Consider the following 67,260-nt stretch of genomic DNA (forward strand, 5'->3'; position numbering starts at 1 on the left):
CACGTATACTCACACATCACACACAGATGACAATGCCCTCTCCTTGCAGGAACTGAACTTGAAGAAAGCCTCTCCCCCCACCCCAAGTTCCAATGGAAGGCTTTCTTCAGGCCTAATTGTAGCACCGGGGTGGGGGGTGGGCAGTGTTGCAGCACCATGATACAGAATGGTTAACGCTTCCCTCCCCAGCTGAACAGACACACCCTCCCAGCTCCCTCCACTTCAATTAGGGTTGAAAATGCCTCCCGTTGACTTAAATGGGGGGCTTTTTCACGTCTACCTCCGACAGGGGAGCCATCACACTTTGTGGCTCCTGCTTTGTTCACAACAATCTAGGGTTTAAAAACATGTGGGTTGTTGTGAATTCCGAACCGGGCCTTTGCCTAAGCTCAAATATGACTGCCAAATCGTATCTATTAGCATCTTAACCAGTCCCAGCATCAGTGCATAGCATCCTTGGGCAGCTGCTGTGGACTTATCACCCCAGGAGAACTCACTGCTGCACTGAAGTCTGTCCTGGGTCACCACTAGATCAGGGAGCTGGCTACCATTTAAATATTCCACAACACCCCTGATGTAGTGTTGCTCTAGGGCATTGTGGGAAATTAAAATGGTGGCTCCAAGCTGCCCAACACTCATCACATCCTGTTAAATCCCATAAAATGACACTGAATAATCTTTTTTTAAAAATCCGTCCCCATCCTTCCTTTTCTGTACTCACATATTTCTGGCTACAAACTCCATTCAGCGGTGCTAAGCTGTGTGCACAGCTCACTTTGTTTCTCTGCAGGTATGAAAATAAGTCAGCAGGGGACCCACACAGCCTGGTTGCGCTCAATATTTTTTAAGGTGAGGGTTGAGCATTCTGCACTTACTAGCCTTAGAGCATCTTATGCCTGGCATGAGAGATCCAGCAAGGCAGCCTAAGATTATATGGCTCCCCGGGTGTGGAATGAGAGGCCTTCTCTGCTTCTCTTAGGCCTACGGGGGTTTCTGCTTACAAATCAACACTAGTATTTTCTTGTGGGAGGAGGAAAAAAGCCAGTAAATAAGTAGTTCTTTTAGTGCTGTTGGACAACTTCCAGTTGTGCAGCTCATACTCTCCCCAATGCCTTTTTGTGCTCTTGACTTCAGCTTTTCTCTTTTACTTCTAAAGGCACTGGATTTTCACCTCAGCTTCTTTCACGATATTAGGGAGCTCAGCTCCTTGAAGTCCACATCCTGAGGAAACCAGAGTCCCAAACATCTGTCACTAGGCAGTTAAAATCTTCAGCTACTCCGGTGGTCACATTAAACGACAAATGGGACACAAGCACATGGCACGATCAACCAAAGAGGGGGGATGTAATTGTGATGTTTAAATGGAATTTAGATTCACCCCACGGCACGCTCGTGTCTGCAGTTGCTTCCTCCTCCCGCTCTGGCAGACCATGGACACACATTCATTGCTATAGGCCCCGAGGCTATGAGCCTCAGAACATGGCTTGCTGCTTCTCTCTTGGCTGGCATGGTGTTGGAATAATGGCCAGGGTGTTCCATATTTAAAGAACTGCTTCCACAGAGTTAGTCCCTTCTCATTCACATGGTTTAAGTTCCCAGATAGAGCAAATCTGTGGAAGCCTTTTGTGAAAAGAAGTGATTTCTATTAAAAGGGTTTAATATTTATGAAGCATCAATAATGTTTTAACCTCTGTACAGGATATAGAAGTGACCAAGGATGGATGAATTCTCACACAATGTAACGAATAAGGCCACACCTAAATTGAGGGCCCTGGTGTGTTATCTGGAGATTCACCGTGCAAAAAGTGTGGGATCTTGGTCTCGGCACTGGGATGTCTTAACATTCCCTACAGCTTCCAACATTATGCTGCTCTTGCTTTAAAGCAGGGGGAAACAACAGCCCTATTCTTAACCTCAGGAAAATTGGGATGAGGCACACAGGGGCAATCTACATTACAACTTTAAACTGGTTTCAAACCTGTTTTTAGTGATTACGGCTACCAAACACAGGAATTCTGGGAATTGTAGCTCTAGGAAGAAGGGCCGCTTGGGCAGGGGACAGGGGTCTCCAGCAAAGAATTCCCAGTAACCTCATGAAACTGCAGGATCCCTTTAGATAAACCGGTTTGAAACCAGTTTAAAGTTGTAATGTAGTCTTTGCACAGTAGAAGAGTCAAGCCTCCTGCCGATGCAGCCTCTGGGCTTCCTAACCTGATCTTCCACTAGTCCCTCATCAATCTTCTTCTCCCACCTATAGCAGAGTAATCATTAGTGATGGGTGAACTCCACTACCACCCCACAAAACACCCACACACACATGTACCTCACTCAACACAACCAAGTTAATTCAAGCTTGATTTGGATCAGGGTCAAATTAACTCAGCCCAGTTCTGAGATAAGGCCCTATCACATTCCTGATTATATAATTGGCAGCACAAAAGAGCCACAAGGGCTCCCTGCATGCCTCCCACCCCCCATGAGCTCACTACTGGCACCCGCCTGACCCCCTTGTCAAACCTACAATGTCAGAAAGCAGTGGAGGCCTCTGTCAGGCCTCAGCACTTCTCTATTGCTTCTGCGAAGTATGGGATTTTCGTTCATTTGTTTGTTTGTTTATTTCTCTCTCTCTCTCTCTCTCTCTCTCACTCACACCCCAATCCCCCAAATCCCAGTGGATCTCAAGCTACAAATACATGACACTCTTTGGTTCATGCTGTACAGTAGGTCACTGGCTCTATCCCTGAGCCAACGTTTTGCATATGGCTCCACTATCCTGAGCCACTATTTTCTACCTGGTTCTGGTTGATGGACCTCAGGGTTCCAATAAAAGCCAAAGTAGATCTCGCCAGCTTGCAGTCTGCCCATGAGTACTTTAAAAGGAGCCCCAGCATCTTGGAGTAGTCATTGAGAACAGCCCCCACATGCATAGAAATCTCTGACTTGGTGCACTGCAGTCCATCTGAGAAACTGCAATGACAGCATAAAGCAGGGAGCCATCTCTTATGCCAAGATGAATGGGGCAGTATACATCAAATCTATGTGGCTAGCTGGGAAATGCTGGGAGTTGTAGGAAATGTTTCTATTTAAACATGCACAGGATAGCACCCTAAAATTTCAATTCCATTTTTGCAGACTGCTGCTCTTCCCATGCTGTGAGCAGCAAAATTGGGTCCAGTTATGTGACGTTTCTCACCTCCAGGAGACTGCCAGCCCCTCTGCCCATCCCAAAAACCCATAGCACCATTATGCACCATCCACAACATGAGAGTCTACCCAAGACATTAAAGCAAATTTAACCCCTGATCGGTGGTGCAGTTGGGAACGAGTTTTAGGGCACAATCCTATGCATGTTTAGACTGAGAAAAGGCCAACAACTCCCAGCATGCCCCAGCTAGCCATACTGGCTGGGGCATGCTGGGAGTTGTAGGCCTTTTCCCTGTCTAAACATGCATAGGATTGTGCCCCTAGACCCTTAATGGCCTCATTGGGGGAGGGGTTCTTTAGACTGCAATGTGTATTACTTCACTTACTCAGAATGCCATAAGCCAGTCCTGCTACAACGGGGGCTGTCCTGCTTATTCTTAGGGTGTCTGTTTGATAGAGGACAGTCCTCTATTTGAGGGCATCCTCTGTTTGAAAGGCTATTCAGGTCTGGTTTCAAAATAAAGAACCCTAAGCAGGGGGAGCAGGGGCCTTGAATTTGCCAAACCACAGTTAGCACCCGGACATCAGATTGAGCAGGCACAGAAGTCACCTGGTTACCATCTTCCCCGATATGGTGGAATGTATTAGCATATGAGAGCCAGCGTGCCACAGTAGTTAGAGTGTTGGACTGGGACTTAAGAGATCCGACATTTAGAGCCCACTGGGCCATGGAGCCACTGGGTGGCTTTAGGACAGTCACTGTCACTCTGCCTAACCTTCCTCACAAGGTTGTTGTGAGGACAAAACGGACAGCAGGAGGACCATGTAAGCCACCTTGGGTTCCTTGCAAGAGGAAAAAAGACAGGATATAATTGTAGTAATAAAGAAAGAACTTATGCTAATTTAGATGCAAATCTGTGTCCCCTTTTTTTTGGTAATGCATAAGCGGCCACTCTATTCATTCTGCTAAGAGGGGCCCCTGGCATCTGCCCCAAAGTCCTACTCAGATGGCGCCCTGACTATAAGTGCATGCAACAAGATGCTGCTCAGCCTACCCTACCTCACAAAGTTGTCGTGACGACAAAACGGAGAGCAGGAGGACCATGTAAGCCGCCTTGGGTTCCTTGCAAGAGGAAAAAGGGCGGGCTGTAAATGTAACAATAAATACATAAAGAAGTTATGCTAATTTAGATGCAAATCTGTGTCCTCTTTTGGGGTGATGCATAAGCGGCCACCCTATTCATTTTGCTGAGTGGGGGCCCTGACATCTGCCCCAAAGTCTTACCCTGATGGCACTCTGGCTATAACTGCACGCAACAAGATGCTGCTTTCGATGAACGGCCCACGACACTATCTTGTGCCACACAGCCCAACCTGGCTGGAATAGGGAAGTCCATCCATGGCCACCCCCTGCAATGTGAATAGAGATGCCTTTGGATGGCTATTATGCAGGCCCTCATCCAGCTCCTCGCCTCTAGGGGTGGGTGGATCACTTACCTGGCTCCAGGGGAGGCAATCCGTCCCTCCCTCTGGAATCCTCCCCGGCCAGCTCCGCTCTGCGGCAAGTCCACAGAGCCGCCAGCCAGGGCTGCCTGCAGACAGACCTCTGTCTGCTGCTGGACCGCAGCCGCAAATGGCGGCTGCCATAGCAGCCTCCATTTGTGTTCTTGCATTGCCATGATAGGCTACGTAAATATAGACGTAACCTTTCACAGCAACGCAGGGATGCAAATGGTGTAGCGGCCACCATTTGTGTCCCTGCATTAGCTATGATAGGTATATATTTACGTATATATTTACGTATATATTTACGTAGCCTATCACAACAAGAGCAGGGACACAAATGGCGTAGCGAATGCCATTTGCATCCCTGCTCTTTGCCGTGATAGGCTAAGTAAATACTTACATTTAGTAGGCTAATGTAATGTAATCTACATTTAGGAGGCTAATGGAGCAAGGGAAATGGCGGCCGCAGACCGGGGCCACCATTCGCACCCGCGGACAGCCGACAAAAGGTAGGTTTCATCCTGGGGAGCTTTCGCCGGGTGGCAGGGGGGATTGTTCCATTCCACCACGGACTCCGGGGGGCCGGATTCTAAAGAATCCTGCCTCACTGGAGTCCGTGGCGGAATTCTCCGCCATCCCTTCTCACCTCCAGGTACTCTCCACACCATTCCAAATTCTGCAATTAGCTCTGTTGCTGGATCAGAATGCAAGAATATTGCCAGGGTGGGGAGCGCCGTACATAACCCAAACCCATGTACTTCCAGTGAGGAAAGTGTGATGCATGGCTGCTCCCTTTGGGTTTTAAAAAATGTGTTGTTTACAGTTAGCAAATGTAACACCGTACTGTAGCACTGAAGATTACATTCAGGCAATAACAGCTTTGGAAGCCAGACACGTAGTCAAGGAGTTATCAAAGAGCGGAGGCAGGGGAGGAGAGGGGAAAACATGGTGGCTTGTGGCCCTGCAAGGGTTAATGGTGAGGGCCTCAGTTAAAGGTGTCCTCACATCTAGGCAGTTCATCAAGCAATGGAGTCAAGAAACAAGGGAGAATAGATGAAGGTGCTCAGGATAATAATAATGGCAAGTAATGATTTCCCTAGAGATGATATGATCTATGGCCATAAGCAAAGAAAAAGAGGCTAGAAAGTGCTATAACACTACCTCGGAGTGCTTAACAGACTCAGAAGCAGTAACCTGGTGTCAGAAGGAGAGAGAGAAAAAGCCCATCATCCTGCTCATTTTAAGGGGAAAAGAGTTATGCCAAGGCACAGGAGGGGAGAGCAAAATTCACCTCCAAAATTAAACAGCTGAAAGGTATGATTTAACAATGCTCAAAACTCAATAAGCCAAAGATAAACAGCGAATTAGATGGCTCAATGTCAGGAGGTAAAAAAAAAAGCGGGGGGAAAGCATCTTCCATCGATCCCATCGTCAAAAATTAATCTGCTTGAGAATGCCCTCTGCTCCAATCGTGGTACTGATGGAGAGTGCAGGAATAGAGGGTGTGTGTGTGTATATATACATATGGGGGAAAAAACCCTCTGTATTTGTGCTTCACCTTCAGGCAAGACCCTGATTACAATCTCCTGTGAGACATTTCGGTGGGAAGAGCTTCTCATGTTGGGACTCCCAAATTAAATTGCAATCAATACTTTACAAAAATAATTGGGGAGAAAATATTTCAGAAGTCAGAGATGTACTGTGTGGCCAACAAACATGAGAAAGTTGGGCCTTTTTTCTCTTCACCCCCTCCCTCCTCCTTGCTGCTTTCTGCTTACCTTTCTGGAGGTTATTCTTCAGGACAGATCAGTTCAAAGGTGTCTCTTGATAATATGGTTCTTAGACTAGTTTCACTCACCTTGTTAGGGAATTGCTGGGGCAGGTGGTCATATACAGTTTTCCAAATAAATCATATTCCTGCAACCTCCTGTATTTCTTCTTCTTTTTCTCCATATGCTGCCATAACCGGATGTATACATTATTATGTTGCTGACCCTGAGGGCTGTTTTGGTCATATTTGCAAACAAGAGCCTACTTTGAATGGGGAATATAAAAAACACTGGAAAATCTATACATGTTAAAGCAGCAAGAAAGAACTGAAAAACCAGTGGATTATTTAAACACGCACAAACACACACACACACACACACACACACACAATTGCCAGAGAGATTACGTTCAGATCCTTCATAGACTTAAATGGGGAAGTTTGTCATTATATTCAAAGTACATGTTTAATTTTTTCAAAACCCTCATTTTTGCCTTGAGCAACACTTGCTGCACCAACTCTGTGGCATTTCCTGACTTAAAATAGCTCTCACGTTGGGTTAAAGAGCATTTTGGAATCCATACACAAAAAACTGGGTGATAGGTGGGGACTTCATCCCCTCCCCGTCTTACACTCAATTGTTGTTTATTCGGTCAGTCGCTTCCGACTATTCATGACTTCATGGACCAGCCCACGCCAGAGCTTCCTGTCGGCTGTCGCCACCCCCAGCTCCCCCAAGGTTGAGCCCGTCACCTCCAGAATATCATCCATCCACCTTGCCCTTAGTCAGCCCCTCTTCCTTTTGCCTTCCACTTTCCCTAGCATCAGCATCTTCTCCAGGGTGTCCTGTCTTCTCATTGTGTGGCCAAAGTACTTCAGTTTTGCCTTTCATATCATTCCCTCAAGTGAACAGTCTGGCTTGATTTCCTGGAGTATGGACTGGTTTGATCTTCTTGCAGTCCAAGGCACTCTCAGAATTTTCCTCCAGCACCACAGTTCAAAAGCATCTATCTTCCTTCGCTCAGCCTTCCTTATGGTCCAGCTCTCGCAGCCATAGGTTACTACGGGAAATACCATTGCTTGAACTATGCGGACCTTTATTGTCAGTGTGATGTCTCTTCTCTTAACTATTTTATCAAGATTTGTCATTGCTCTCCTCCCAAGAAGTAAACGTCTTCTGATTTCCTGGCTGCTGTCAGCATCTGCAGTAATCTTTGCGCCTAGAAAGACAAAGTCTGTCACTGCCTCCACGTTTTCTCCCTCCATTTGCCAGTTATCAATCAAGCTGGTTGCCATAATCTTGGTTTTTTTGAGGTTTAACTGCAACCCAGCTTTTGCACTTTCTTCTTTCACCTTCGTCATGAGGTTCCTCAGCTCCTCCTCACTTTCAGCCATCAAAGTGGTATCATCTGCATATCGAAGATTGTTAATGTTTCTTCCAGCGATTTTAATTCCAGCCTTGGCTTCATCAAGCCCAGCATGTCGCATGATGTGTTCTGCATACAGGTTGAATAGGTAGGGTGAGAGTATACAACCCTGCCATACTCCTTTCCCAATCTTAAACCAGTCCGTTGTTCCATGGTCTGTTCTTACCATTGCTACTTGGTCATTATACAGGAGGCAGACAAGATGACTTGGTATCCCCATACCACCAAGAACTTGCCACAATTTGTTATGATCCACACAGTCAAAGGCTTTAGAATAGTCAATAAAACAGAAATAGATGTTTTTCTGAAACTCCCTGGCTTTCTCTATTATCCAGCGGATAGTGGCAATTTGGTCTCTAGTTCCTCTGCCTTTTCTAAACCCAGTTTGTACATCTGGCAATTCTCGTTCCATAAATTGCTGGAGTCTACCTTGCAAGATCTTGAGCATTACCTTACTGGCATGTGAAATAAGTGCCACTGTTCGATAGTTTGAACATTCTTTGGTGCTTCCCTTTTTTGGTATGGGGATATAGGTTGATCTTTTCCAATCTGTTGGCCATTCTTGTGTTTTCCAAATTTGCTGGCATATGGCATGCATCACCTTGACAGCATCATCTTGCAAGATTTTAAACAGTTCAGCTGGGATACCATCATCTCCTGCTGCCTTGTTATTAGCAATGCTTCTTAAGGCCCATTCAGCCTCACTCTTCAGGATGTCTGGCTCTAGCTCACTGACCACACCGTCAAATCTATCCCCGATATTATTATCCTTCCTGTACAGATCTTCCATATATTCTTGCCACCTTTTCTTGATCTCTTCTGCTTCTGTTAGGTCCTTGCCACCTTTGTTTTTGATCATACCCATTTTTTTCTAATGTTTCTAATTTTCTGGAAGAAAAATTTTCTTGAAGAGGTCTCTTGTCCTTCCTATTCTATTATCTTCTTCCGCTTCCGCACATGGCTTGTTTAAAAATAATTCCTTATCTCTTCTGGCTAACCTCTGGAATTGTGCATTTAATTGGACATAACTCCCCCTATCACTGTTGCCTTTTGCTTTCCTTCTTTCTGGGGCAGCTTCTAGTGTCTCAGCAGACAGCCATCTTGCCTTCTTTGTTTTCTTTTTCTTTGGGACGTTTTTTGTTGCTGCCTACTAAACAATGTTGCGAACGTCTGTCCATAGTTCTTCCGGGACCCTATCTACTAAATCTAGTCCCTTAAATCTATTCTTCACCTCCACTGCATATTCATGAGGAATATTAGTGAGCTCATATCTAACTGATCTGTGGGTCTTCCCTGTTCTCTTTAGTCTGATTTAAGAATGGACGAAAGTCCCTTACCTGGTCCCGCAGCTGTTTTCAGTGGGGGGGAGAGGCACTCCGTTTCTCCCCCCGAAATTCTTGGGGGGGAAGCGCCCCGCCCCTCCCGGCCAAAATTCAGGCCGGGGGGGAGCTGCCCCATCCCTCCCCGCCGAAATTCTGGCTGGGGGGGAGTGCCCCGTCTCCCTGGCCGCGAAATAAAAAAGTAAATTGTAAAAAAAAAAAAAAAGTGATAGGCTACGTAACGATTTACGTAGCCTATCCCGGCTAGATTTTCAAAGTCAGCCATGATAGGCTACGTAAATCTTTACGTAGCCTATCACGACTGACTTTGAAAAAAAAAAGCGCGTACGCAAATGGCGGCGCCCATGGGCGCCACCATTTGCGTTCCTTATTTGGGCACAGGTAGTCTACGTAAAGATTTACGTAGACTACCCGTGCCCAAATAAGGAACGCAAATGGCGGCGCCCATAATCACCGCCATTTGCGTACGCGCTTTTTTTTCCCCACTTTTTTTCCACTTTTTTTTTTTTTACTTTGAAAATCTAGCCGTGATAGGCTACATAAATCATTACGTAGCCTATCACGTTTTTGTTTTTGTTTTACTTTACTGGGAAATGGCGGTGGTGGCAGCCGGTCGGAAGACCGGCCGCCGAAACGCCGCCGAAACGCCGCCGGGACCTGCCACCGAGAGGGACATTCGACAGAGGTAAGTCCCATCCCGGGGGGGGGGGGGGCGGAGAATTTCCCCACCAATTTCGGGGGGCCAAATGCGTTGGCATTCGGCCTCCCGGAGATTCGTGGAGAAATTCTCCAACATCCCTAGATTGTGCAATAAGAAGTTCATGATCTGAACTACAATCAGCTCCAGGTCTTGTTTTTACCGACTGCATAGATGTCCGCCACCTTTGGCTACAAAGGATGTAGTCAATCTGATTTCGGTGTCGACCGTCTGGTGAAGTCCATGTATAAAGTCGTCTCTTAGGTTGTTGGAAGAGAGTGTTTGTTATGCACAGTGAGTTGTCTTGGCAAAATTTTATCAGCCTATGTCCTGCTTCATTTTGTTCTCCCAGACCATGCTTGCCTGTAATTCCAGGTGTCGTTTGACTACCCACCTTAGCATTCCAGTCTCCTGTAATGAAAATAACATCTTTGTTTGGTGTACTATCCAGTAGGTGCTGCAGATCCTCATAGAACTGATCTACTTCTGCTTCTTCAGCATCTGTGGTTGGGGCGTATATTTGGATCACTGTGATCTTAAATGGCTTACCCTGAATTCGAATTGAGATCATTCTGTCATTTTTTGGATTGTATCCAAGCACTGCTTTAGCCACTTCATTATTAATTATGAAGGCTACTCCATTTCTTCTGTGGTCCTCTTGTCCACAGTAGTAGATCTGGTGGTCATTTGATGTGAAGTGGCCCATTCCAGTCCATTTCAATTCACTGACACCCAAAATGTCTATATTTAATCTTGACATCTCCCCAATAAACACATCCAATTTGCCCTGGCTCATAGATCTTACATTCCAGGTTCCTATGGTATGTTGATCTTTGGAACATCGGATTCGTCATTCACCACCAGCACCATCGGCTGCTAGCCGTCCTTTCAGCTTTGAGCTAGCTGCGTCATCACATCTGGGGCTAGTTGAACTTATCCTCTGTTCCTCCCCAGTAGCATTTTGACCATCTTCCGACCTGGGAGTCCCATCTTCTGATGGTATACCGACATATCTCTGGTTGTACTGATCCATTTAGTTTTCATGGCAAGAATACTGGGGTGGGTTGCCGTTTCCTTCCCCAGGGATCATATTTAGTCTGACCTCTCCGCCATGACCTTCCCATCTTGGGTGTCCCTTCATGGTTTAGCGCATGACGTCATTGAGGTGCTCAAGCTCCAGCACCACGACAAGGTAATGATCTCCTTTGCTGAAGTTACACTCAATAAATAACAATAATAGCATATATTCAACCCTGTACGCATTTAAACTGCTCAGTGCCGACTCCAGCTTTCGGAGGGTCCTCGGGCAAGACAAACTCAGTGGGGCCCCTCCCTCACTGAGTCTACCATCTTACCACCATTGTCACCAGCTGCTATTGCTCCCATCACTACTACCACTTGCTTGCTTGACAGGCAGAGAGCCGGTGAGCAAGTGGGTGGTGGCATCTGCTGCTCCCCTTCTCACCACCACCAGTGTAATTCCCATTGTGGTCAATGAGGCTTGTCCCCTGGATGTGCACCCCAGCATTTACAGAAATCCCCTTTGTGAAGGTATCCTGCCAGGACCAGCCCCAACCATCCTGCAAGGCAGGACCATTCAGGACCCAGTCCCAGGATCCCCTTCCCAAAAATAGGACTGGCCAAATCTGGCCTTCCAGTCCCCCCAAATAACCAGTAGCCACCAGTCAGGAGGCACCCTAGCAGCCTCTTTCAGTAGACTCCAATAGCCAACTCAAGACACAGACAAAAGGATTCTTTTCAAGGCTTTAATTCTTTTACAACTTAATGACTCTTTCAGATGTTAATCACCAGCGACTAAGCAAGGAACAGCAGAGTGGCCTATGCACCAAGTAGGCAGTTGATCCCCGTTTGAAGGAGAGTCACTTGAAGACCCAGAACTTATGGGCTAGGGAGAGATCCTCCCTCTTTCCCTTGGGTTCATGGGAGGCAGCTGTTGCTTGTGCGCCAAATGGGTGCTACACCTCCTTTCCACGCCCTCCATCACTCGTCGCTCTTTGCGTCTGCGTCGAGCATCTAGCAAGCCCCGTTCCCGCACTTTCTCACTGTTAGGATCACTATCTATCTCAGGAATGCCGGCAGGAGGAATCTCTGCCAGCTGCTGTGCCTGTGAGGGATGAGCTGGCTCCTCTCCCACGGATTGCTGATCCTCCTCAGAATCAGAACTGCTCTGGGGTTCTGTCAGCTCGGTTTCCACCCTGACATCACCCTCTTAAGCCAAGTGGCACTGAAATTAGCACTGAGATTATGCAGAGAGACCACACCAACTAAAGGTTGGATAAAGGTTTATTAAGATCAAAATAAAGGGGTAAAGGGAAAGGGAAGAATGGAAGTGGCCAGTTACACAACAGGGTACAAAGCCAAATCACTTAACTATATACAGAGAGCTTCATGAATGCACACCCAAGCAAAATAATAAATCTACCTGGCCTATCCTTACATACTTAAGTATGGATCTCCCCAGATAGCAACCAGCTGTCTGCAGGTCCAAGACCACCAGGATGAAGGGAGACACCATGCCTCGACCTCAGCCCTCTTTTAAAGCCCAGGGCAGATTTTGCTTCAGCCAATTGCTGGGTCAGCCCCTGGGTGGGCCGCCCTGGCCTCCAAGAGGCTGAAACTCCCCTCCAACTCCAGCTATTATATCTTTCCAGTTAGCAGGGACTGTGCCCAGCCTTGAGCAAAGGGCTGAGGAGCCTCTAGATAACACACAATCCCAGGTGGTTACACCCAACATGACAGCCTGACCTAATCTTATGGTGGAAAACAGGCCTTCATTTTTGACAACCTTCAATCGTAATAGCACATTTTAAAGCACTACTTCCCTAAAGGCTGTAAAGCACTTTCCTGAAGCTGTGATTCTCCACCGTTTGGTTTATTTCCTTTGGAAGTAACCAGTTCACAGCTTCGTTCCTGCACAGCATTGGGTTAGAAAGGGGGCTTGTTTCCCATCGCTTTGTTCCCCTCCCTATCTCTCCCAGCACAAACATATGTGTGCCAACTCAGAAGTACGTCTCTTTGTGGTCAATGAGGCTTGTTCCCAAAATGCGCACTCCCAAAGTTACTGAGATTCCCATGAATTGAAATAATGCATTTAGAGAGCCTTAATGTCAAAGCTTTGAAGCTTCGATTGATCTCAGCAGGGCAGTGAGAACACTGTGTTCCTGTGATGATTGTTGGTTTAAGGAAGTACTTAATGGGGCGGAGGGAAAAGGAGAGTGATTTTTTGCAAGACACTGGAGGAAACCTCCCAGGATTTCATCGAAGGAGAAGTGGGGGAAGAGCCTGGAAGGGGGGAGTCTCTCTTATTGGTTGAGCAGCCCTTGCCAATCAGATGACGTTCACTCCAACCCTCCCCACCCTACCTGGAAGTATCTTCTGTAAAGCAACTTATACTGGTGTGGTGCACTCACTCATGGAGCTCTGTGTTGACATAAGCGCTCCAAAGCCAATCCCTTGAAAAAATCCAGGTCATCCTCTATTCACTTCTCCTTCTGTTGTCATGGAGAAACCCCCCAGATTAAAACAGGTTTTTTTCCCCAGACACTGAAACAGCAAGTTTTGAGGCTAGGGCTTGATCGTAGGACCAAGCAGACATGGACTGCTCTTGGAGACTGAGTGCACAACCAGGTGGCAAAGCATGCACTGAAGCTTAGATGGCATCCTTCTGGGTCCCACCTCAGTCTACAAGTGCTAAGGCTGGGCCATGAGCAGAGGTCTGGAGTGAGCCAGAGGCAGTATGCCTATGTACACCAGTTGCTGGGGAACATGGGCGGGAGGGTGCTGTTGCACTCATGTCTTCCTTGTGAGTTTCCCACAGGCAGCTGGTTGGCCTCTGTGTGAACAGAATGCTGGATTAGATGGACCCTTGGTCAGATCCAGCATGGCTCTTCTTATGTTCTTTTGTTCTTATGAGCCAGGAGCCAGGAACCCGGAGTCAGCTCAAGAAGCAATCGGGATCAGAGGGCAAACCAGGAGTCCGAATCAGAGAACAAGCCAGGAAGGAAAGGTCAGAGGCAGGCTAGAGCTCATATATTGCTTGTTGCTCAAACAAAGCACCATAGAGACAGGAATCCCTCATATTCCTTCCTGCCCAGGAGGAGCCAACAGCCAGTCTGGGTGGGCAGAGTCAGTCCAGAGCTGGAAGTTTCTTCACTGAGAGGCTGCAGGTATGCAGTTCACACAAGGCAGTGATCAGCAGATCCGGACAGAAAGGACTGGGGCAGAAGCACAACCACCAGAAAGCCAGTGTGGTATAGTGGTTATTGGACCGGGACTGGGGTGACCCAGGTTCAAGTCCCAACTTGGCCATGAAGCTGACTTTGGTCCAGTCACTGACTCTCAGCCTAACCTACTTCACTGGGTTATTGTCAGGATAAAATGGAGCAGAGCAGGTGGTTTATGTACATCTTCTTGGGCTCCTTGGAGGAAAAAGTGGGTTATAAATGTAACAAATAAATAAATAATGAATGATAAACGATCCTGGTGGTGCAGGAGGTAAGGACTCTGGCTCCTGGGAGCTCCTGCCTGAGACACATCCACCCAACCCAGTGTCTTATAAGGAGCTGGCATAAAGTCTTTCGTTTGTCCAGGTCTGGTAAATACTCAGAGCCTTGCCTTCTTCTCTTCTTGTACCGACAGAACTCTACCATAGGGAGGGGTTGCAACTCAGTGGCAGAACATATGCTTGAGTTTGGCATGAAAAAGGCCCCAGGATCAATTCCTGGTATCTCCAGTTGAAGGTCCTCAGAGAACGAAAGATCTCTTGCCTGAGATAATGGGGGTAAAGTTTTAAGTACATGCATTGACTTGCTTTACATACATGGGCATGTGTGTATCACACATGTGCATGATGACTACATCATCAATCTTGTGGATGTGTTGCAATCCACCACTAGATGGCTAGGCTACCTCAAGCATTGTCATTCACAGGCAATGCCTCCATACTAGGGATTTGCGAATCAGCAAAACCTGGGCTCACTGAAGTTGTCAAATTCCACCTTGAAGCTCATTCTGACTTGTGTCCTTATCAGATTCCAGTCTTTGTTTTTGTCATTCCTTTTCATATGAAAATGCATGTGTATTTTCATGCGCATTTTCCCCCAAATGTACACATCAATTGTGCACTTTTTTTTACGTGGACGCATTTTTTTCCTTTTGATTAAGAGTGTTGGTGTGCATTTTCAAAAGTACACATTTTTATGTGCATTTTTCAAATGTTTTCAAATGTACACCATCTTCTCCTATTGATTAAAGTGTGTTTACATGCATTGTTTTAAAAGTACACTTTTTAAGGTATGCATTTTTCTAATGTAGTTTTTCCTACAAACAGCATCACAAGCTTGGGAATGTACAAGGTTTGACCTCACTTCACATTCACATTCAGGTTCAGGAGGTGTGAACAGGGCAAATTCTGCTTAGAAGTGAACGGAAACAAATTTCTCATAGATCCCTACACATTGCAAAAGTGTTCAGATTCCATCTCAATAAGGCTTCTGTACAACAAAATATGCATCAAGGAGATATATTATCAAATAGCCTTTAATATATATAAGCACAGTTCCTAACAAAACTTATTCAGAGCTAGTGTGGTGTAGTGGTTAGGGTGTTAGACTTGGGACTCAGGAGATCTGGGTTCTAATCCCCACTGAGCCATGAAGCTCAGTGGGTGACTTTGGGCCAGTCACCAACTCTCAGCCTGACCTACCTAAAACGGATAAAACGGAGGCCAGGAGGACCATATAAGCCAGCTTGGGTTCCTTGCAAGAGGAAAAAAGGTGGGTTATAAATGTAATAAATAAATATTGCATTAGACCATCAGTAACATGCGCTTTCACTAATATGATTTATTTAACTGAATATTTTTTTAAAATGAATGCCGTATGCAATATGTAGGGAAAACTACAACAGACCTAAGAACACAATTCCATAACCACAAATCTGCAATTCTTACTATTAAAAACTAGAGCAGCCTGTTGCGAAATGTTTTAACTCGCCTGCACATAGGGTTGAACAAACGAAAGACACTGACGTGCTTGACAGAAAGGAAAACTTCTGGATCTACAGACTCGGGACTCTTAGTCTATATGGCCTTAACCTGGAGGACAATTCATAAGCTTTATATCACCCACACCTCTGTTTTTTTCTTAGGAATTTTTGTCTTCCAGCATTCCAAACTGCCATTCTTGGTTTCCAGTTAGCATCGTAGCTACTGATGAAGGTAGAAGCCAAAACATTTAGCACTAAATATATATTTAAATTACTCTGTTTTTAGTCTATCTACCTTTATATTGATAGATAGATAGATAGATAGATAGATAGATAGATAGATAGAGGTCAGCATACTACATTAATTTGGATTGGGGATGAGGAAGCAAACGGGAACACTGAGGAATAAGTGGAAGTGATATACTTCCTTGTATACATCGTTGGAAACTGGTCTATTTTTAAACCCCAGACCCAACATTCTATTTGTTAGTTAAAACATACAACATGGGGAAATAAAATAAAACCCAGAGTGTAAATGGTATTTGTACGCAGTAACGGCATGGATTGTATTTTCCAAATCATAAAACACAGCAGGGAAGTATGGTTATCTTTAAGTGGGGGAGGGGAAATAAATCCTTTGGGATCTTATAAATCATAGCCAGATGCCTATAATCCCCCAGAGGTGTGATTATCTCATGACAGCCACTTTCATTGAAGCTGTCTTATTGCAAACACTACCCCCGTCCCAATCTTTATTGTGAAAGAGGGAACTGTGAATTGTCTGCTGTAAGGTTGGCAGCGGGTGGGGGTTGAATCCAGAGTAGTCAGCAGTTATATTAAGCAAACGTTTTCACATTCGCAAAGTAGTTTGTCCCCTTTCACCTGGTAATCAAAATGCTGCTAAAACCCAACACATTTTAACAGTCATCAACACACAGAACTTTGAGCAATATAACGATGGTCCTGGATTTCTGCAATATACATAAGTGGTGAAGACAGCTGTAACATTTTAAGTGTAGAGTTGTTTTGAAAGCAATTTCACTGCCCTAAAAACATATGTACATTTTTTTCTATCCTGGAGTGAACTCTGAAAAAACAATGATCCTGCAAGTTTCCAGTATGTCAGAAGAAACCGAGCATTTTGCTGGGGGCCCATTCAAACTGGAGCTTCCCCAACCACAGGAATAATTGTAAAACAAATTCTCACATAATTTCCCCCACAAAGCAGTGTACGCTAACAGGGCCAGACCCACTGTTAGGCAGAGTGAAGCAGTTGCCTGTTGGAGAATAGAGCTGGGAGTTCCAGGTAGCCTGCCCTGGACCACCTAAGTTGGCCTGCTGCCCTCAAGGGCAGGGTGCTCTCCCATCACCACTGTTGAAGTCAGATCCAACAGCCAGCCAGTCAGCTTCTCTAGGCGGAATGGGGGATGGTGGGTTGCCATCTTGTCCTTTGCCTCAGGTAGCAAACTGTCTTGGGCAGGCCCTGATATTAACCCAACCCCAACCTGTTTAAGAACAGGTGTGTGAAGAAACCCTAACAATAACCAAGGAGATTACAAACAGATTCCTTGAAATGAGAAGCAGCTTCCTACATTTTAACTTTAATTTTATTTATTTTGCTTTAGCTACAAATATACATTACAAATATGGCTCCCTCCTGGTAAATGGCCCGTTGACAAATCATCCATGTTTAGAATGGACCTGATTATCAAATCAGGTGGGTCACAGGTTAATACCAAATAGTCTGCTTTTTGCCTCTTAAACTATCTATCTCCCAGTTGTGTCTGACCTGTGAAGTACTTTGAAATGTTCCTCAAAGTGATACCAAGGAAAAACAGGCGGCGGTAGTAGCATCGTGCAATGTTCTCGCCTCAGAATTACCTCAAAGTCAAATATTAGCCATTAGCTCCCTTGACCTGATCATCTTTGAAAGACAGGTGAAAAGTGGAAGGCAGACCTAAGACTCTTTTATTATCTTCAGCACTGACATAATCTTAATTGTTTTCGCCATTTTTTTTCTTTAAGGAAAAAAGAAAAGGGAGGGAGAGAAGGCATAAGTGGGCTGTAGTAGAGGAAATGATAGTTTTAGGATAAGCTGAGCACAAGTCTCCGAAATCCATCAACGAGTAAAAATTACTTTAAAACAGAATGATCCCTTAACTCACTTCTCTGAGAAGAACCTCAAGAACAGGAAACCCAGTAACATAAATTGACCACTTAGCAAAACAGATCTTCATCCACACAGGAGATGGCATCTAGGATACCAGGCTCTTAGTAAGGAGGGGTTGTTTACCTCAAAGTAGGGTGTCTAACATAGCGGTGTGTGGGGCCTTCCCATATGTATCTAAGAGATTAGGGCAGTGGTGCAGTTAGGTAGTTTTAGACCCTGGACGGCCAAGTGTATTACCTCAGTTGTGAAGCATTTGTCTTTGCCCCACAACCACAGACATTCCAGCTAACGTTTTTCTGCTCCCCACAACCACCATTCCATTATTTCTATTCCTGAGATTTTAGGACATCATCAACAACAACATAACTATTTGCCAACCCTGCTTAAAGAAAAATAATAAAATGCTCTGAGCATGTGCAGTTTTGCATTTGAAACTCACTTCAATCATAGCTCCACTGCAAGAACAGAGTGGAGTTTGTCTCTACTGCCCTCATTGTCTGCCACTGTCTGAGTGGTCATTTGCAGGAGGGGCTGGACTTTGGCCCCAAGATCCAGCCTTACTGTGTCTTAAGACAGGGGTGGACAGCTTTGGGAGGTCTGAGGCCAGCCAAGAACCAGGCCACAGGAAGGCCTATTCCTACTAAAGAATAAACTGGACTATATGGTCTCCCTAGGAACAACCAGCCAGTGCAAGAAAGCAGATAATAAGGCCTGATCAGTTGCTGACAGATCTATACATGAAGTTAAGAGCTTCTCTACATTAAGCAAAACCCCCACATCCTTGCTGGGGCTTTCTGCTTTCGGTTTCTTTGCAGGATTACAGTGGGCTCCTTAGATGGTGGACACGTGGTTTGAATCAAGGAAAGTCCTTCCTCTGCAAGTTGTATATGTTTCTGTGTGTTTCAGTTTACAGCCACTAGATGGTGCTGTCATTACAGCCCTTTATAGCACTACGCCGTCATTTCACACAGCCAATAGATCAGAATAACGTCCCTTTTCACATTATCTCTGATCTTTTTGAAAGCCGAATAAACGGGGGAAAATGCAGGAGATGTCCTGAAGGTTGACAACCTCTTGTAAAGGACCTGTTAACTTCCATGAGTGGCCAATCATGAGCATGCAATAAATCGCTTGTGTGGAGAAGCTCTAAAGCAGTTCTAAATGCAAGGACAAGGGGGCAATAGGACAAATTAAACCATGCCCAGTGGGAGCAGAATACCCGCTCCCAATCTTCACGTATTGGCCCAAAAGTGGGAATGGAGCCTACCTGTATACAACTGTAATGTGTGTAAGGCCTGTAAACGTGGTCAGGAGTCCGGTGCAAGTGTGGTTCCCTGCTCATGCAGATAGGCCCTACACATGACTAGCTGTACATGCACAGTGCACATTCGTTCTACTGGCCCAATGCACAAAGGACAAGGTTGGGGCTAGTGGCTGCATGCAGGCTGGGTGCAAGGCCAGCTGGTGCAATCCTCCCCCCACCCCCCGCTGCATGCATACACTGAATGCATGGATGAATGGGGATAAGGTGAGAAGAAGGCTAAAGTCATAGAATCATAGGGCCTACAAGACCATCGAGTCCAACCCCCACTCTGTGGAACTCCCTCCTTAGGGAACTCCGTCATGCCCCCTCTTTAATGAGCTTCCATCGTGCATTAAAAACGTGGTTGTTCAGGCAGGCATTTGGGGTGGGTTAGGGTATTTTAGAAAATGTTTTTATCGTAGAATTGTATTGTTTTAAACTGTTTTATTGTATGTTGTACATCGCCCAGAGTGGCTGGGTGACCAGCCAGATGGGCAATTAATAAATTTAATAATAATAATAATAACCCCCTGCTCAACGCAGGAATCCAAGTCAGAGCATCCCTGACAGATGGCTGTCCAGCCTCATCTTGAATGCTTCCAGTGTGGGAGAGCCCACCACCTCCCTAGGTAATTGGTTCCATTGTCGTATTGCTCTAACCGTCAGGAAGTTTCTCCTGATGTTCTGCCGGAATCTGGCTTCCTCTAACTTGAGCCCATTATTCCGTGTCCTGCATTCTGGAATGATCGAGAAGAGATCCTGGCCTTCCTTCCTGTGACAACCTTTCAAGTACTTGAAGAGTGCTATCCAATCTCCCCTCAGTCTTCTCTTCTCAAGGCTAAACATGCCCAGTTCTTTCAGTCTCTCTTCATAGGGCTTTGTTTCCAGTCCTCTGATCATCTTCATTGCCCTCCTCTGAACCCTCTCCAGCTTGTCTGCATCCTTCTTAAAGTGTGGTGCCCAGAACTAGACACAGTACTCCAGATGAGGCCTAACCAGTGCTGAGTAGAGGGGAACTAGTACTTCTTGGGATTTGGAAGCTATGCTTCTATGAATGCAGCCCAAAAGAGCATTTGCCTTTTTTCAGCCACATCACATTGTTGGCTCATATTCAGCTTGTGATCTACAATTCCAAGATCCTTCTCACTTGTGGTATTGTTGAGCCAAGTATCCCCCATCTTGTAACTGTGCATTTGGTTTCTTTTTCCTAGGTGCAGAACTTGGCATTTATCCCTATTAAATGTCATTCTGTTGTTTTCTGCCCAGAGCTCCAGTCTATCAAGATCACTTTGAATTTTGTTGCTGTCTTCTAGGGTATTAGCTATCCCACCCAATTTTGTGTCATCGGCAAATTTGATCAGAATTCCCTGCACCTCCCCCTCCAAGTCATTAATAAAAATGTTGAAGACCACTGGGCACAGGACTGAGCCTTGCAGTACCCTGCACATTACTTCTCCCCAGTTTGAGAAGATCCCATTGATAAGCGCTCTTTGAGTCCGATTCTGTAGCCAACTGTGGATCCACCAGATCGTTGTTTCATCTAGCCCACTTTGAGCTAGTTTGCTCATCAGGATATCATGGGGCACTTTGTCAAAAGCTTTGCTGAAGTCAAGGTATATGATGTCCACAGCATTCCCACAGTCCACAAGGGAAGTGACCTGATCAAAAAATGAAATCAGATTCGTCTGGCAGGCTTTGTTCTTGACAAATCCATGTTGGCTTCAAGTAATCACTGCATTGTTTTCAAGGTGCTTACAGACTGATTGCTTTATCATTTGCTCCAGAATTTTCCCAGGGATTGATGTCAGACTGACTGGTCTGTAGTTCCGGAGCACCAGTGATACGGCCGCCATTGCCATATCGCTAGATGGGCGGATTGACTGAGGACGCAAATGGCTGAATTTACCTTAAACTAAGGCCTTTACACCCGCAAGTGGCGTCCTGGATGCCATTTGTGTCCATGCTTTTGATTAACGCGATAGGCTACACAAATATTCGCGTACTGTCATGTAAAAGCAGGGACACAGGGATTGCATTTACCTTAAACTAAGGTAAATAGGCTTAAACGGCTGCATTTACCTTAAACTAAGGCCTTTACAGCTGCAAATGGCATTCTGGACGCCATTTGTATCCTCAGGCAGTAGTCCGCTTCAGCCAGTGATACAGCATGGCGGCTGTGTCACTGGCACTTCAGAGCCAGCAGGCGGCTCTGCGGAATTGCCGTGGAGCGGAGCTGGCCAAAGAGGATTCCGGGGGGGGGGGGAGAAACGGATCGCCTCCCCCCACTGCGGATTCCCCACCCCCACCCGGAACGGCAGGTAAGCATTTCACCCATCCCTAGTTTTCAGGTAATCTCTAAGCTTTTTGTGAAGCCACATTGGCTTCTTCTGTTGTCTTCCTCATTTTTTTCCTGTTGGAATTGTTTGTATTGCGCCTTGAGAACTGCTTTTTTTAAAAACTCCCACCCATCTTGGGCTCCTTTTCTCATTAGAGTCGCTTGCCATGGGCCTTACTGATCATTGTTCTGAGTTTATTAAAATCAGCTTTCCTAAAATCCAGGGTACGCGTTTGGCTACACTCGGCTTTTGCTTCCTTTAGAACCAAGAGCTCAAGTACAACATGGTCGCTTTCCCCCAGAGTTCCTGTAACTGCTACTTTATCCACTAAGTCACCTCTGTTGGTTAGGATCAAGTGAAGGATAGCCGATCCTCTAGTTCCTTCCTCTACTTTCTGTAGGAGGAAGTGATCCACCACACAAGTCAGGAATTTCCTGGAGGGGCCATGTTTTGCAGAATTTGTCTCCCAACGTTGAAGTCCCCCGTTTCTACTACATCACGCTTCCTTGAAACATTGGCAATTTGCTTTTCAAAAGTTTCATTCTCGTCTTCTCCTTGATTGGGTGGCCAGTAGTAGACTCTGACCACCATGTTCCTTTTATTCTTTGCTCCATTTATTTTAACCCAGATGCTCTCGATGGGGCTACCAATCTCATCCTCCTGTATTTCTGTGCAGAGATATGTATTTTTAACATATAGTACAACCCCATCTCCCTTCCTGTTTCTCCTTTGAACAAGTTATATCCTTCAGTTGCTGCATTCTAGTCATGAGAGTCATCCCACCAAGTCTCAGTTACACCTCTCAAGTCATAATTTCCCTCCTGTATTAAGAGTTCAAGTTCATTCTGTTTGTTTCCCATACTCTGGGCATTAGTATATAGACATTGAAGACCATGTGCTTCATGGTCTCGCTTTCTTCCTACGTGTTTGTGAAGACTATTGTTGGGCACTATTAGAGTAGTCCTCTCCGTTGCGGTGCATGAGCCTTCATCCATTGTTACCCCCAACTTTACATCTCCCTTCCCTGTGGGATTCAGTTTAAAGCCCTCCTGATAAGGTTCTTCATACTGTGGCCAAACACATTCTTCCCAGCCTTTGTGAGGTGCAACCCATCCCTTGCCAACAGTCCATCTTCCAGGAAGTATAGCCCGTGGTCCCAGAATCCAAATCTCTCTTGTTGGCACCACCTTCGTAACCAGTCATTCACCCAGAGTATTTTTCTTTCCCTTTCTATCCCTCTTCTAACTACTGGAAGGATGGAGGAGAAAACTACCTGGGCCCCAGGTTCTTGAGTTTCCTTCCCAAAGCTTCAAAGTCTGACATGATTTCTTCGTAGCTCCGGATGGGGGATCATTTGTTCCCACATGGATGAGAAGCAAGGGATACCTGTCAGTGGGCTTTATGAGTGTAGGCAACCCTTCAGTCACATCTCTAATCTGTCCTCTTCCCAGGAGACAGCATACCTGGCGAGTCCGTGGGTCTTCGCGACATATTTGGGTTTCAATCCCATGCAGCAAGGAGTCTCCCACTACTACTACTCTTCTTGTTGTTGTAGGCCTTGGTTTCATCACCTCTGCTTGACTGACCTTCAGCCTCTTGCTCACTCTCATGCAGGTTCCCCTGTAATTCTTCCTCTGCAGGCTGTCCTCCAGTCTCATCCTCAAGTACCTGGAAATGATTCCATAGCTCCACTGCTTCCACTGGTGCAGAGTGGCTTCTAGTTCTCCTGCTCCTGTCACCCTTTTCCAAGGATTATCCTCTACATTTTTCCTCACCTCAGTATTTCCCTCTTCTGCCTCAGCTTGCTGTTGGTCTTCAAGCTTCTGTTCTTCACTTTACTGCTGTAGTTCCACCATTCTGTCCAAGAACTCTTTGTGTTCTCTTATTCCCTGGAGGGTCGACAGTCGCTGCTCCAGTCCTCTTACTTTTTCTTCCAGCAGGGTGATCAACTTGCACTTGTTGCACGTGTAGGCCATGTTGCTCACAGGCAAGAAAACAAACACTGCACAAGTGTAGTTTCACTCTGAGTTTGTCAGGGTCTGTGTCTTGTGTTTGGCTTAATGTAGTGTGATGCACGTAGGGAAAGCCACTAAAACTTTCAGGTATGACCTAAATCATATCCCTGATGAATATACAGTGGAGGTGAGGAATAGATTTCAGGGATTAGACCTGATAGACAGAGTGCCTGAGGAACTATGGACGGAGGTCCGTAACATTGTTCAGGAGGCAGCAACGAAATCCGTCCCAAAGAAAAAGAAATGCAAGAAAGCCAAGTGGCTGTCTGATGAGGCTTTACAAGTAGCTCACGAAAGAAGGGAAGCGAAAAGCAAGGGAGAAAGGGGAAGATATACCCAACTGAATGCAGAGTTCCAGAGAATAGCAAGGAGAGACAAGAAGGCCTTCTTAAATGAACAATGCAAAGAAATCGAGGAAAACAACAGAATGGGAAAGACTAGAGATCTCTTCAAGAAAATTGGAGATCTCAAGGGAACGTTTTGTGCAAAGACGGGCATGATAAAGGACAAAGAAGGCAGGGACCTAACAGAAGCAGATGAGATTAAGAAGAGGTGGCAAGAATACACAGAAGAACTATACAGGAAAGATTTGAATGTCCCTGATAGCCATGATAGTGCGGTCACTGAACTTGAGCCGGACATCCTAGAGAGTGAAGTCAAGTGGGCCTTAGGAAGCATTAGTAACAACAAAGCTAGCGGAGATGACAGTATTCCAGCCGAGCTATTTAAAATCCTAAAAGATGATGCTGTTAAAGTGCTGCATTCAATATGCCAACAAATCTGGAACACTCAACAGTGGCCGCAAGACTGGAAAAGGTCAGTTTACATTCCAATTCCAAAGAAGGGCAACGCCAAAGAGTGTTCAAACTACCGTACAATTGCGCTCATTTCACATGCCAGCAAGGTGATGCTCAAAATCCTACAAGCTAGGCTTCAGCAGTATGCGAACCAAGAACTACCGGAAGTACAAGCTGGGTTTAGAAGAGGCAGAGGAACTAGAGATCAAATCGCCAACATTCGCTGCATCATGGAGAAAGCAAGAGAATTCCAGAAAAACGTCTATTTCTGCTTCATTGACTACGCTAAAGCCTTTGATTGTGTGGATCACAACAAACTGTGGCAAATTCTTAAAGTGATGGGAGTACCAGACCACCTTACCTGTCTCCTGAGAAACCTGTACGAGGGTCAAGAAGCAACAGTAAGAACCAGACATGGAACAACCGATTGGTTCAAAATTGGGAAAGGAGTACGACAAGGCTGCATATTGTCACCCTGCTTATTTAACTTATATGCAGAGTACATCATGAGAAATGCCGGGTTGGATGAATCAGAGATCGGAATTAAGATTGCCGGGAGAATTATCAACAACCTCCGATATGCAGACGATACCACCCTAATGGCAGAAAGCGAAGAGGATCTCAAGAGCCTCTTGTTGAGGGTGAAAGAGGAGAGTGCAAAAGCTGGTTTGAAACTCAACATTAAAAAAACGAAGATCATGGCATCTGGCCCTATCACTTCCTGGCATATAGAAGGGGAAGAAATGGAAGCAGTGACAGATTTTACTTTCTTGGGCTCCAAGATCACCGCAGACGGTGACTGTAGCCCTGAAATTAAAAGACGCTTGCTCCTTGGGAGGAAAGCTATGGCCAACCTAGACAGCATAGTAAGAAGCAGAGACATCACCTTGCCGACAAAGGTCCGTCTAATCAAAGCTATGGTTTTCCCAGTAGTAATGTATGGCTGTGAGAGCTGGACTATAAGGAAGGCTGAGCGCCGAAGAATTGATGCTTTCGAACTGTGGTGCTGGAGAAGACTCTTACGAGTCCCCTGGACTGCAAGGAGGTCAAATCAGTCCATCCTAAAGGAAATCAACCCTGACTGCTCTTTGGAAGGACAGATAATGAAGCTGAAGCTCCAATATTTTGGCCACCTAATGCGAAGAGAAAACTCCCTGGAAAAGTCCCTGATGCTGGGAAAGACTGAAGGCAAAAGGAGAAGGGGACGGCAGAGGATGAGATGGCTAGATAGCATCACGGATGCAATGAATATGAACTTGAGCACGCTCCGGGAGAGAGCGCAGGACAGGAAGGCCTGGCGTGCTATGGTCCATGGGGTCACGAAGAGTCGGACACGACTGAACGACTGAACAACAACAACAAAAGTGTGATGCAGGAGTTCTATGCTTGTATCTTCAGATTTTTTTTTTTTTAATTTTAAAGCAGCCAAAGTTGGAGGGGATGGGCAGAATCAGGAAAAATCAAAGATGGAGCCTCTCAGAATCTCGGAGCAGGACTTCTAGTCCCAAGACAGGCAAGTAGTCTTGTGCACACTCCAAAAAGCTCCTCAAGCATTAAAGCTGAATGCTCAGGGGACTCTCTGAGCATTCAGCATAATGCTCAAAGGGCAAAGCTGGCTTGGGGAGTGGGGTGATGGGACCTGCAGTTCAACACATCTAGAGGACACCAGTTTGGGGAAGACTGATCTATGCCCTTGAGGCCTCATATGGATCCTCTAGATTCAGATGTTAGCTGAGTGAGCCAACCTGGAAATGCAGGACTTTTAGTAGGGTCTCCAAGAGAAAATTGGGTTGACACCTTTCAAGTCCAACTTCTATGGGGTAAGACCCTGCATCATTGCCACCCCTCCCAACAATCCACAGGCTTTTCCCTAGTAGCTTTTTTATTGTCAATAATATATTTAGGGTGAAATCCTATGCATGTTTAGTTGGGAAAAAAGTCCTACAACTCCCAGTGTTCCATCTAAACATGCATAGGATTATACCCTTAATGGATCTTGTAGAGATTTGGGGTGGGGGTGAGCAAACGCTTTTACTTGTGGGAATAAAAGCTTCTCTTAAACGGCTCGATGTGATTTTTTTTAACATTCATTTTCTATACAGCGGGGTTCATATATTAATTCCTTTTATCAGGGCTAACTGATGCTATCTTCCCCTTTGCTACAAAAATTAAAGCTATTCTTAAAGTGACCCGAGTCACTGCATAGCGGAAAGGCATCTATTAGATAAAGTTAAAATGAAAAGCTAGAAAGAGTCTTCCGTCTAATCCTTCCTCTTACCAATGACTCAGATAGATCTTTTCAAACAGAAAAAATGAAAGGGCCCACAGTTTCTGAGGTTTTTTCTCCCCCTTCTTTTTTTAAAGATTCAAGCTACAATACCTGGGAGGGGGGGGAATGCGAAAGTCAAAGAGTATCTCAAAAGAAGAGAAGATCAAATTTATTTTCTGACACGACAACTCTTTTTTATTTTTTGCTACTGGCCATAAAAGCAAAGAAGCAAAACTTCAACGAAATATCTAAAGGTTCCGTAAACAGCCCCTTCGTTTCAGATGATTCTGTTTTAAAGAACAAACTGAAACTAGTTAGACACTTATAACTGCATAAACCAAATGGTTGAATGTGGGTTTGGGGTTGAGTTTTTTAAATCTGTTACAATTTGATTTGTGGATTCTTCTGTTCCTCTCTCTTCTCCCCACACCAGGAGAGCGTTTTCTGCTAATCTCATTTAGCTGAATCCTATCTCAGCCGTGACTTTAAGAAGTTTCATTTTCCCATTTCATCCATGGAAAGACAAATCAAATTCTGGAATAAAACTTGACCCTGATGTGAAACATAAAAACTGAATTATTTTATGTGTATGGCATCTAAAACACTCACTTACTGATACCTGAGTAGAGAAGAGCTCCATTTGCACAGTGTTATGTTGCCATACGTGCCATTAGTTCTCCAAATTGTTGATAGCTACCATTTTTATGATTAACTTTCTGGTTTTTAGGGACAATCCTACATTCGTGGCAGCTACAAGAGGAGCGGGAGGGTAGAAGGCAGAGGATGAAGATCAGTTTGAGAATGTCAGAGTGTCAACGGACTTTGTAAACACAACAGGGCTTGTTCAGTGCATTTTGCTGCCTAAGGCGAAGAACAAGATGGTGCCTTCTCCCATTCCATGCACAAAAGCTGCCTGGGCTGGCGGTCGAACCTTTCTACAATGCTGGCATTCACCATTGCACCTGAAGGCAGCAGGTTCATTTAGGAGATGCAGAGCAGGCTGCACGGCACACACACAGCTCTCTCCTTCAGTGCTTTGCTGCCACCTCCCAGCATCTACCACTTGAAGCAACCACCTCACTTTGCCTAATGGTCAGGCCAGTCCTAACAATGGAAGAAGCTGTAGGTGAACAGATCTTCCACCTGATCTGGATTGGTTGCGCTCTCCCTAAAGGAGGACATTCCTGGCTAGGCAACATTCCTGGACCTGGCACTGCATTGGATAGCCAAGTGAGAGCTCTGGCCAGAAGCACTTTTGCATAGCTTTCGCTGGTGCACCAGATGTGGCCTTTCCTAGATCTTGCCACAGTGACAGGTCTGTTGGTTGCATCCAGATTAGACTGCTCAAACATGCTTTACTTGAGGCTGCATCTGGAAACTTCAGCTGGCACAAAATATAGCCACTAGGCTGCCTTATTTTCTGGTCTGCTATTTTACCGTCCTCACTGGTTCTTGATTTGCTTCCAAGCTCAGTTCTCCCTCCTTATGGTTCCCCAGCCTGGCGCCATCCAGATGTTTTGGACTTGAACGTCCAGCACTCCAGCCAGCATGGCTAATGAATAAGAATGCTGGGAGTTGTAGTCCAAAACATCTGAAGGGCATCAGGTTGTAGAAGGCTAATCTAAGGCAAGGGTGGCCACGTGCCCTACTCTACAGAACACAGTCCTCTCTTTGAAGACATCCTCTCTTTGAAGGGCTGTCCAGTTTGAAGAAAAATAACCATAAGAAGGGAGAGCAGGGGCCTCAAAGTTGCCCATGAACAGTTAGCGACTGGACAGCAGACTGACTAGGCATACAGGTCACCTGGTCACAGTCTTCCCCCCTCTAGCGACATGTACTGTATTTCTATTTAAATGATAGTCTTTGCTAGTGAATGGACACAGTTTCACAGAGTTTGAAATAGCCTTTAGTTTGATATATTGGAGACTGCAAGCAAAGTTATGTAGCTGTCAAAACTGTACATATTGTGCCTGTTCTGTAAAGCCAAAGCTGCACCCATATAGCCCCCGAGGGAGGTGTCTGTCCACTCCATTCTCCTGAGGGCAGGGAGGGGGTCTGCCTCACAGCAGGGGGGAGGGGGCAGTCATAGCCCCATGCCTCAAACTACTGCCCCTGCCCACAGCTTCAAACTGTGTCAATAGCCAAGTTATACACTCGTTAAGGACGTCTGCCACCTATAGAACTGCAGGCTTCAAACACACAGACACATTTAAATCAATTTAAATTAATTAATGCATTTTAAAAACCAGTATCCATGAGGTGAACACCTGTAGAGCCCCTGAGTATAAATGCCAAGATTCAAGTGTCTAGGTTTCATGGTCTTGGAGCTATAATGCTGAGACAGAAAAACATTCTCTTTTATTATTCCAAAATCCATATTGGGGTAATACGGATTTTGTGTATCTATAGATATTTTATAAATTGGCATGTATACATATACATTAGCATACAAACATTTTTATGCAAATCTATGCCTACTTTTGGGGTGATGTATTTCCTCTTTTTTTGGAAATGTGTAAGCGGCCACCCTCTGCCCAGCTGATCAGTTTCAAGGCCAACGTTCCTGCTGCCAATTTTGAAATCAGATTTTGCCTTAGCATGCTCTGCTGTACTACCAAATTATTGTTTCTTCAGTGAGATTTCCTAAATAATGTTTTTGACAATTACACTAACCTAAGAATTGCGTTTGTCTGCTACATACAGAACAATGCCCTGGGCAAAAACGTAGTTCTATACTGTAGGGGTGGGGAACTTGTGATCCTCCAGATGTTTTGGCCTGCGACTCCCATGATCCCTCACCATTGGCTATGCTGGCTAGGGCTAATGGGAGTTGTAGGTCAAAACATATGTAAGGCCACAAGTTGCCCACCCCTGTATAGAATCTATAGCAAGCTAATTGACACTGGGCTTGCAAAATCTGCTCAAAGCCGTTTTGTGCAAAGACAGGCACAATAAAGGACAAAGAAGGCAGAGACCTAATACAGAAGCAGATGAGATTAAGAAGAGGTGGAAAGAATACACAGAAGAACTATACAGGAAAGATCTTAATGTCCCTGATAGCCATGATAGTGCAGTCACTGAACTTGAGCCGGACATCCTCGAGAGTGAAGTCAAGTGGGCCTTAGGAAGCATTAGTAACAACAAAGCTAGCAGAGATGACAGCATTCCAGCTGAGCTATTTAAAATCCTAAAAGATGATGCTGTTAAAGTGCTGCACTCAATATGCCAACAAATGTGGAACACTCAACAGTGGCCACAAGACTGGAAAAGGTCAGTTTACATTCCAGTTCCAAAGAAGGGCAATGCCAAAGGGTGTTCGAACTACCGTACAATTGCTCTCATTTCACATGCCAGCAAGGTGATGCTCAAAATCCTACAAGCTAGGCTTCAGCAGTATGTGAACCGAGAACTACCAGAAGTACAAGCTGGGTTTCAAAGAGGCAGAGGAACTAGAGATCAAATCGCCAACATTCGCTGAATCATGGAAAAAGCAAGAGAATTCCAGAAGAATGTCTATTTCTGCTTCATTGACTATGCTAAAGCCTTTGATTGTGTGGATCACAACAAACTCTGGCAAATTCCTAAAGAGATGGGAGTACCAGAACACCTTACCTGTCTCCTGAGAAACCTGTACGAGGGTCAAGAAGCAACAGCAAGAACCAGACATGGAACAACCGATTGGTTCCAAATTGGGAAAGGAGTACGACAAGGCTGCATATTGTCACCCTGCTTATTTAACTTATATGCAGAGTACATCATGAGAAACGCCAGGTTGGATGAATCACAGCTCAGAATTAAGATTGCCGGGAGAATTATCAACAACCTCAGATACGCAGATGATACCACCCGAATGGCAGAAAGCGAAGAGGATCTCAAGAGCCTCTTGTTGAGGGTGAAAGTGGAGAGTGCAAAAGCTGGTTTGAAACTCAACATTAAAAAGACGAAGATCATGGCATCTGGCCCCATCACTTCCTGGCATATAGAAGGGGAAGAAATGGAAGCAGTGACAGATTTTATTTTCTTGGGCTCCAAGATCACCGCAGACGGTGACTGTAGCCATGAAATTAAAAGACGCTTGCTCCTTGGGAGGAAAGCTATGGCAAACCTAGACAGCATAGTAAGAAGCAGAGACATCACCTTGCCAACAAAGGTCCGTATAATCAAAGCTATGGCTTTCCCAGTTGTAATGTATGGCTGTGAGAGCTGGACTATAAGGAAGGCTGAGCACTGAAGAACTGATGCTTTCAAACTGTGGTGCTGGAGAAGACTCTTACGAGTCCCCTGGACTGCAAGGAGGTCAAATCAGTCCATCCTAAAGGAAATCAACCCTGAGTGCTCATTGGAAGGACAGATACTGAAGCTGAAGCTCAAATATTTTGGCCACCTAATGCAAAGAGAAAACTCCTTGGAAAAGACCCTGATGCTGGGAAGGATTGAAGGCAAAAGGAGAAGGGGATGGCAGAGGATGAGATGGCTAGATAGCATCACCGATGCAATGAATATGAACTTGAGCACACTCCGAGAGAGAGCGGAGGACAGGAAGGCCTGGCGTGCTATGGTCCATGGGGTCACGAAGAGTCGGACATGACTTAATGACTCAACAACAACAACATTCACTTTCACTAATATGATTTATTTAACTGAACTTTGTAAAAAAAAAAGAAAAGAAAAGAAAAGAATGCCGTATGCAATATGTACGGAAAACTCATGAAGCTCACTGGGTGATTTTGGGCCAGCCACTGACTCGCAGACTAACCTACCTCACAGGGTTGTTGTGAGGATAAAACAGAGAGGAGGAGAATCATGTTTACCACCTCAAACTATTTGGTGGAAAAGGTGGGATATAAATATAACAAATAAAACAAACAAACAAATAAGTAAAATAAACTTTCCTGAATGTGAGTCGCAAACTCTCTTGCCAGGAAGCTAAATTCTCTCATTCAGAGTTTATACAGAGTGAAGTTATAGAGACTTAAGCCTACTGTTCTCCCTTAAAGCATGGAGGCATGAAGCATCCTTGTGATTTTGTTGTTTTCAGTGTACTTTTGGGGATACGATCCCAATGAATACAAATATTAAAATATTTATACCCGAAAGCATAAAGCAAACTGTGCATTGAAAAAGCAGTATTAATGCATAACATGATGTGAACAAGACGTACAGATGGCACCGCATTGCCTCAGCTATAAGGAGAGGTCAAACAATTCGCCAATTGACTTTGACTGCTAACTACTCTAGTGTCGAGCTGCAAGCTGCCAGATTGCAGTTGCTTTGACTAACAATCTTATGACACGATGCAATATTCAGGCTCAGGGCAGACACTTTCTCTGGCTGCAATGCACAAAGCCTGTTCGAAAAGCTGTGTTGTTGCTCAGTGCATTTCGTTGGCAGGGAACACTTATTATTACTGAGCACATTTCTATCCCACATTCCTCCGCGGGACTCAGGGTGATGATCAACGGGACCTTGCCCCATCAGACACACACTTCCCCATTTATCCTTTACAAAGCACCTGGAGAGCTTTGTTCTGAAATAGAAAGGCAGGGTAAACACTTCAAAATAAATACATTATGCAACCCTGACAGGTAAGCTGGGCTGAGAGAGAGAGAAGGGTGGCCCAGGTGTCCTATTAGAGGTCAGTCCTCTAATTTGGAGAGCTGGCAGGGGACAGTCCTCTATTTGAAGGTGCCCTCTATTTGATGGGGTGCCCAGCCAAACTCTGCTTTAAAGTCAAAGAACCATAAGGAGGAAGAGGAGGGCCTTTGAAGTTGCCCATCAACAGCAGCTGGAGAACAGGCACATGGCTCACTTAAACTGCAATCCTATGCATGTTTACACAGAAAAAAGTCCTTTTTCTGTGTAAACATGCATAGGATTGCTCCTTTAGTCTTCTCTGCTATAGTGAGATGTCTTTTACTTCTATTTAAATAATAGCTATTTTTTCTAATTTTTCCAATATATCCTGTATTTTGCATATGCAAATGTTATGCAAATTGGTGTTCTCTTTTGTCCCTTTGGTGATGCATTTCCTCTTTTTTGGTGATGTGTAAGTGGCCACCCTAAGAGAGAGCGGGGGGGGGGGGTGGCTTACCTTTAGGCAGTATTGGGCAGCCGCCTCAGGTGGGGTGGCAAATGTTGATAGATGAGAAACAGACTAAGCCGTGTGTTTGTGCCATACAGTCTGCCCTCCACCCAGGGTAGGCATGGTTGAGTAGGTATGGTCAGGCACCTGCCAAATACTAACACCCCAGCATGGGCTCACTGACAAGAGGCCCCAAGATTTGTTCCCCCGCTTCACCATTGCAGCCTGCTTGTTCACCCACCTCTTGCTCTGGCCCAGACAACAATGGTGGTGAGAGAAAGAGCAGCAGTAGTTACTACAATATTTCAAAAAGATTGGAGATCAAGCGACAAGGGACGAAAATCTGTTCCATCGGCTGTGTGCAATGACGGGAAAGCGCTATTGTCACAGCGCCATCTAGTGGCTTTAAAATGAAGCGTATAGAAGTGTATAGAACTTGCCGTGGAAGAACTTTCCTTGATTCAAACTATATGTCCACCTGTGTAAAGGAGCCCGCTGTAATTCCACAAAGAATCAAGAAGCAGAAAGCCCCAGTGAGGATGTGGGATTTCAGTTTCATGCGATGAACCTCTGGGTTGTTTTCGGCACCTCCTGAAAACAACTCTTTTCCGGGAAGCCTTCCTTGGTTAACCAGGTTTTATTGGCACTCCGTTTTTTAAAGAATAATTTTAATATCATGTTTCATCCTTTTTATCTTTGGTTCATTTTATCCCTTGTTGTTCACCGCTCCAGAATCTGTTTAGATATGGAGCAGTATACAAATGTTGTAAATAAGTAAATAAATGAAAGCTGTCACATCACAAATTTAAAAACCTGGTGTGTTTTTTGAGGTCCCAGTTCCAGAAGATAATCATTCTAGATGCTCCCACTGACCCCACACTTCAGGTATCGTGGGTAGGCATGGTTGGGCACCTGTCTCTTCTTCACCAATGCAACCTGCTAGTTCACCTGCTTCTCACTAGCCCAGACAATGGTGGTGGTGATGGTGGTGGTGGTGGTGGTGGTGAGGAGATGCCATGGCCTACTTGCTCACTGGCTGTCTATCTGTCAAGCAAGCAGGCGGTAGCAGTGATGCGGGAGAGGAAGAGGAGTGATAGTAGCTGCTGACAATGGTGGGGAGAAGAAAGACTCATGAGGTGAGGGGGTCCATTGGGGGTTTCTTGCCCATTGAGGGTATCTTGCCCAGGGGCCCCCAAAAACCTGGGTCTGGCACTGCCACACTGGCTCCGGTGCTGTTACCAAAACCCATTTGTGCTGTCACATATTTTTTTAAAGGCATTCCTTTTTCATCAGGCACTTTCTCTGAGCTCCTTTTGCAACCGTAATCTACCCATCTCACATCACTGTACTCTTTGTTCCCCCTTACAGTAGCAACTCAAGTGCACTGTTTTCAAATTCAGTCTCGTTTTGAGGCGGGTGTTCTCAGAGTGCATTAGCTCTTTGCCCAGCTTGATTAGCAAAGCTCTCGCTCGCTCACTCTGAGTGGTATATTTACTCCCATGGGGACATTATCATTTATCATACTTATGTTCATTTCACCCTTTATTCTAATCACAGCAGCTTTCATGTAAGACGAAAAGTAGAGGGAGGGAGGAATAGAAGATTAATACCTCGTTAGCACACCTTTATTGCTGCACACGCTCACTTCAGAAGCAAACACTGTGCCCTATATTCCTTTTTTTTAATGTCTGGCCTCTTCATCCCCTTCGTCAGCATTATCTGAATGTAAATATTAGACGGAGCTGTGGGAAAATAGAAAGCAACCCGTAAATCTGCATATTCACCAGAGAAGCAAAAATGAAGAATGAAAATTCAAGCCAACCATCTGGCTTTAAACAATGCTCCATTTCAAAGGTAACTATTTATAAAACAACATGTACTGATGGTTTGGAGGATTAGCATAAGCGCCTGTTAAGAATGCCATTGCTCTGGGCGCATTCCATGCACCCACAAGATTATTGCACAAATGCAGAAGGATTTTTTCCCCTTCCTTCCTTCCTTCCTTCCTTCCTTCCTTCCAGCTTCATATGGGAAAGGAGGTTACCAAGGCTCAAGGGGCTTCCGGTAGATAAGGAGCAGGAAACCTGATCCCCCATGGCCTACATGCAATCCTGGGCTGAGCTTCCGGTGGCCTCTGGAGTCACTGCCAGGCTTCACCTAAGCCTTCCCACCCAAGCAACGAGAGAAGAGCACTTGAAAATACAGATCCCACTGGATCTGCACTTTCAAAAGCTTTCCCCTCTTCCATGCTGTTCAGCTGATCGTGATGAAGATCAACCGCCCCCCATGCTGTTATTAAGGTTAGGAAAGACATTAATAGTGGTGGGTCAGGGACTGATCTTCATCTGGATTGGGGGTTGAGCCAATCAGGCCCTGACTGCAAACTGCTTAGAGTGCAAACAAGGCCTTGCTCAACAAAAATCTACTTGCAAGGTATCGGACAGGGGTGCTCACTTTTGCCTAAACCTCAATTCAGTTCCTTGCAGCATAATTAGCTTTCTAAGTTTCTGAAGCACTGCAGACACCTGCAAAATCTGATAACAGAGACAGTAAAGGGGTCCATGTGTACACTGCAGGCAATGTTGCTTCTTCTCACATCACCTCTCTGAAAAAGGTATTGTCTGTCTCCATCCATAGGGGAGTTGATGTTGCTTCTTCTCTGCAAATAGATCAAAGCACCTCTCAGGCCTCCACTGGTCTGAAAGATGCCCTGGAGTTTCTTCCAGTGGATGAAGCAAAGATGCAATCAATAATTGAAGCTGAGAGCCTAAGATCCTTTAGTATGAGGATTTCAGCCAACTCCTATTTTGCCCCTTGTAGTAATCCATGTCTCTCTATAGGCCTAGTCATAGGGTGGCCACATATGCATAGCCAAAAAATAGAACACAGATTTGCAGAAAATATTCTTATGCTAATTTATATGTATACATGCACATTTAGAAATAATCATTATAATTTGAATAGAAATACAGTACATCTTACCATCTTGTGGAAGACTGTGACCAGGTGACTTGTGTGACTTCTTCAGTCTGCTGCCCAGGTGCTGTTAATGGGCAACTTCAAGGCCCAGCTCTTTCTTCTGATGGTTCTTTATCTTTAAATTGGACTTGGACTAGACAGTCTTTCAAACAGAGGACATATCTGGCATCCCTTCTTCTCTGTACAAGAGGACAACTGACCACCCTACATGTGCTTGCTTAGTCTGCTGTTGATGGGCAATTTCAAGGTTCCTGCTCTTCCCTCATATGGTTCTTGATCTTTACATTAGACAGACTGGACAGCCCTTCCTATAGAAGATGCCTTCAAATAGAGTTCTGTCAAGCAAGACACATGGCCACGCTACCCAGTGATCCTTACCAAGCAAGGTCAGTGTGACCTACTTCACACAGGTAGGGGAACAGGTATAAGGCCTTCATAAACTATTTCATATGAGGTTCTGCATAGAGGACCGATGTGTTCAGAGGTTCACACAATTCTTCCCCCTGAAAAAAAGGGAGGAAGATAAAACAAATCAGGTTTCAGTACATATGGGTCTCTGTGTGGTACCCTCACTTCACATGTTATGCTTCTCCACGGTGCAAAAAGGATCACCAGCTGAGTCAAATGTATGAACAACTCTCAAATATTCCCCAGAAGGCTCCACATAAGTGGCAAAACACCTTGAAAGCAAACATACAACAATCACTGATGGACATCTCAGAAATGAGAAGGAATGGCAGAGCGTACATATTTTAAATAAATAAAGATAAATTAGGCAACTGCTTGATCTTAGCTGTAAGAGGCAGACAACTCAAAATTATTTGCTGGGAAGCCCCACTAAATCAAATGTGATGTGTTGGATATCTGCAATGAATTTATGCACAGGTTTGCTTTAAGAAACTCAAGCTGTTTTTATGATTTGCAACAGGCCCCAAAGGTTATGTGGATGTTTCTTGTCCATGATTTGATGAGTGGATGGAAATTTGAGTGTCAAGGTTGTTGTTGGGTGTGTGTTTTTTTCCATGCAAATACTTACATTAGCAAATTCCTATTTGCTTTCTCAGAATATTCCTTTGCTTCTGCTTGAGCATTCAATGCCAGTAAACACAATCACGGGAATCATTGCTGAAAACAAACACAAAAGGAATGCAAGTGAAGGCAAAGGGGGTGATTTTATTTTATTTCAAAAAGAAGAAGAATGAATATGTACTGAGATTGTGTTGCAATTTGTACTTCATTCATGTCACATAAAGCATGCTGAGAGACAGCAAAACCCAACTGAAGAAAAGTTAGAAGGGACTTGATTAAGGTATTCAAATGCATAAAAGACACAGTGAAAACTAATCAACCACTCTTTTTTTCCCACCTCCTTCCTCTGACTTTCACATCTGAGGGTATGGTCACTCCAAATGAAAGGGCAATAACAACAGTACAAATCAGAGATGCTTCTTTTTGCCTCTTTACTTAGCCAAAGAATTCACGTGCACGAGATATTATCCAGTTGAGTGCATTGGCTTGATTGAAAGGAAAAATCTGGCTGATTTTCTGAATACAGCTATTAAAGATGGGCTAAAAAATCTTTCTTTCAAATCCCTCGATCGGCATGTCTTCCTGTTGTTTTGGTTCTGCACTGAATCCCTAAGCAAGAGAGAGACTGATTTGTGAGTCCAAATCAGAGCAGGCAACACACTCTGTAGAAAAGGGTGTCTGATGAAATAATTTCAGACTGTTGTGGCACTCTTGCACTGGAAGACCAAGTCACACGTGATGACCATAGAGCCCATTTCTCGATGGGACCATGAGGTCACCCCAAGTTCAACCAGCAAAGTCAGCATGATTAACAAAAGTCAACCATTACCTGCCATCAATCCAGGTTGGTTTATTTAATTTCATTTCTATGCTGCCCAATAGCTGAAGCTCTCTGGGCAGTTCACAACAATTTAAACATTACAAACATTATTATGTGATCGTTTGTTTATTTACCAATGTATACCGTGATTTTCCAGCTTCTTCAAAGTGGCTTACAATAAAAACATTGAATTACAAAACACATTAAAAATAATAATAACAGTCCCACTTGGTAAAATGAAACTATCAAATCCAGAGACCAAAGGGCCCCCTTCCAAAACACATCTGCTTCACCTGTGTTGCCGGTCCACTCACAGCAGTGGATCTCCTCTCCACATAAAAGTCTCCCCCAAAACCAAAGTATTCTTTCACTCATACCAGAGTATCCCTTTCCCCTCCACTCACCAGAAGGATCCCCACCCAGTTAAGGGCTGAGCGGTACAATGGAGAGTGTATTAGTCTTCTATGAGGCAGATGCCATGGGTGCATGCTCCCAGTTTGGGGCGCAATCCTATGGCCGCTAGTTAGTGGCTAGACGGCCATAGGATAGGTCGGTTCCTGGGAACCAACCCGCACTCTGAGGTCAGTTCCCAGAGAACCTACCCCCACCCCCTCCCGCACTGCTTCGTAGGCAGTGCGGATTGGCCCTGTGCTCACAAGAGCAGCATGGAGCGGCGAAAACAGGGTGTTCCCGGGGGCAGACCAGGGCGGGGAGTTCAGAAATGCTGGTACAACACATCCTACATGTTGTCTGGCCGCTGCTTCCTGTACTCTGAGGTCAGTCACACGGCTAGACAGCCGAAATCGAAACCCTTAGTCTACCAGTTCAAACAATCTCAGGTAGCTGAGCTGGGAACAACCTCTGCCACAGACCACGAAGAGCAGCTGTCAGTCAGCACAGACTGGGCAAGACAGACCAATGACTTAGTGACAGCTTAGTGACTTAGTGACAGCTTAGTGACTTAGTGACAGACCAATGACTACTGACTTAGTGCCAGCTCAAGGTTCTGGGGGGCCTTTGGGAAAAACACCCTCAAGGGGGGCCCTCCTTCAGTGAGCCTACCTGTCCACCACCATTGTGACCAACCGCTCTTGCTCCTCTTTCTCATCATTGCTACTGCTTGCTTGACCACCAGAAAACCAGTGAGGAAGAAGGCAGGGGCATCTATTGCTCCTCCTTCTCACCACCATCGTTGTCTGGGCCAGAACAAGAGGATGCTGAACAAGCAGGGTGCAACGGTGATGAGGAGGAACAAGTCCGGGGGGCCTGTCAGTGGGCCCCTGCTGAAGTGTGGGCCGTCGGCAGGTGCCCAACCATGCCAACCCTTGGTGCTGGCCATGAGTCTGACTCAGGATCAGGCAGCTTCATAGGACTGATTGTCAGCAGCTCTGCAGGATCTCAAGCAGAAGCTTTTCACATCACCTACCCATCACATCACCTACCCAATGATTTTTAAAACCGGAGATGTTGGGGATCGGAACTGGGACCGTCTGCCATTCATGAATCCTTAGGAGACAAATTTTGATCTTTTAGAGACTGCACAAAAGCTGGGGAGCCACTAAACAACTGGTGGTTGGGAGAAAGGGTGTGGGGCCAGTGGGTGTGGTGCCAGTGTCCTGCACCCCGGCTGTAGACCGGAAGTCTAAGACCATAAGTCAATAAATTAAGGGAGCGATCCTATGGCTGCTAGACAGCCATAGGATATGTGGTTTTCTGGGAACTGACCTCCCCCCACTTCCACACTCAGAGGCAGCGTGGAACAGCCCCATCCTCTGCGCTTTCAGGAGAAGTGCGGAGCAGCCGAAAAGGGGCGTGTCTGGGGGTGTTCCAGGGTGGGGAGAGCAGAAATGCCTGTATGACACATCCTATATGTTATCCGGCAGGCTCCTCCCTCGCTCAGCCCCCCTGTGGCTAGACAGCCAAAATCGGCTGTCTAGCAGAAAATGCAGGGCAGGAGGAGTGCGGAGGGAATAATCCCCTCCATGTTTCTCCTGCCCTGCATTGGATAGGCGGTCACCTCCGAGTTCGGAGGCAGCCACCTATCTGAATAGGAATGCACCCTTAGTCAATAAATTAAGAGGCAGCACAGAGGAGAAAGTGGCAAGGAAAGACTGGAAAACCAAGTACTGATATATCATGAATTAGAACTTGAAAAGCATTATATTTTAAAAACCACAGCAATTCATTTATGAATGTGTTTATTGTAATTCATCTACTGGGTTTTGTGCCTCATGGGCCAACCTGTAATATTCCAGTAGTATGTAAAGAGGAGACTGCAAAACGGTAACTATCATTCACTTATGTTCACATGAATGTCTTGTCCTTGGCCAGCCACCATTTTCCATAAAGCAAATGGCTCCCTGTGCATTTGCCGTGCATGCAAATCCCAATGCATGACGAACATAGCCAGCTAAATCCTTCATCAATGTTTGTCATACCAATTCCAGCATCCAGCAGTGTGTAAAATTGCTGATTGTTTGTATTCCTGACCAACAATTCAAATTACCCGTTTATACAGTGCAATTTTATATATATAAAAGAGCACCTGGCCGCACAGAACAATTGTGTCCATCAGCTCTGACTTAGTCCTTTATCAGCAAGTCTGTACCATTTAGAAAGAACATAGATTGTAAACTGAGGATATACAGTCAACCATGGGAAATTATAGTTATCCAATTAATTGAAATGTTTATTGCTCACCCCAAAGCCATCACAATCAAATTACAACACTAGGTAGAAATTCACCGAAAACACATAAAAATTTACACCTACTGATAATCACCAATAATCTGGACAGCGAGTCATCCTGGCATGTTTCCAGGCATTTCTCAATGTTTCAATAGCCACTGTAAACTAGGGCTGATCGCCTTTCTTTTTGCTTTGGGGTTTGGATCAAACTTGGTGGGAGAGTCCTTTTGACCAAAACCCCAAAATGGAATGAAAGGGGAAGACTGAAATGGTTTGGAGAAGGGGAGAAGCTTGCGATTCCGCTAAGGAGAACTTTTTACCTCCTCCCCTTTTTGTTCTTCTTTTCTATTTCTTTTCTATTCCTCATTTTATTAACACATTTAAAGCTGTCAGCTTTGCCTATGACTCCTGCAGCACAGCAGCAACAATGGAGCACGGGGCGCTGCTGCCACTTCCTTCCCAGAGATGCATTACAATTGGGCCCAGAGGCTCAAAAGGGCCTAGCCCTGACCCTGCCACAGCTGCTGACAGGGCCAGACTCCTGCGGCAGTGACGGCTCGTCCTCGTCCTCCTAGCCTGGCTGGCCCTGGCAAAAGGTAGCACCACAGCAGCCAGCCGGACAAGCCCGCAGGGCCTGGGCTGCTCCATTTGAAAACAAAACCATATTTTAATTTACGTTTTGAGTAGCAGTGATCTGAACCAATCAGATGCTGCTGAGGTGTGTGTGCAGCCAACGAGGGCACAGGAGCGGTGCAAAGATCATCCCTTTGCTGCTCCTGTTCCTTCATTAGCCTTTGCCTGCCCTTCTGAACCACAAGCTGCTCCTCCTTTTCACCGCCACCAACATCTGGGCCAGCGACAAGGAAGTGAACAAGCAGGTTGCAATGGTGAAGAGGAGGAACAACTCCAGCCGGCTCGTTAGTGGGTCCCTGCTGGGGTTGGGGCCCTGACAGGTGCCCTACCCTGCCTAGCCTTGATGCTGACCCTGCAGAAATGGCATCAGTGGCGGGTCCTGCTGCTGGGACCCTGGTGGCTGTCCAAGAATGCTGCTTGCTGATGTTGGGCTTGGCAAGCCTTGGGCTCCTTCACATGGAGCTTTTATCCTACAATTGAGATGGCTCCTTGAAACAAATGGAAGACTCAGATACGGGGAGAAGGAGGGGGAAAGGGGAGGGGGGAAAGGAAGCGCATGTCAAGGGAGTCCATTGTGATCCTGCATTTAAAACAGAAGCAGAAAGCCCCCTTTTAAATGCGGGATTTGGGGCTGGTGTAGAGATGCCCCTTTTTCTTATTGGTATCTTCAAATTGTTGCCTCAGTAGTCTACCAGATACTGAGAAAGCTTATCTTGGAAATGCAACAGCAAAGGCCTTGTCAGCAACCTGAAACTTAGGTCATGTAAATAACTCTCATGTTCATATGCTACTTTTATATGCTAGGAACAACGGGAGAATACCGAGGCTCATATCTGTTCCATCTTTGGTTGTATATCTGAGCTTATCTTAATGATCACAGTTAGCACATTAAGCATTTTTACCTAAAAGGGCAATCAAAAAATAAGTCTGTCTCATTATTTACCCATTGACCTGCAAACTCTTCTACTACAGATCTCTCTGTTTGTTTCTGTTTTCTTTTCATGGCATGGTATGATCTGGGCAACAATAAAATGGAACTAGAGGATTTCATTGTTCCATTTGGCACTGCGGTTCTACGATCCCTCTCAAACATCCAAACACTAGTCACAATTAAAGGTAGGAGGCCAGGGAACCACAGACAACCGGTTTGTGCCATTTCAGAAAGTCACATGTTCCTATGGTGAAATGACAGCAGTTATACAGAGTATATCTTTTTAACTGTGCTCTTCCATTATAGCGATAAATGGTTATTTAAATACCTGCAAGTTTAAATTACTCCACTGGAAAATGCAGCAGGGAAAAGTATCAAGACAAAGAACTTTAAAATAAATCTCCACCTGCCATATGAAGCAATTTTTGTACCAGATGGCGGATGTTTATGATGGTGCTTAGAACAAGTAAAAATTAAATGGATCTCAAAACTTAATTATTTTTAGTGTAAAAGGGCTCCCAATAAAAGCTTTTTGGTGAGTTTCCTCCACCCCCACTCCATTTGGTTACAGTTCCATTTAGAAATCACCTAAAAACGTCACACTCTGGATATAAAAATAAGGAGGCAATCATAAGAATGCAGAAGGAATTGCTTTGCTGAGGGTTCCACGTTTGCCACAATTCCACAGAACACATAAAACTCACAGAATGTAGCCTCCAGAAAATCTCAGCTTTTGTTTGGGGGTGGGACACAAGTTTCTAGCCCTTATGAGTGTGAAGATATACTTGAAAATATGTTGGCATTGCCTGTTACAATCTAAGAAGCAGGGGAGGGGGCTAATTAAGATTTATAGTGGCTGGAGCTGGCCTTGAGTGCATGTATAACTCCTTGCCCTTTCTTATGACTAACAAAACCATAATAAATAATACAAAATACATATATACACCACACACACATATATACACACACAGCAGCTTCCTATGTTCCTCGTGGTGAGGCAGGGGTGGGGGGGAGTCTCATAGATCAGTGGCAGAGCTGTTGCATTGCATCAAAAAGTCTAAGTTTCAACCCCTGGCAGGTAAAGGAAAATTCCTGCCTGGAGCTCCAGAGAGCCTCTTTGCAAGTGCTCCAGCGTTAGGGATGGGTAAGAATTTAGTTTCAGTTCAGTTTTGATAAGAATTTACCAAAATTCACAAAGTTCTCCATATTCTGGACAAAAAGAGCTTGAGATTTTTTTAAAAAATGGATGTGGGAGAAACTGAACCTGACAGATTCATCCATCCAGGCCCAGGACTTTGAGCACTTTGCTCTTAGAAGTCTGGTATTAAATCCTTGAGTATTCAACCAGGTTAGTGCTGAATTGAGGTTGCCACCACATTTTTCTGGGAAGCTGCTCATCCTAGGGATGTTGGAGAATTCCGCCACGGATCTCAGTGAGGCCGAATGCCAGTGCATTCAGCCCCCCAAAATCCATGGCGGAAGAAAGCCCCCCACCCCACCACCCCGCAAAAGGCGCATGAAACGGAGCACCTACCTGGTGCCGTTCGCGCTGCTTTGTGAATGGCGGCTGCATCTGCGGCCACCATTCGCTTCTTCATTATTGCTGTGATAGGCTACGTAAATACTTACGTAGCCTATCACGGCTAACGCACAGATGCCATTTGCGTCCCTGCGGAGGCTGTGATAGGCTACGTAAATATTTACTTAGCCTATCACGGCACGAAAGGGAACGCAAATGGCGGCATTTTTTGTGTTCCTGGTTTTTTGCCGTGATAGGCTATGTAAATATTTACGTAGCCTATCACGGCAAAAGACAGAGGCGCAAATGGCGGCCTTTAGTTGTGATTTGTTTGGTTTAATTTACCAGTAAACTGTTGTGGTTAACACTCAGGTGTCTGGAGTGTCAATCACCCCAAGTCTACAATCTAAGCCTCACATTACTAGGAAGGGGAAGTTTAAAAGAAGGAAGGTGCGACACTTAAGGAGGCAAGAGCTCCTTAAAGAGTTGCTCAGGGGGTCCAGGCCATAAGGGGAACCCTGACAAGGGGCAAGGACTCTTTACAAAGCAACGTGTGTTCCAGAAGGTTCTTGCAGGGTGTGGCAGGTTGGACTGAGCGTAATCACAAGTCCATGTAACTGTAATCACAAGTCCATGAAGTATTTCATTCATCAAAATGGGAACCTTCTGTTCCCTCCTTTCTGTCCCCCAACCTCATATCAAAGGACCCCGTAATGATATGGGAGACTCACCTTATGGTCTGGACAGCATCTTCAGTGGGGCCATGGGTGAGCAAAGGCAGCTGGCCCGCAAAATGATATATGACCGACCGGTCTACTATTGGCTTACCGAAAATCACATAAATTGCAGTCCCGGTGCAATCAATGGTTCTGCAGAGGAGAAAGCTGAATTAGAGAAAACTTTAATAGTACAGTTTACATTGGAAGTCCTGAATTATTTCCAAGGCGATACGAGGAGCAAACCACAATTCCAAGCAGCAGAGCTATTCTTTAACACCCCCCTTCTCCCCAAAAAGGTCTTTACAATATAAAGTTGGATTTGCAGATCATAGTTAGTGAGGAGGAGGAGGGCTACACAAATTAATTAGACAAACAAAAGCAATGCTTTTGCCCTCGACAAGGAGAGCCATTGATAAAACAATGAAGTGGATGCAGCACCCTTCCTAAATAAAGTTTCACCAATAGTGCTGTATGTTAATGGAGCTATTTCATTGTTAACGTGACTGACTGCTTATTGATTATTCCAGTAATCCAGCAAGGGCTTCAGAGTACAATTTAGTTTGGAGAGCCACAGGCCCAACATCTATGCTCAATTACAACTTTCAGAAGGTTGGATCGATAAAATTTAAATTGCTTATGGTAATCACAACTTCAAATCATTGCGATCAGCATAAGCAATCTGCTGACCCCAGCCAAGCTCCTAAATTGAAACTTGTAATGAGTGGTCATTTAGTTTGGGTCCATTCATATTATTTGGGAGGCAGGTGATGAACAATTAAAGATCAGCCAGAACCTCCACCTATCCAGCATTTCCATTTGAGTTTCCAAAGTACCAATCTGCATTTACCTGGAGGTACAAGCCTTTGCACTTCCTTAATGGGTATTCTGTATGAATAAGCAATTATATTTTCTATTAAACTATTTCAATGTAATTGAATTAGCAACTATAATATTGCTAGGGCAAGCGGAAACCTTTCCCAGGGAAAAATTAAACAAGATTGGATAATTCAAATTAAAGTATAGGATAGGGGGGAGAAAGTAACCATTAAAGAGAGTTGCACCCACCCCCCATGACAATTAAGCTGTGTGTTGATTTGCAGTATAAGTATCCTAATACTAGGAGGGGGAAGGGGGGGGGTCATAACATTTCCTATTTCATTATCAGATTCCTCCCAGACTAATGAAGATTTAATCATTTGTTTTCTTTGACAAAGTAGGATGCACATTTAAACCAAGATAGCCCACAGATTTCATTTTATGATACAGACTAACCTGCAGATTACATTTTAATAAATCATTGACAATAAATCTTTGGTGATGTTGCACAAGGTTTTACATGGGAGGTGAGGAGGGAAAGCAGGGTGAATACATTAAAGAAAATGATCAATGAAAATCTCCTTATGCCAACAGGAGAACAGATCGTCCATCCCAAATGCAAACTTTGTTGCAAAGAGAAAAAGCCCTCAAACCTTAATTTAAAGTAGATGCAGGCCAGACAAATATCAATAAAATAATTAGACAGAAATGGGATTGAATCAGTTATTCATATTCACACAAGACCTTTGGCAAACAGAGGAAGCCCTTCCGCAATTTTAAAGTGTTGGCTAAATCCTAAAGTCCTCCTTGTTCAAGATTCGATTTGGTTGTGAATAGCTAAAAAATGATTTTCTGAATATTTTCATTAATAAAACTGCCAAGTTAGTTTTACCTTAGTTTCTCTTACTGGCTATTCATGAATGTTTGGATTCCTTATGAGTATTATGTTAAAATGTTGAAGATTCACAGAACCCAATTTGAATTACAATATAAATGCAACCTTTCATTTTTCAAAAGCATCAGTCTTTTTTATTCACTTTGCTCCTGCTTAAAATGTCTCCAGCAAGTAGCAAAGCTGTTTCTGACCAGATATGAACCTCTTTCTGATTCTTCAGCTGTGTTGAGTGATATTATTCTCCTGGCTAAACAAACTGAACAACCCCTGGCAAACACCAAAACAAAATTACCAGATGCCAAGGGGCTTCTCTACATTAAGCAAAAATCCCACATCCTTACCAGGGCTTTCTTCTTCTAGAGTCTTTCTGGATTTACGACGGGATCTTTTAGACAGCAAACACATGATTTGGAATTGAAAATTTCCCTTCTCAACAATGCTCTATATGTTCAGTGAAACAGTGCCATCTAGTGGCTGAATTATAGTCCAACAGCGGCATTTCACACTGCCAATATGGCGCCATTAAGGTTTATTACAGCTTATCTCTGATCTTTTTTGGAAGCAGGACAAAGGGGGGAAAGTGCAGGAAATGTCCTGGAGGTTGATGGCATCGTGTAAAGATCTGCAAACTTCCATGAGTGGCCAATCACGACGAGCATGCAATAAAAGCCTCATGTAGAAATGCTCAAGCTGAAATGCACCAGGATACACACTCTGATGGGGGGGGGGGGTGTTATGCAATGAGACCACAATTTACCAGGAGAAGAATGAAGGCAAACTAAAAACAATGGTCCTGATCATTGTTATTTTTAACGTACAAGAAAATCACTACGTTCAGTGATACTTTTGTGGACTTAAAATTGAATAAATTATTCAAATTTGAACAGCAGCAACAGGCACAAACTATTTTCACTGTAACAGGAGTTGCCAGCCCAGCACTAGACCAAGACAATCTCAGGGCACAGTGCCCCAATGTGGTGAGACATCAAGGTTTCAAATGAGTAAACTTTCCTAAGCAGTAAAGGGTTCCCTGATTCTGGAGGAGCTTTCCTGGTTCTAAAACATCTGGGTCTCTCCAGATGTTTTGGCCTATCACTCTCATCATCCCTGATAATTGGGCCATGCTGAGGGAGCTGATCGGAGCTGTTGGCTAAAACATCTGGAGGACACACTTCAGGGAAGGCTATTTTAGAGTGACGTCACCCATCCAAGCTGGCCATTGGCTCTCCTCACTGGAAAGGGCTATCGAGGCTTCCTTTTCATTGGGTCTCCTCGCAAGAAAGGGCTATCAAGGCTTCCCTTTCACTGGCTCTCCTCATGAGAAAGGGCTGTCAAGGTCCCCATTTCATTGGCTCTCCTCATGAGAAAGGGCAATCAAGGCCTCCTTCTCAGGCTGGAACTTTGCCCGGGCAATGTAGTCTTTACTGGTTTCCCAACTCCAGAAAGCGAGTTAGAACCAGTAACAACTTGACCCCTCTGTTTGACTCCTGGTTCCCAGCTCTCAGCTGCTGGCCCCTCTTCAATGGTTCCCTATGGCTCAGCGTGGACAATTAGCTAATTTGATACCACTGAATCTGGCTTAATAAGCACTATGAGTGGTTCTTTCACCCTCCGTTTGAATAGCTGTACTGCCCAATTCCAGCTTAAAGATAAATAGCCATAAATATGGTTGCCTCACAAACAGTTAGTAACCACATCTGGAAGGCAGGCTGGTCAGGCAGGCACACAGGTCACCTGGTCACAGTCTTCCACAGTAGGGATGTACTGTATTGCTGTTGAAGGGCACAATCCTATGCATGCTTTTAGACAGAAAAAAAAATCCTACAATATATGGCTGGCTGGGGAATGCTGGGAGTTGTAGGCCTTTGTTCTGTCCAAGCATGGATAGGATTGTGCCCTTAAATTAGAATAATTATTTCTAAATTTGCATCTGCACATCTAAATTAGCATGTGCAAGCGTTATGCAAATCACTCTCTCTTGTCCTCTTGTTTGGTGATGCATTTCCTCTTTTGGGGCAATTTAGAAGTTGTCACCCTACAGCCGGGGAGGTCCGATAGTTGGGTTCAAAAAAGTAAAAACAGAGCCGGAGAGGCTGCTCATCTTGGCCTGCCTGGCCCTTGTCAGCAGGGCTTAGGATAGACAGAGGATTCCAACATGAGAGCCCTCCCTCGAGCAGGAGCCAGTCCTGTAGGGTTGTGCCCTAAACCTGATCAAAGCAAGCGACAAGAGCTAAGCTTAAAACCCAAGCGAGGACTTGATTAAGCTACAGACAGCTGCAAAACTGTGCTTCTGTGTGTGTGTGCGCGCGTGCGTGTGCGCTCGCGCTTCCAAAGGAACTTCTCATATGCCAACCTAGCTAGTTTATTCCCTGTCGTTTCACATGTAATATAAGCCTGTTAAAGAGTATCAATCTTTTATCTTTCCCACCCCCCATCCCCCAAGTATGCTGATGTTTTACAGCCGCTCTTGCTTTGCAATACAAATGATATAATTACTTGTTTTTGTCTGGAGGCGGTCCAGTCCTTTAGTTCATTTTTTAAATGCAAATATTTTAACTATTTTATCCTAAAATGGCAAATGCAAAAAGGGTAGCTTGAGACTAAGATGGACAACCTATCACCCAAAATAAATATGGTGCTAGTAATGGAACTTGCATTCCAATAGCATACTGCAAGCCAAATTGATTACTTATTGAAATATGTTAACATAGTGTAATGGGGAACTGCCAGAATCAGACGGACAATAATCTTACATGAATCATTGGAAGGAACCTGCCCAGGTTTATAAATAACAAATAATGAAGCAATAAAACATCTTGTTTTCTCTGGAAATATACAGTAACTAATCTGTGGCCACCTAGGAGTTTACACACAGTGTTTTTAGACTCTGGCAAGCAGTTAACTTAGAGAGCCCTGTGGATCTCTGCTCACAAACTTTCTTAGATTCTATGAGAAGTTTTGTATTGCACAAACAGCATTTCAAAGCATGAATTTGGCCCTTAAAAAAGAAAATATGGTTCTAGTCCTCATCATTATAGTTTCAGCTTAAACACTTCTTAACAAAACTGAAATCTAGCCCTTTGCTGTCGGAGTGCTTCAGTTGACTTCTATACCAGCACAAGGGCACAAATCAATACGGGACCAGTGTGCTGATGCAACAGATTTTATTGGTGGTCGTCGTGCTGTGCTGGCAAGTGCTGTCTTTGCCAAATAAGGAAACCAAAGATTCTGTGGGCAAGCCTGTATAATTAACTGCTGACTGACCAATCAAAATGCAGCCATATAAGGTGGCCTACCAGAGATGCAATAAAGCTCTTGGGTTAGATCTAGGATCTGCCTTCCATGAAAGGAAGGGACGGTCTGTGAGAGAAAGGGCTCCTCCAGTTTTGGGGGATGCACTTTCCTGCACTCATACCATAGCTTACCCCACTCAGCAGGGTCTCCTGACTCTCTACATGTAGCATTTTGGGAGGGGGGATGGATGAGCTTACATGGAAAGGAGGAGGTGGGGAAATCGACTTCCACCGGTGTACCTGATCCAGCTTAAATCTGGATCCAACCCCTCGATTCCTGTAGAAACAGAAGAATTCAGGCACCTGCCAGATAACGTGTAGCTAGTGGGCAGGGTTTGGGTAGCAAGTTGTGTGGGCTTGAATTAAGGGGAAGGATTTGGACGTCTGGAGGGCACCGGGTTGGTGAAGGATGGATTTGGATAAGGTGCAGGCAGTCCCTATCAGGTTCTTTAAGATGGCGTCCAAAGGGCTCTTTGACAACCCTAAATAGAGGACTGCTTGTATAATTGAGCCTCTGCTGCAGGGTCGGCATCATCGGGCATCTGCTGAGGCCCACAGCTCAGCAGAGGGCCACCACTGACCACCAGAGGCCACTGGTCCTGTTGTACCTCCCCTTGCCATTGATACCAGCTCACCCTGTCTTTCTAACTGAGAAGGAGAGCACCAACAAAGAATGGAAGTGAGGACAAGGAACGGCACCATTGCCTGTTCGCTCATCTGCACTTTCTTTTTGGACAGCTGTGTGATTTAGACCCAGAGGAAGAGCATCTGGGTGATTACACACAGGGGAGGAGAAGAAACCTTGCCAGAGACACACACACACCCCAAATAAAAACTCTTCTGGAGCTGGTAGAAAGTGCCTACTGCTGTCAGAGCTGGGCCATAGGCTAGTCTGAGCTGAACCAGAAGCTGAGAACCAGAAGCCATGTCTTCAGGTCCAAAGAGCAAGTGAGAAATGGCGGACAAACCAGGCAGCAGAACTGAGAAGCAAGCCAGAAGTCAGGACTTAAGAACAGCCAAGGATACAGGAACACAGCAGAGCTCAGGAAGACCTTGTTGTTCAAGCAAGGCTCAGCTGGATCCTTGCTGTTCAAGGAAGGCTCAGTTGGATTCTTCCTATCCATGAGGTTTCAGTGGTGAACCGGGGTTGATGGGTGGAGTCAGTCCAGGGCCTGGAGGTACTCCACTGAGAAGCTGCTTCAATGAGAAGCAATACTTTGAATTGGCTATCTTTATCACTTTTAAGAAACAATGGTTTTAAACATCAAAAGATTATCTAAGCATCTATTTTGAAAGCAACCTTTGTGGGCCGTTTGCTCCCTATCTCTAGCAGTAAAGTGCAGATTCTAAATTCCGTGTGTGTGTGAGTGTGTGTGTGTGTGGTCTCCTTGACAAAAGACTCCAGTTGTCATTACATCTTGACTAAGAGCATCTCTACACCAGCCTAAAATCCCGCATTTAAAATGGGGCTTTCTGCTTCCATTTAAATGCAGGATCACAACGGACTCCCCTGACACATGCTTCCTTTTCCCCCTCACCTTTCCCCTTCCTTCTCCCCTGTATCTGTGTCTTTCATTCGTTCCATTGATCTAGCTCCTCTTCTTGTGGCTTTTCCTTTTTAACGGAGGGAACTCAAGCGGAACACAAGCAGGATAATTTGATAGCTCATTATCTCCAATCTATTTAAAAATGGAATAAAAGTGATTTAGTGCAGGAGACACCATGGAGGTTCATGACATCATCTAAAGGCCTGTAAACTTCTGTGAGTGAGCAATCTCAATAGGCACAACCCTACAGGACTGGCTCCTGCTCGAGGGAGGGTTCTCATGTTGGAATCCTCTGTCTATCCTAAGCCCTGCTGACAAGGGCCAGGCAGGCCAAGATGAGCAGCCTCTCCGGCTCTGTTTTTACTTTTTTGAACCCAACTATCGGACCTCCCTGGCTGTAGGGTGACAACTTCTAAATTGCCCAAAAAGAGGAAATGCATCACCAAACAAGAGGACAAGAGAGAGTGATTTGCATAACGCTTGCACATGCTAATTTAGATGTGCAGATGCAAATTTAGAAATAATTATTCTAATTTAAATAAAATAAAAAAATAAAAGTTCTGTGTGAAGAAGCTCTAAGTATGTATGGAAAGAAACTTCCTCCCCTAAGAATTGTCACTAGTCTTTATCTAAACTGTTTTTGCTTTGCTCTCTCCAAGACTCATTGCCCAAAAGGCTTCAGTCAAGTCGGGAACATTTTTCACTTGAAGCTCCCCAGAATGGCTCAACTGCTGGCCTGTTTGGCAGATTGTGCCCTCTGGGCTTCAAGTCAAGGTCAGGGCAAGACACAAACCCAGGTAGGTCAGTGACCTCCCTGAGAATTTGGCTAGTCTTATCGAAGCTCTTTTTGCTTCCCTCACATTTCCTCAAATTATTTGCCCACGTTGGAACCTCAAGATTCATCTCAAAATTTTCCACTAGATAAAAATGAGGTAGAAACTTGCTATTACCCCTCGTAAATCCATCCTGCAAAATGTAGGGAAGTCGGAGAATTCTGCCACGGACTCCAGTGAGGCCGGATTCTTTAGAATTCTAATTCTTTAGAATTCTAAAGAATCCGGGCCCCCAGAGTCCGTGGTGGAACGGGGCAATCCCTTCCGCCACCCCACAGAATCCCCCCGGGATGGAGCCTACCTGGCGGCGGCAGGTCCGGCAGCGGGGGAGGCTCTGGGTTGGGGGGAGACTCTGGCCATTTGCGTCCCTGTCTTTTGCTGTGATAGGCTACATAGATACTTACGTAGCCTATCATGGCTTGGCAGGGACACAAATGGCGGCCAGCGTAGCGGCCGCCATTTGCAGCCAAAGCCCGGCAGCAGCCGGAAGTCTGGCTGCAGCCGGGCAGGATTCCGGGCAGAGGGACAGATCGCCTCCCCCCCACCGCAGATGCCCCTAAGTGGAGCAAGGTAAGGGATTTGTACATCCCTAGCAAAATGCAATGGTGGTTTGTCTGAAAAGTCCAAACCCAAATGAAATCTGGTCAGCCTTACTCATTCTTGTACTACAGTTTTCTCCTTTTGAATAACAAGTGGTTTTGAATACTTGAAATACTTAAACGATTAGGCGAAGCTACAAATAACATGCCTCTCCTCCCCAAGATAAATATTTATGGCATTTTTGAGTTGAAAAGCAACCTGACAATTTATAGATTTGTGATGTTCGTGAAAGAAATCTACAAAATTGGCCTGACAAATCCCTAATCCATTTATCCATAAAACGCAAACATTACCTGACTGCTCTTAAAGAACTGTGCATAAGTTATCAGTCTCTTTGGGTGTGATTGAAACACTGATACTGGAAGGGAGCTTCGAATCTCAAAAATGCTGGTGAAAGTGTAGAGTATTTGCAGTATCACCACTTTGGATTTAACTTACTGCTGCACTTCAGATCAGGAATCTAGTTTCAGTATGGATGTTCAGACACTAGTGAGTACCGTAAACCATCCGATCTCCCAGTCCCAACTGTCCAGTAAAGTGGGGTTGCTAACCAATCTGAGGGGTGGTAGGGACAATAGCCAGGCTAATGTTTTGGCCTCAGGGTCAATCCTTCAAATCCATTGTGTAAAAGCCAAAATTTTGAGCTGGTTGTCAGAATGTGTTTGTTTGATAACCTTCTTTCTGCAAAAAAAAAAAAAAGTTGCTCAAAGTGTTTAACGATAAAATCCAGATTAAAAACAAAATCTTAGTTAAAACATAACATAAAACCAAATAAATTAAAAACATAATTAAAACAACAAGAAAAGAAATAAACAGAACCAACTCATTTAAAAACCCTTCAGCAACAGAGCAACGTATATGACAAAGCCTGCCATAAAATATAAAGAAAACTTATTATAATGTTTTAATATGGCAGTGGTACCAAGAGGAGGGCCCCTCCCCCTGAAGATCTTAAATTCTGGGCAGGTGCGTATGGGAGAAGATGGTCTTTCACATAGCCTGGTCCCAAGTGGTATAGGGCTTCGTAGGACATAATCAGCAGTTTGAATTGTGCCTGGAAACAGACCAGTAGTCATCAAAGGTGTTGTAACAAGGGAGTCACGTGCTCCCTGTAACTGACCCCAGTCCACAGTCTGGCCACAGCACAGTTTCTGGACAGTTTTCAAAGACAGTCCCACACAGAGTGTTTGACAGTAGCCCAAATCTGATCTAACTAAGGCATGTGTGACCGTGGCAAGATCAGACATCAGCAGTATCATTTTCACTTAATGCACATGCTTGAACTATGTAACTTACAGGCGGGTTACAAGTGGGACCTGCAACCAAATGTTGCAGTGTGGAGAGCTCCTGTTCAGGGTTCCAGCCAGCCATGCTCCTTTCCAGCACTCCATTCCATCCCCCCAACAGCCAGGCAGCATCCCATGGCTATATAAGGATCCACATTTAAACAACTGAGTTAAATATCAAATGCTGTTATAGACAAATTTACAGACGATAAATCTATCAATGGCCCATGACAGCTAACTTCTAGAACCTCCATGTCACTCAATGCCATTTGCTGGAGAATAACAGTGGTAGCATGCAGTTGCCTTCTTGACTTGCCATGGGCTTCTCAGAAGCATCTGGCTGAGTGCTGTCGGTTTCTGTAGTAGAAATGCAGAAGACAATTGTTATATCAGGGAGTTTAGTGGTGAACAGCAGTTGCTCCTTCTGTGCTTAGACTTCCAGCTGGGCCTGTCGCTTTAAGTCGCTAGCTATGTTCAGCTGTGCTTCTCTGTCTCATTATTTCCCAGGATCAGCTACCTGTCTGAGATGGTGACTTGAGAGGCTATTATTTACCTTTAAATAGTAGCCCTTGGCTAGACAACAAGGTCTATCCCCAAGTAAGGGGCAGGAGTGTCTGGGATGGTCACATGGCTATCTATGTTGGCTATCTGCCACTTGCTAGATCTCATCCTTTCAATTTGCAAGAATGTAAAAACATTCTCGAAGTCATTGGAGCATGGCCAGAACAGAGGTGGTATTAATATGAGCATAATACACATCTGAATCCCTGAGATACTCTCAGGGCAGAACCTCGGTGCAGGCTGGTATATCCAGATGGTGCTGCGTAAGACCAGGCTGTTAATTGGAGTTTGTTCGTCACTGATTCTAAGGAGGTTCCCAGTGATTGTAGGGACGTAACCATAATAAATCTTGCTCTGTAGTTTCTTGCTGCAATCATTGTGCTGTAGTGTTTCGCTTTCTTGCTTTGTTAAGTTTGTTCATGCTCAACAAAGTCTTTAACCTTCACCCACTGGTGTGCGTATTGTTTCTGAATCCTAAAAAGAACCGTTGCCTCTTGGCGATACAACTGGCAACACAGTCTCAGCCAGCAAGGCTCTTCTCAACTTGTATGTTTACACTAAGGAAGGACCCACGTTGTTACACTCAGTCCCAGCTCATCACACGCTGCTGCACTGGAGACCTCAGAGTGCCTGTGTGTGCCTTATTCCATATGCCAAGGCCAGCTCTCCGGGGCTGTGCAGCACTTCATGCCCGGGCCCCCTGCTGCCAGTGCCCCCCCCCATTGTGACAGGCAGCCCTAGCTCTTCTCTCCTACGTGTCCATCCTATGAAAGTCCACTGTGGGGAGACATGTGGGCACGGAAGACACAGTGGGAAGAGGTGCTGATGGAGGAGGAAATGGAAACAGCAGCTCAGGCAGGAGCGGTGGCAAGGAGAGACCCCCAGCCCCCAGCAACTTCCCAATGGTGCGGCCTGCTACGACTGGTCCTGGCACAGACACCCACCTCCCCAATTCTGTTAAGCCAGGGAAGGCAGGGTGGGTTGTGGTACAGCAGGGGTGCAGAACTATTTTAGTGTGTGGGGCCAAATCTCCCCATCATCACCACCAGGCCCTCCATAGGCTGGATGACATCAGTGGGCATGGCCACAGCACTGACATCATCACCTTGCCCTCGCCCTGGTATTTTGCCTTTCTCCCTGCTGGGAGAAGTGTGAAGTTTTGTGCCTCTCCCAGGATGGATAAAGGGACTCAGCTGGTGCTGGGGAAAGCACCCGCTCCTCCCAGTACAAGTTGCATCCCTGGCTTCATGCTGTGTGTACTCTCCCCAAGGGGGCACTGCATGAAAGGACTCAGTCAAGGAAAGGTCCCTTGCCACCCACAGCCCTGCTATTATCTCCAAACCCAGACTGGAAATAACGGTGAGGATTCCCCTGGGAGCAGGGGTGGGGCTTAAAGGCCAAGCACAACCTCCTGGAGGAATGCAAGGAGGCTCCACCGGCCAGACATCAAACCTTCATGGGCCAGATCAGGCCTACAGGCTGGAATTTCTGTATCCCTGTGATAGAGCAATATGGCATCTTGGTAGTGGAACTTGTAGAGTTTGTTCTCACATCAACATCTCTTTGCTCTCCGTTACCTTGTACCAGGCCTGTGGACAGCTGAAAAATTGTGGGGTGCACCAAAAATTGTAGGGGGGGGGCAGTTAATCTGGTTTGCAGACATTTTAAAGACAAAATTGTAAAGTGTTTTTTAATTATTTGTTCGTAAAAAAAATAATAATAATAGGGGGTGCCCCCCCCCAGCCCTCCCCTGGCTACAGGCCTTCTAGGTAAGCACATGTACAGCTCACCATAGCCACAGGAGCAAAGAAAAAGCTCTTGGTATTTGGTCTGCTTCTGCTGGAGTCCACTGGTTTCCACCCCCTGACCTCTCCCTGTCCAGGTATTAAGATTTCTATTTTTTTAATAAAAGGTTGTCAGCTTTGGCACAAAATGACAAAACCCAGAAAGAGTTTTATCACCTCATCTGCTTCACATGAGAGCTGGACCAGAGAAACATTGCAAAGTTATTTCTCTGCGAGAAATATTGAGAGGGCACATGCCCTCTATAGATTCCATCGAGGAAAATTCTATACAGAAGATACTTCCCTTATATGTGGAGAATCGCTTTTAGCCTTGAAACACATTTTCTGCATTTGACTAGGCATTCTGCTGCATGTGATGTACCACCATTAAATATGGGCAGTGTGGATTGAAAAAGCAAACCCACTCAGAAGGATCGCTGGAGAGATTATCCTTAAACCTTTCTTCTTCTTTTGTGCCTGGAAAGTAATCAACAACCAGCATGTTAAGAGAGGCATCAAAGCTGTTGCTTCATGTGGATGTAGCCACCTCCCTTTAGAGCCTCCCGTTTCCTAGTTCAGAGATAAGCCACTCAAAGGGCCCGCTATTTGCTCTTTGGCCCCACAAAGGAGTTGAAATTTGGAATGCATGATGCACTAAGGAAAGATAAATGCACAAGACAGTTTCCATGCTGCAAGAGTTCATAAACAAGCTGGAGGGGGAGGAGGGCATCGTGAATATTTTTATGACGAAGGAGATGTGGATTTAACCTTTTGTGGCTGTGAAGGTTTGAGGCCTACAGAGGCAAGGATAAAGGTCAGGCCTAGAGGCATGGAGGGTTTTTTGGGGTGGGGGATCCCTGAGAGGAGTAGTTTAATTTCCCCGGTAAAGTTTTATTTTCATTTCCCAAGTTAAGTTTCACTTCTTCAGGTTTGAAACAGTACTTTCAGTTTTAAAGGAGGAGGGTATATAAAGAGAACGAGACAGCCAGTAAGAGGAGAGTTGGGGAGACCAGAGGCTGAAGAGAGAGCAGGAAGAAGCAGCCTGGAGAAGTCTAAGTTCAGCTAGGGTAAAGGAACTTGAATTTTGCAACTTTTATTTTCGTTTAATGCCTCTTGTATCACTCAGCTCTATTGTCCTTTAGTTGTGATTGATTTGCTTTAATTCACCAGTAAACCATTGTAGTTCAATCCTGTGTCTAGAGTGTCAATCACCCCATGCCTACAGCATAAACCCCACATTATTGGGAAGGGGAAGTTTAAAAGAAGGAAGGTGGGACTCGTAAGGAGGCAAGAGATCCTTAAGGAGTTGCTCGGGGGATCCAGGTCATAAGGGGACCATGCCCCCATGGTTGGTGCAATCCACTTGTTTAGTCAAGTCAACACCAATTCTAGCATTAAAATCCCACCATAACAAAGGGAACCCTGATAGTGGCCATGCAAAATGTTTTTCTTTCTTTCTTTTTTGAAGTGGGACAGACAAACACAACAAGGGAGAAGAAACACTAGTCCAGTAGTAGATCATCCTCATCTTTGCTCTTCCCATGGCCCCCATTTCTATCCCATGGCCCCCATTCCCTGTATGAGTGTGTGCACTGAAATCAAGTTTTGGTTCATATTATGCTCTGTTGGAGTGTTCTCTGGGGGAGGCGGTGCAGACATTACACAACATCGCACCACCCAGCAATGCCCCGTTTCAAAGCAGAAATTCTTACACTGAGGACAAATTCTCCCTGTCTGTTCTAATAAAATTATACGCTTTCCACAAGAGTTGTCTGCTAATAATTCTTCATAATGCAATTCCTGTCTGCCCTTCATAAGCCTCTGCCAACTACCCTGTAAGCCACTCAATTCATTTCTGAAGGTTTTTTTTTTTCTCTCCTCCTTCTTTCCCCTAGTACTAGAAGTGCCTCCTTCAAACTGATAACCCCTTTTTGGAGAGATCATTCTGAAAGCTAATTCTTCCTTTTGATTGTGAATAATGAATAGCTGGAGAAGAAGGGGAGAGAAAAAGAGAGCTTGTGTGTCATTTTCTTTTTTGTAGAAGATGTTCCTTCCAATTGCCATTCTCATTAAGAAAATTACCACAAGGGTGGGCTTGTAAAAGAGCATATGTGTCACCAATACTCAAAGCGAGTAATAAAAAACGAAGCTGAGGCACTTCAGCAGCCATTCATCAAAGCATTTAAACAGATTCCTAAATCATGGCAACAGCAGCAACTGCCAAGATGGCAGACACAGGGGGAGAGGCATCAACCAAGGGAGGAGCCTGGGGTTTACCAGCCCTGAAGCAAGCATGCCACATCGTCACTGGAAGCAGCCACCCTTCCAGGGAGAACATAATAAGGTGAGGGGAATTTTTTCTCTCAGGAAACACCCACACCAACCTGCCTTCAAGGTAACCCCATCCACACTTTGGCCCGCACCTTGATGGAGACCCTAGCCTGCTTAAACAGTTTCTGTCAGCTTCTGTGCAAGAAAGGCAGTTAACCTGCCCAGTTCCAACAGTTCTTCAACAGGAAACATCGACAGATACGGATCTCATACGGATGTAAGAGAAATTCGTTTCAGTTCATTTTTTGACCAGATTTCACCCCAGTTTGCATCTCCCAGGACTGAACGTAGACCCCAATCTGCAGTTGATGTCTGTCCCTTTCCGAGCTTGTGATGCTATTCATGGAACAGCAACAACAAAACGGTTCAAAAATGCATAGATTTGAAAAACGTGCATGAAAGAATGCATGCTTTTGAAAAACGTGCACAAACACACTTTATTCAGTGGGAGAAAATGCATGCATTTCAAAAATGCACACGATCGATGCGTACATTTGGGAAAAAGCACACTTAAATGCATACAAATTGCTGCGCGGAAAGAGAAAAACAAAGCTCACAATCTGATATGGGTGAGTTTGAACAAGCTTCGAGGTGGAAACCAGAGAACCTCCATGAGCTCGGGTTTTGCTGATCTGTACATCCCTATTGACAGTGGGACATCATCAGTGATGTCCCTATTGATAGTGGGACATCAAGAACAGGATCACAGAGTTGGAGAGGGCTGTGTAGGCCATCTACTCTAATCCCCTGCGTAATGAAGGAAATCCCATGCAAGAGAATCCCAAAAAGATGGCTCTCCAGTCCCTGCTTGAAGTGCTCCAGTGAGGGAGAGCACGCCACCCTCCTAGGCTATTGCTTCCATTGTTGCACTGCTCTTAGCATTGACACATTTCTCCTAAGGTTCGATGGAAATTGTCCTCCTGTAACTTAAGACCATTAGATCTAGTCTTGCCCTCTGGGGCAACAGAGAACAAGTCTTTGCCCTCTTCTATGGGACAGACTTTCATGGTAGGCTTCTGCACCTTGGAAAGCTCCTTTAGAGTTCTGACTGGTTCTGACTGAAACCCGGAATGGATTCACCACCTCACCGACGTAGGAGCCACCAGCTTTCACTGGTGCCAGCCCCAGGTTTGCGGGGAGCCCTTAGGCAAGATGCCTTCAGAGGGTCCCCTCCTTGAGAAGTCCCAGCCCCTTGCTGCTCTTGATGCTGCCCATTCAGTTGCCTCTCCCTCTAGGCCTAATCTACACCATCACCCAGAAAGTACAAGCAGTGGCTGATGCAGCTGCTACTTTGGACAAGCAAAGCAGCAGCAGCAATAAAGAGAAGCAGCCATAGGTGCGGTGGAACCCCTGCTGTAGTACAGGGTGGCAGGGAGCAGGTACACAACAATGCTTCCTTCAGTATTGGCCTCAGCCTCCGCGAGACCGGCCTCATCATTTGAGAACTGTGAAGAAAAGGTTTATTTACAATGGCATGTATATGCCACAATAGAAAACGTATAATTGCACCATCCAATGTAAAAACAGTTAAAACAGTCAGAATCAGAAACCGTCGGTTGGTTGATTACTAGGTGAACTGTTTTCACAGTCTGCCTGAAAGCTGAGAGCAAGGGCCTCAAGGGAAGGGAATTCCAGAGCCTGGGAGCCACCGCTGAAAAAGCCGTGTCCTACGTACCTTCCAGTTTAACTTCAGATGGAGGTGGGGTGTGGAGCTGATGACCTAAATGGGTGGGCAGGAACAGGCAGATGTGGTTCTTCAAATTAGGATGGATATGTGTCCTACCTTATAGAAGATTGTCCTCTATTTGAGGAGCTGCCAGAGGACAGTCCTCTATTTGAATGCAGCCTCTATTTCAGGGGTGGGAAACCTCTGTAAAGCTCAAGAGCCGAATTCTAGTTGAGAGAAGGTCCCAGGGGCTGCATTCCAGTTGTGGGTGGAGCCTAAGGCAAAAGGGGCAGGACCACAAATACAAAAATACTGGCCTGTTTTAGCTTAAATAGCTAAATAGCTCTTATTACCATTAACTAAGCCTTTGGAGAGGCATTTCAAACTTGCAGAAGGGCAGAAACTGCACAAAAGCAGAGAAACCACGGGGGTGGGGCCAGGAGAAGGGTGCGTGGTCATCTGTGGAAACCCAGAGGGCCAGACTGGGACCTGGGGGGAGGGCCGATTTGGCTCCCGGGCCTGAGGTTCCCCATCCCTGCTCTTGAAGTTGCCCATCAACACTTAGTACCTGAACAGCAGCAGACTGAGCAGGCACACAGATCACTTGGTCCCAGTCTTCCCCACTCTGGTGAAACGTATTGTACTTGCATTTAAATTATATATGTTTCCTAAATGTGCATCTATACATATACATTAGCATATGCAAATGTTATGCAAATCTGAGTCCTCTTTTGACCTCTTTTCGGGGGCAATGCATAAGTGGCTGCCCTATTTTACATACCCTGACCCCCAAATGTATAGAGCAGAGGTTCAAAATCTCACACCTGGGGCTAAATCCAGCTCTCGTGGGGTCCCTCTCTGCCCCTTTGGTGTTCCCCAGAATGCCCCTTCCTCTGGCCCCAGCCCCTTTCCCCATATCCCATTCTGGCTTTTGTGCAGTTTTCACCCCCATTCTAAAACGTTGAAATGTGTTTCCTAAAGCTTAGTCACTAATAGTAAGAGTAATAGTAAGCTAAAATAGGCTAGTGCTGTGCCAAAAATTTCTCCCACATTTTTTTTCAACTATTCTCATTCAATTTGACAGAAGAGAAAATGCTTTCAAAAAGAAATTCAATGGTGAAGAAATTTCGGAGAAATTCTCATGGGTTGGGGTTGGATTTTTTGGGCTTATTTTACGTAGGAGATGGCTGAGGAATGAGCACAAGTGTCCTGTTTTTCATACAATCATCTCTCTGGCCTCGTACACATCAATTAAAACTCAGTTTAAGTCACCATGAGGTAATTCCTCCCATGGGTTTTTTCCAGACCAGATGCAGGCAGCCCAGGAGGCTAGCTGTGATTAGGCAAGCTCGAAAACACCGCAAAAACGCATGATAAAGCATCCTGAATGAGGCAGAATAATGGAAGCCTGCCTCCTGAGGAATCTGTATAACGACCAAGTAGCAACAGTAAGAACAGACCACGGAACAACGGACTGGTTTAAGATTGGGAAAGGAGTACGGCAGGGTTGTATACTCTCACCCTACCTATTCAACCTGTACGCTGAACACATCATGCGACGTGCTGGGCTTGATGAAGCCAAGGCTGGAATTAAAATCGCTGGAAGAAACATTAACTATCTCCGATATGCAGATGATACCACTTCGATGGCTGACAGCGAGGAGGAGCTGAGGAACCTCCTGACGAAGGTGAAAGAAGAAAGTGCAAAAGCTGGGTTGCAGTTAAACCTCAAAAAAACCAAGATTATGGCAACCAGCTTGATTGATAACTGGCAAATGGAGGGAGAAAACGTGGAGGCAGTGACAGACTTTGTCTTTCTAGGCGCAAAGATTACTGCAGATGCTGACTGCAGCCAGGAAATCAGAAGACGTTTACTTCTTGGGAGGAGAGCAATGACAAATCTTGATAAAATAGTTAAGAGAAGAGACATCACACTGACAACAAAGGTCCGCATAGTTCAAGCAATGGTATTCCCCGTAGTAACCTATGGCTGCGAGAGCTGGACCATAAGGAAGGCTGAGCGAAGGAAGATAGATGCTTTTGAACTGTGGTGCTGGAGGAAAATTCTGAGAGTGCCTTGGACTGCAAGAAGATCAAACCAGTCCATACTCCAGGAAATAAAGCCAGACTGCTCACTTGAGGGAATGATATTAAAGGCAAAACTGAAGTACTTTGGCCACATCATGAGAAGACAGGATACCCTGGAGAAGATGCTGATGCTAGGGAAAGTGGAAGGCAAAAGGAAGAGGGGCCGACCAAGGGCAAGATGGATGGATGATATTCTGGAGGTGACGGACTCGACCTTGGAGGAGCTGGGGGTGGCGACGGCCAACAGGAAGCTCTGGCGTGGACTGGTCCATGAAGTCACGAAGAGTCGGAAGCGACTGAGCGAATAAACACAACAACTTTCATGGGGGGAGAAAACTTTCAGGAAGTTGGAGGACAGATTTTGGCAGAGCACTAACTCCACCGCATCCCTGGAGCTGGACACAACACTGCCCGCACCTGCACTGACTGCAATGGATGCAAACTGGAGGCCAGCCTGCCAAGACAGTTGATGCTGTTGCAGCACAGAAACCCCCCAAAAACCCATACCAAAAAAGAAAGAAGCTATGCAAAAAGCCCTGCCAGTGGGAAGCCCTAACTGTGGAGAATTTCTCCTCCCCCTGGAGAAATTCAGTGAAATTGTCTCCCAAATTTCTCTGCCCACATATAAGGTAGAGACTTTTGAGAGGCCATTTGCGCACAGCTCTAAAATAGGCTGGTATTTTTGCCCCGCCTCTTTTGCCTTTGGCTCCACCCACCACGGAATGTGGCCCCCGAGAACTTCTCCAAATTTTGGCCCTTGGGCTGAGAGGTTCGACAGCCCTGGTTTGGCACTTTAAGGATTGAGTGATTGGCACTGAAATGAGGCCTAACCTCTAATGAAATCAGCCACCATCTCCCCTGACTGTCTTTTCGTTACTCAAACAAGACTTGTAGCAAATAAAAAAAGGCCCAGAAGACCACGGTCATGGAAAGCTGAGAGGACACACACACTAATCAGGAAAGCCAGGCAAAGTGTCTACTAGGATCAAAACAGAACCGTGACAGGAAATTCCCGACTCCACTCAGATACAACTAAGTCCAGTGACACCTAGTGAATGAACTATATGATGATCCTATTCCACAGCCACTACCTCAGGCGGTGTCCGAGGCAGCTTTTGTACAACAACATCAGGAGATTTTTATTTTTTATTTTTTAAAGGCCTCAATTAGCATACTGCCAAATTGTTCTACTGTAACCGTTCTTTGAAGTCTGGCTTGCTGAGTGATTCCCCAAAGGAAGTCAAGCACTCTGAAAACAATTAAGAAGAAAGAGGGAGGAGGGCGTGAGCAAGAGAGGGAGAGAATACTGTAGTTAAATTAAGCGGAGAGTGAGTGAGTGCGTGTGTTGAAATAGTCTGGGGATTAAACAAGCCATCGAATCATTTAACAGCACTTCCTCAGAACTGGAGATAGCAAATACCAACCAGATTTTTAAGGGGTGGGGAGGGAGAGAGAGAGATGTTCAAGGCAGGGAAAACGGGCAAACAAGCAAACCAATAAATATGACTTTGGAATGTAACAGAAAGTAAGAATCACCCTGACCTGACCTGCCAGTTAAGAGCAGTTTATTCTGTGATTAAAATGAATTCCACCACCCACCACCCTGCTCCCACAAGTTCTGCTTGTGGGAAAAAGTTCTGCATTTTAAACAGAAAAAGTTCTGCATTTTAAAAGTGATAAAACATAACAGTTGCTGCCGTTTTAAACTATATGCGTTTAAAACTTTGCGTTTTAAACACAAAATACTGATTTTGTGTTAAAAGCAATTCCATCCCCCCCCCCCATATCAAAATGTTTAAGTCCCAAGGATATTATTTATTGTGATACAGGAGAATATATCTTTAAAATGGATTCTTATAAAATATGTATTTCAAGTGCATTGCAACATAATACTGTTAGAGGGAACAACTGAATAGCTGTTGGTGGTTATATTTTCAACCAGAAGCCAGCAGTTGCGTCTTTCTCCCAGGATGTTTTGGTGCAACCTGAAGGCTTCTGCACTAGGCTGAAAAAATAAAGCTTCCTCAGATGGGGCTCCCACTGTGGCCTGTACCAACAATGTCTTTTGATTTCCTCCATCCCCATTTATTAACATCCAGCCAGAGTAAGAGCTCTGTGAAACTCAAAAACTAGCTTGCTATTTTGGGATTATTATTTTCTTCAGGGACAAAACAGACCATACAAGGCATGTATTGATCATATTTTCCATATCTTGGTTTTTAAATTATTATTTAATATATATTTTTATTATGCATATCCCCAACCAATATCAAATATGTGTTACATACACAAATATAGCATTACATCCAAATTTTAACAGGAGAACTACTTAGCAACCTAATACATAGCTGTTACCTTCCCAGTTAAGCAACAACTAACATAGCAACTCTATGTCCAACTTATACCTCATCCTGTCTTCCCTACAAAGACCCGCCTTCACTTCTTTGACAGCATGACCTCCATTCCTAAAAAAGCACCATAATTAAACACACATATTAATGGTCATAAGTATAAATATAATCACAAAATTCATGCATACATTGACATTAAAAAGCCATAAATAGATCTTTTAATAGTCATTAAGGGCGCAATCCTATGCAGATAGGCGGCTGCCTCTGAACTTGGAGGCGACCGCCTATCCAATGCAGGGCAGGAGAAGCACAGAGGGGATTGTTCCCTCTGAGCTTCTCCTGCCCTGCATTTGTGGCTAGACAGCCGATTGCTGCTGTCTTGCTGCGGGAGGGCAGAGCAGGGGAGGGTGCTGCCATATGACACATTGGATGTGTCGTACAGGCATTTCCGCCCTCCCCTCCTTCAAACGCTGCCGGGAACGCCCCATTTTGGCATCTCCCCACTCTTCTTGCAAGCGCAGACCATGGGGCTTTTCCACTCTGCCTGCGAGGCAGTGTGGAATTAGGGGAAGGTTGGTTCTCTGGGAACTGATCTCAAAGTACAGACTCCAAGGTTGGTTCCTACCAGATATCCTATGGTCATCTAGCTGCTGACTAGCGGCCATAGGATTGCTCTCTCCGGATTCTAAATGGTCATAAATATTCAGCAATGTCTTGTTTAAGGAAGCAAGCAAGCATATGCTGTGTGTGTCTGTGTGTATGTGTGTGTACATATGCAATCATGCTCAGGACTGTGGCACACAGGCAGGGCTTTTAATTCCCCGTTCCCGTTCCATGTGCTGCACACCATATGAAAATCCCCCCCCCCCGCCCGCCGCTGCCTCCCAGCTGCTATTCACTCTGGGAGGAAAGCTACCGAGAATACCACTTTTACATTTTGAATCAAAATGTTTGAAATTTTCCCATTTCAAGTATAACATTCATCTTTTAGGATTTTATTTTTTAAAAACAACACTATACCTTATACCTTGTAGTAAACATTTTAAAAGATCATGTCTCTTCGGTAGCCAATTTTAATATTTTGCGCCATGCTCTCTTTTCTTAAAGTTGCAGGCTCCTACAGACCCTGGGGAGATGTCCTAGAGGCCTGAGGCTATGGCCAAATTCCCTGTCCTTGTGCAGAGAGGCACATCTGTGGGCAGAGCAAGAGGCCCATGACCAGGGGCTCCTTCACACGGAGCTCTTATCCTGCTATTGAGGTTGCTCACTCACAGGAGTTTGCGGGCCCTTTAGATGACGTCGTGAACCTCCTGGGTGTCTCCTGCACTAAATGACCTTTATTCTGTTTTTAAATAGATCGGAGATAATGAGCTATCAAATTACCCCACTTGTGTTCCCTCCGTGAAAAAGGAAAAGCCCCAAGGAGAGGAGCGAGATCATATGCAAGACTCAGATTAGGGGGAGAAGGAGGGGAAAGGGGGAGGGGGAAAAGGAAGCCCATGTCAAGGGAATCTGTTGTGATCCTGCATTTAAAACAGGAGCAGAAAGCCCCCTTTTAAATGTGGGATTTTAGGCTGGTGTCAAGGTGCTGCAGAGCCCTCCTTATTGCAGCAGCAGAAACGTCCACTACCATCAATCCTCTGCTGTTGCCACTCCAACAGTGGTCGGGAGGACATATCAAGAGAGACCTTGATGTTCTTCTGGCATGCCCCCAGCAAGGGTAAGAAAAACATCAGCCCTTGAGTTGGCATACTTATTTTCCCTGCCAGTAGTGGAAATAACAAGGAATTTATTAAATTCAGAAGGGCCCCCACAAACCAGTATATCCAACCTCCACTTCTGCTGTGGCTGGTGCAAGCTCTATAAATCTCTATCTAGTATCTATATAATTGGGAATGCATAAAAGAATGCAAATGTGACATTTTTTGGAAACAAATTCTTATCGTTGTCATTTAAGTACAGACTATTTGTGACACTCCCAGTTCTTTCAGATGTATCTGAAACAGGAGCCTGACAAATTTTATAATGTAGTTCAAAATTATTGCTAATTATTATTGCTAATGCAACTGTGATAAGGGCAGTGGGATGCAGTGAGAATATTTATGTATTTATTTGTGGCATTTATATACTGCTGAATATCATAAAATCTCACAGTGGTTCACAATATTAAAATACATATTAAAAACACAACATTAAAACACAGCATTAAAAACACTTCCAACTACAGTAAAAAAAAAATCAGGGAGCAGTAAAATGGAGCAGCATAATTAATTTGCTTACAGAGGAGGGGTCCAAATCTCTAGGTCCAAATCACCACTCAGCCATGGAGCTTAACTGGTGACCCTGGGTCAATCATGTTCTTTCAGCCTAACCTACCTCACAGGGTTGTTGTGAAGGGGGTGGAAGGGGACTATATCCTTAGCTCTTTAGAAGGATGGGTGGGATTAAAATGTAATAAATAAACAGTAGAGGGCTACTGCCCATTTAGATACAGGTCACTCCTTTTTCTGTGTTTGGGCAGGGGTGGGTGGGAAAGCAATTGAGAAAATAAAAGTTTTAGAGAGCCAAAACAAATAGTTACGTAGTTCTGTTTGGAAGATTGTTTCTCCTCTGCAGCAGAAATATAGGCGATTTTGAATGCTTTCTTTCAAGCAGACGGGAATAAAATGTCTTTTAAGTAATCAAGCCTCTCTGCGAGAATTAAAAAATACCTTTTCCATATGTTCCTGTCTCAAAGCAAAGTAATACTAAATACATTCAAGAAAGTTCAGGTAGGAACAGCAAATGATTAAAAACAATGTCCCTTGGGTTGCAACTCAACTGGAGAGGACATAGATAAAGTAGCAAGGAAAGGAGATGAAATACAAATAGGGATGCGCTATGGTGTCCAAATGAGAAACATTACTTTAAAAGGGGTTGCATCATTAACAATTCCATCACGGGGCTGTGCAATGGACTCTCTCTGTTGCTTACTCCAGATGTCCTTAAACTATGATCCAGGGACTATAAGTATTTCTAAAGGGGTAGCTGT

General features: G+C 45.0%; 1 long non-coding RNA gene across 1 annotated transcript; it reads right to left on the minus strand.

The window, feature by feature from the left end:
* Window positions 1-32,691: 32,691 nt before the first annotated feature.
* Window positions 32,692-60,648, minus strand: LOC146339384 (uncharacterized). Its single transcript, XR_014784237.1, has 6 exons — window positions 52,601-60,648; window positions 44,191-44,328; window positions 36,876-36,964; window positions 35,843-36,342; window positions 34,471-34,602; window positions 32,692-33,963 (listed from the first exon to the last, which is right to left on the minus strand). It is a non-coding gene; the product is annotated as an uncharacterized LOC146339384 (long non-coding RNA).
* Window positions 60,649-67,260: the final 6,612 nt, after the last annotated feature.

Source organism: Heloderma suspectum, chromosome 7, assembly GCF_057233095.1.
Source record: "Heloderma suspectum isolate Gila_16-S chromosome 7, 16-S_ref, whole genome shotgun sequence".
In the NCBI taxonomy this organism is placed as follows: domain Eukaryota; kingdom Metazoa; phylum Chordata; class Lepidosauria; order Squamata; family Helodermatidae; genus Heloderma; species Heloderma suspectum.